The following is a 72,089-nucleotide window of genomic DNA, read 5'->3' on the forward strand; positions in this document are numbered from 1 at the left end:
TTCACAATATTGCAAATTACAATAAATACAAAAAAAAAAAAAAAACAAACAGAAACCATGAATTTACCTTAGAGATATAGATTTGTAAAATACCGAAAATGTTTAATATATTATACAAAAATATTAATAATTATAAAAAATAATAACCCACATTAGGAGCATAATAGTTATGCAAAAATGTTTATTTAAAATTCTCATTCATAATTTCATATCTGTTTATCCCTGTCTATCTTCAGCAGTGGTCACCACTCAGCCATTTTCACACGAGTTTTTCCGCTCCTATAGCTTTGAACATATTGAAGTAGGTACAGAAGGCTGCTATACATAAACTGTGCCTAAGTTCTGCTATAAATACTTTAATACTTATAGATATGAACAACTTTATAAGCATACAACACTGAATATTTACAAAATATATTTTGTGAGCATGCAAAGAAGATTTATTGGTTAGACGTTCATGTGTTAAGCTTCTGTAGAGCAAACAAATACTGGCTGTGTTCCAATGGTCAATGATCGGGATCTGAATAAAAATTGAACTGTTCTGCTGGTTTTGCATTTTACATTTTACATTTCATGCCGAATGCGGTCTTCTGCAAACAATTTTAATGCTAATGATGATGGCCCGGATTGTCGCTCGAGTGGGAATTGAGCGTGTTGGACAGAGTTTTCTTCCATATTCTTCCAAATATTTCCGAAATATGCGCTTTATATGGAAGGAATTTCTCAATCTTCTTCTTAATTGGCGCGATAACCGCTTACGCGATTTTGGCCGAGATTAACAAAGCGCGCCAGTCGTTTCTTTCTCGTGCTAACCGGCGCCAGTTGGACACTCCAAGTGAAGCCAAGTCCTTCTCCACCTGACCTTTCCAACGCAGAGGAGGCCTTCCTCTTCCTCTACTACCACCAGCTGGTACCGCATCGAATACTTTCAAAGCCGGAGCGTTTGTATCCATTCGGACGACATGACCCAGCCAACGAAGCCGCTGGATCTTTATTCGCTGCGCTATGCCTATGTCGTCGTAAAGCTCATACAGCTCATCGTTCCATCGTCTGCGATATTCGCCGTTGCCGACGTGCAAAGGTCCAAAAATCTTACGCAGAATCTTTCTCTCAAACACTCCAAGCGTCGCTTCATCGGATGTTGTCATCGTCCAAGCTTCTGCGCCATACGTTAGGACGGGCATGATGAGAGTCTTGTAGAGTGTTAATTTTGTTCGTCGAGAGAGGACTTTACTGCTCAATTGCCTACTTAGTCCAAAGTAGCACTTGTTGGCAAGAGAGATTCTACGTTGGATTTCAAGGCTGACATTGTTATCGGTGTTAATGCTGGTTCCTAAATAAACGAAGTCTTTTACAACCTCAAAATTATAACTGTCAACAGTGACGTGGGTCCCGATACGCGAGTGCGCCGACTGTTTGTTTGAAAACAGGAGGTACTTCGTTTTGTCCTCGTTCACCACCAAACCCATTCGCTTTGCCTCTTTATCCAGTTTGGAGAAGGCAGAACTAACAGCGCGGTTGTTAAGGCCGATGATGTCAATATCATCGGCATACGCCAGCAATTGTACGCTCTTATAAAAAATTGTGCCTGAGCGATTAAGTTCTGCGGCTCGTACGATGCTCTCCAACATCAGGTTAAAGAAGTCACACGACAGCGAGTCACCCTGTCTGAAACCTCGTTTGGTATCAAACGGCTCGGAGAGGTCCTTCCCAATTCTGACGGCGCTGCTGGTGTTGAGCAACGTCATCTTACATAGCCATATTAGTTTTGCGGGGATACCAAATTCAGACATAGCGGCATACAGGTAACTCCTTTCCGTACTGTCGAATGCAGCTTTGAAGTCGACGAAAAGATGGTGTGTGTCGATTCTCCTTTCATGGGTCTTTTCCAAGATTTGGCGTATTGTGAATAGTTGGTCGATGGTAGACTTTCCAGGTCTGAAGCCACACTGATAAGGTCCAATCAGTTGGTTGACGGTAGGTTTTCAGCCTTTCACACAATACGCTCGCTAGAACCTTTTAGACGATATTTAGAAGACTAATCCCGCGGTAATTGGCACAAATTGCAGGATCGCCTTTCTTATGGATTGGGCAGAGCACACTTAAATTCCAATCGGCAGGCATGCTTTCATCTGACCATATTTTGCATAGAAGCTGATGCATGCACCTTACCAGCTCCTCGCCGCCATGTTTGAATAGCTCACCCGGCAGTCCGTCGGCACCCACGGCTTTGTTGTTCTTTATCCGTGATATTGCTATTCTCACCTCGTCATGGTCGGGTAACGGAACGACAACTCCGTCGTCAACGATTGGGGTATCGGGATCTTCACATTCTCTATGACATGCGCAGCTGTCACCGTTTAACAGGTTCGAGAAGTGTTCCCTCCATAATTTAAGATTGCTCTGTACGTCAGTCACCAGATCGCCGTCTTTGTTCTTACAGGACAACGCCCCGGTCTTAAAACCTTCTGTAAGCCGCCGAATTTTCTGGTAAAATTTTCGGGCGTTGTTCCTATTGGCCAGCATCTCAAGCTCCTCGCACTCACGTATTTCGGCCTCTCGTTTCTTCTGTCGGATAATACGTCTCTCTTCCTTTTTTAGCTCTCTGTAGCGATCCCACATGGCTCGCGTTGCGCCCGATCGCAGCGTGGCTCTATAGGCGGCATCTTTTCTTTCGGCGGCAGCATGACATTCCTCGTCGTACCAATTGTTTTTTCGGGCTCGCCGGAATCCGATTTCTTCTTCGGCGGCGGTACGTAGGGAACGAGAAATGTTGCTCCATTGCTCGCGCATGCCGGTGTGTTGGGCAGTGCTCTCCGAGAGCAGGAGTGAGAGTCGAGTGGCGAATCTTCTGGCTGTCTGTTGTGATTGCAGCTTTTCGATGTCGAACATTCTTTGCGTAGGTAGATGCACGTTTTTTGCTGCACAGAGGCGTGTGCGCAGTTTGGCTGCAACAAGGTAATGATCCGAGTCGATATTGGGTCCTCGGATCGTACGTACATCTAATACACTAGAAGCGTGTCTTCCATCTATCACAACATGATCGATCTGGCTTCGCGTTTTTCGAACTGGAGACAGCCAGGTAGCTTGGTGAATCTTCTTATGCTGGAATCTGGTGCTACAGACTACCATGTTTCGGGCCCCGGCGAAGTCGATCAGCCTCTGTCCGTTACCGGATGTTTCGTTGTGCAGGCTGAATTTTCCGACTGTGGGACCAAAAATTCCCTCCTTGCCCACCCTGGCGTTGAAGTCGCCAAGCACGATTTTTATGTCGTGGCGGGGGCAGCGCTCATAGGAACGTTCCAAGCGTTCATAGAAAGAATCCTTGGTCGCATCGTCCTTCTCTTCCGTCGGGGCGTGGGCGCAAATTAGCGAGATGTTGAAAAATCGCGCTTAAATGCGGATTGTTGCGAGACGCTCGTCCACCGGAGTGAACGACAGTACTTGGCGACGAAGTCTCTCTCCCACAACAAATCCGACACCGAATTTGCGCTCCTTTACATGGCAGCTGTAGTAGACGTCGCAAGGTCCTATGTTTTTCTTACCTTGCCCCGTCCATCGCATCTCTTGGATGGCAGTGATGCCAGCCTTTACTCTCACGAGGACATCAACCAGCCGGGCAGAGGCACCTTCCCCATTAAGGGACCGGACATTCCAGGTGCATGCCCTCAAATCGTATTCCTTATTTCGTTTGCAGGGGTCGTCATCAGTGTTGGAAGTTCTCATCCGAGGCTTTGTTGCTGTTTTCATTGGGGGGGCTTTTTAAGTGGCGGGTCCCAAACCCAGCGCACAACCAGCTATGCTGGGATGCTTCGCCTTCTCACTTTAGCTCACTCCCGAACGGGTGTTCGGAAGCTAACCAGAGGATACGTGGGCTAATCCCGGACGTTGTGAGCTGCTTGAACCATATGTAGAAGAATCGTCCTGGCCACTCCCAAGTGAATGGCGATCAGTAACTTTCCCCACTTGCGTGGACTTCTACACATGGAACCATCCTCCAATTTCTCAATATCGTGTGTAAAAAAAAATGCCAAAAATATTCTTAAAATTTACACATTTACACATTTTCACTAAAACGGTCTATAAAACTGCATATCCGAAAGTTTTCTGAAGGCTCTGGTAAAAAATTCAAATTTCTGTTGATCATTTTTCGAAATTAGCTAATTTTTGTGGATTTTGTAAAAAGTTAGGGACATCGATTTATAAGCATTTTGTAAAACAATAAACTATTCTTTTTTTATTATATAAAAAATTTACAAAAAATTTAATATAAGAAATGTTATGAATATTGTGAAAAGATGAAGTGACTTATTTACGAGAACACAGGTGTAGCTTCTTTTAAAATTTGGGGGCTCGAAATTGACTTTAGAGCTATGCTCTAATGGAATTTCTTTTTATACGAAAAAAATAAAAAAATAAAAGAATACAAAAAATTAAAATATATAATAAAAAATTAAAATAAAAAAATAGTTTCACTTACATTGGCCCGCCCTAATGCACAAGTATATTCGTTTCTCGGTAAATAACGATATTGTTATTTTTTCACAATTTCAGAATAAGGGTTTTATATGAAAATATTTGCATAAGGTTGCCACTTTTTTTAAAATATTTTATAATTAAAAGGTGGCATTTCTAAAAATATTTTGTAAGTGAATAAAATATCAGTGATAGATGTGAATGGTGTCTTTGCCGGCTATAATTATGAAACTAATGTTTGTTCCAAACAGGGTTGCCACTAATTTCAAATACATAGTTTTTTCTATAGTTAATATTTAGAATTAGAATAAGAGTAAAACATGTGAATAGTTGTGTGCGCAGGTAAAAATAGTATGTTAAAAAGCGTAATCTGGATGGATGATATATGTATGTATACGTACATAACTTATATATGTATGGCTGGGTGCTATCCCTGCATACATAAAAATTAAATAAGAATAAGCTATAAATATTTTGGGACATATTTTTTGATAGAATTGTTTTGAAAAAGGGTTTGCTAGAGAAAAAGCAGAAAGCATATGATTTTGAGAAAGATGTTTGTTGTACATTGTTAGTGTGCAATTTAAAAAAAGGAGAAATAAAGGGTGGTTAAGTGAAGGGCCGGTGTTGATTTTGAATAAAGTACAATTTTTTTAGGAAATTATTGTCATTTCTCCTTATTATGATAATATTGGTATGGCTCAATTACGTATGGAAAAAAATATCGGCCAACTGGCCGCCGCGGTCTCGGCGGCACATCTCCATCCGATGGTCCAAATTTTCGATGACGCTGAAGCATAATTGAGGTTCTATGCCGTTAATGTGCCGAATTATCTCATCCTTTAGCTCTTGAATTGTTGCTGGCTTATCGACGTACACCTTTTCTTTCAAATAACCCCAAAGAAAGAAGTCCAACGGTGTCAAATCGCATGATCTTGGCGGTCAATTGACATCGCCGCGACGTGAGATTTTTGTCGCAAAAGAGCCATTGTTTCGTTAGCTGTGTGACAAGTGGTACCGTCCGGTTGAAACCACATATCGTCCACATCCATATCTTCCAATTCGGGCCATAAAAAGTTCGTTATCATCTCACGATAGCGAGCACTATTCACAGTAACTGCCTGGCCGGCCTCATTTTGGAAAAAATACGGCCCAATGATGCCGCCGGCCCATAAAGTGCACCAAACAGTCACTCTTTGTGGGTGCATTGGTTTTTCAGCAATCACTCTTGGATTATCATTCGCCCAAATGCGGCTTATTGACGAATCCACTGAGGTGAAAATGTGCCTCACGAAGTGCGCGATGTGCATTTTGATTTGAACACCCGTTTTCATAATAAGTCTGAATAACTTTAACGCGTTGCTCGATTGTGTATCTTTCCACGATTCAACTTGAATTAGTCTGAAATTGAAAAATGTCAAATGAAATGCAGAAAAAAACTTGACATTTAGGTGTGGTTTACATTCAACATCGGCCCTTGGAAGTTAACCACCCTCTATATAAAAAGTTAAATAAAATATTGCATCTCTTTACCTCGAATGAGTTATTCTTGTAATATTATGTTCGCAACTAAGGTCTCACTGTTTCTTTTGATGAAAATACAATTTTATTCTGAAAAAATGGGTACAAGTGAATCATTGAACTATTACCCATCGCTGGCTACTACTTTTTCCCATCTTTATGGTAGATCTCGTATACCGTCGCGTAAAACTATTCATCTTTTGCGGCTATCCATGGATCAAGCCATTTTTTGATGTCTTCATATGAATGGAACTGCTGGTCAAATAGACCATGTGCCATCGATCGGAATAGGTGATAATCGGACGGCGCAATATCTGGAGAATATGGCGGGTGGGGTAGGATTTCTCATTTCAGTGTTTCCAGGTAGGTTTCAACGGGTTTGGTAACGTCAGGCCGAGCGTTGTCATGCTGTAGAATCACTTTTTCATGCCTCTTCGCGCGTTGCGGCCGCTTCTCGCGCAGTGCTTGGCTCAATCGTATCAATTGAAGTCGATACCGATCTCTAGTGATGGTTTCGCTTGGTTTTAACAGTTCATAATAAACAACACCAACTTGGTTCCACCAAATACCTGGCATAACCTTCGTAGCGTGAATATTCAGCCGAGGCGACAACATAGAAGCATAACTGGGCAGTCACCTTGACTTTCTTTTGTTTGGATTGCTGTAATGCATCCATTTTTCATCACCCGCAATGATGGGATGAAGAAAACCCTTCCTTTTTTTACCGCAGAAGCAGTTGTTCACAGGCGAAAAAACGACGTTCAACATCCCTTGGTTTTAACTCAAAAGCCCCAGTCCCCTGTTTCTGAATCATTCCCAAAGCATGCAATTGCTTGGAAATGGATTGGCGGGTAATACTGAAGCAAGCTGACGCACCTAATACATATACATATGTACATTAGGGTGCATCACTCTCCACACAAAAAAAATTATAACAGGTACAGTAATTCTAAGTATTTTTCCGAAATATTTTGGCTGAAATCTTAGAATGTAACAGCATAAATTTGATAATTTCGGTGGAAGAAACGGAATTTTATTTTGATAAAGCTGCCCAATATACATAGATAAGCAACGAGTTTCTCAAACAAAATTTCTAAAGATGTTGATGAAATTTTTGAATTTATTATGGGAAAATGAATGACGCAAGAAAATATAAGCCACATTTCCCGTGGAGAAATATCACATCCTCTCGGCAAGCTCGAAAAACGTTGAGTAAAACTTGGTTACCCAGATGTTAGTTAAAATCTTTACATGTTAATTTATGCGTTATTTAATTTATTCATTTTGTTCGTTTGCTTTCCCATTTAATGTAAGAGAAAAAAATTATGATAATAGTAATAAAATGTGGCACACCACCTGTTGCACTCCACGCCACAATGCTTGCTTATGCAAATATATGTGCATGTCTGTATCCTCTTCACTTCCCAGTACTTTCACATGCCCACAAATCTACTACGTAGTGTAGTGCATCTTTCAACACTTATACCGTTAATTACATAACTGTCAATACCTCCACCTGTGGAGCTCAGTTATGACATAATTGCTTACCGGCACTAGCTGAAGAGTTTATCAGTTGTTGTTGTCACTATATCTCTGGCATAGTTGGGGGTTTCTTCTTCTTGTGGATCCACATTCCGTATTCAATCACTATAATTGTCATTAAATGCGATTCGTTATCTGATTGTCATTTTTTAATGGCAACATAAAATTATGCAAATTGATATGTAATGCTGTGTGTGTGTCTCTGTTAAATATGTTTTCAATATTTTTTCTGTTACTTTTATTTTTCTTTTGCTGGCAAAGTACAATGCCTCGTTGTTTTTGGCGCTTTAACAGTGTGACAAAAAGTTCATTTCTTATGCATTCGCTTGTTTACTACTGCTTTGACCGATTTTCCTCCACAATAGCCCGAAAATCATCCGAAAATATTCCAAAAAACTGGGTTAATTATGGCCGCAGTTGGCCATTGTTGGCAAGACTTTTGTTATGAGCAGCCGCATTGTTCCCCTTTCTGTCATCGCTGCTTCTGCCGTCTTGCGCACTGCTGAGAGCTTTTTAGATAGCCGCATAAATGTTCGTACATATTTACCACAAGTGTTGTTAGTGTTGCAGTTATACATACATGTACATATAAATATAGATATTTTATTCAAATGATCACCCGTCATATCTGCATGCGTCAGTTTGCCGCGTAAACAAAATAATTTTATAGTGAACTGTCATTGATGCTTATTTTATTTATTGTTTATTTTATTGTTGTTATTGTTGCTGGTGTCACTATTTTGAGTTTTAGTTTGTATGCTACTACCAACGCCCTGCTCTTTTTGGCCCACCTCAGTGCCAAGTCGAGTGAAGCAAATGTACATGCCCACCTGGGCCTCGCAAGCCATGGCTGAAATTGCTTCATGCTTGGCTTAACTGTGCTTTAGGGTTTTCCGCAAGCAAATCTAACTAGTCGCTTAATTAACTGAGTTAAGAGTTTGACAAGTTGATGTGCCGGCGACTTTGACGTGCTAACCGTGGAATCTGTGAAGGTCTCGTCAGCTGTCATTTGTCGCTAGCCGCGAGCAGAACTCTTTTTATTTTACGTTGCAAACTTTGGCAAAGCCTATCCTTAAAACGATTTTTCTTTTATTTTTCACTTTGCTTATGTTCTCGCAATACTCAAAATGTTTCAAAGCAAACAAAAAACAAAAATGTAGCAAACAAGAAAAATCTTGAATATTTTTTCTTGCCAGTCTTGTATTGCTTATGTCATGGCGCATAACGAACTTCGTATTCATAGGTACATATGCACAAATACATATTTATTTCATAGATTTCACTAACTTCTCAGATATTTCACATTCCCACTCCAACTCCCTACTTTAGATTTGTTAATTTACTTACTATATAAAGCGACTCACAGACTGATTTGTTGTACAATTTGAAGTTTGTCACTTATGCTAACATGTCGAAAATGACAGACTAGGGAAACTGGACGGTGTTCACTGAGAAATATAGAAAGTCGCTTGAGCTCCGGAAAAATGAAAGGGAAAAGTTCAACAAATTTTGTAAGCTTTGAGTTCTGTATTTTGTAACTAACACAATTATAAAGTACAACTTGAAAAATCATTTGTATTTTTCAACCTCTTATGACAATTTTTCCTTTTTTTGACACAATTTGGACAAATTGAGTTACAAAACATCGCAACATGTGAGGCTAACCCCCAAGCTTTCGTACGACTAGTCGAGTAACCTGATGACATCGTCTAGGGTTGTTTTAGTGCGTAGTCAGTAGAGCCTCATATGTCAGCTTAAATAAGTTGTTGTCACTTAATGACACTGCCAATTCGCTTGCACTGCTCTTTTTAAGCACCGTAGAAAAAGAGTGCACAGCATAAGAATTAACGGAACTCTTTGAGCCTAAAAACTAGCTTTGAAATGTATATAGGTTTAGTGGTTTGATATCTATGGATACCAGCTACCATTCAAACTGTTTCTACCGTCTACCGAATGGTAGTCACGTACCCACGCATTCGGCTGCGGTGGTCGCCTTGGGCATAAAACCTAATGATAGAAAACGTTTTTCTAATAGCGGTCGCCCCTCGGTAGGCAATAGCAAACCTCCGAGTGTATTTTTGCCATGAAAAAGCTTCTCATAAAAAATCGACTGTTGTTCAGAGACGTCATAAAAGAGTAGGCCCCTCCATTTGTGAAAAAAAAAAAATGTCAAGACGCACACTACAAATTGGAGTAGGAGCTCAGCCAAACACCTAACAAAGGTACCAGCAATATACATACGAGCAAAATGTATCTCTAGCGAGTTTGGTTATGCTCTTAAAACTGGTAAAACTCACTATTTTCAATGCTGCCACATCTCTTTCAAGAGAGTTTCATTAGACCGCGTTCGTACAGGGAGACCTCAACACTGCGAATTCTCTTTAGGTATTGCCAGTCATGTTCATCATCCTGTTCGACTGTTTGGCGGATTTTACCTCTAGATGCTAATTTTCACATACAATTTTTATTGATTTTGTTTAAAAATAGTGAAACCAGAAAGAATCTAAATTTTTACTTGTTTTATTTTAAAATAACATCTTTTGAAAGACCTTTTGCTATTGACCACGAAACACCACCTGAATCTTGAGTATTAAAGGCTATTAAAGACAAAAATAAGAAAAAATTACAAAAAAAAGATTTTTTCTTAAACTCATTTTTCTTACATTTTTTTTTTCAAAATTTCCAAAAGAATAATTCCTAAAATTCGTTTTCATAATATTTTTTTTCCCAAAAAAAATTTTTTTTGATTGTTTTTTTTTTCTATAAAAATGTTTAACTCCAAAAATAAAATAGTAAAAAAAAATATTTTTTAAAACTCTACAAAATTAAAAAAAATAAAGGTGTTAAAACGAACCGAAGATATTTTTCCTTTGCTATTGACCACGAACACCACCTGAATATTGAGTAACTTTCGGAGGAGTACATTTGTCGAAAAGTTATGTGAGATCTTTGTTGTAGAGGGGTCACTTCACTATAGAAATATGTACTAGGGTTTTCTGTACCATTATTTTTTGTAGAGAAAAAAAATTGTAGTCCAAAAATTGCATGTAATACTGTATTATTTTTCGACACGTCATAATTTTTAGAGCAAAACTAAAAATGCAAGTGGTAACAGTAAAAAACAAACCAACCGGCGAAGTAACGGATACTCTAATGTGTGCAGACCCATGTAATTTTTTGTTTACTGAGTGTAAAACTAAAAGTCGTATAGGTACAGGTTCATTTTTAAATAATTTTAATAATAAATCTTTAACAGGTGGCAACTCTATTCAAAATATATTTAGAATAACAGTTCCATCACCTAAAATTTCCTGCATATCAATTCCCGCATTCTCATTTCGCTGCCTTAAACTATTTTCATATGCACTTAAAAACTAATTGAAAAAACAAGACAGCAATTTTACTTGTCTTCACGCCGCGACAATTGCCCATTCATAATCACAGCTTTGCACAACCACCCGTATTTGTATGTAAATCCATTAAAATGAATCCAAGAAACAACCAAGAAGCAGAGTAATCACTATTATATATTTTGCAACACTTGAAATCAATTGTTGCCGACACTCAAAGTGATTGCATCTAGAAAATAATGTTGCACCATGATTCGTACAACAACACTACCACGGTGACTAAAATGAGTGCACTGAATGCGCGGGCTGGTTGGCTGGCAGCGAAGAAACCCAATAGCGAAGCACTGTTGCAACATTATGTGGTACGGCAACTAGTACGCGCACGAGTACTTATGAGTGCGAATGTGTGGTAGTGTGTGAATATGCAAATCACACGAAACCGGTAACAGTGAACGGAAAGCAAAATGATTGTCAAATATGAGTAAGTCCAAAGAAAAAAGCAAGCGTGGAAAGTGATATCGTATGGAGAGAATGCAGAGAATGGAGAATGGAAAAATAGAAATGGAAATGGAAATGGAAATGCAAGATTGTGCGCGAAATGCATTTCATTGATGTCTGTGATGTAAGTTGATTAGAGTGTGGTGTGGAAATGAGGTAAACGTTGATAGAAGAAGAAAAGTCAGGCGGTTGACATTTGAGATCATTCAGCTTAGTTAGCAGTCTCTACCATCACTTATTACATTCACTTGAAATGCAAATTTATAAATAAACAACATTCACTCACCCACTCACTAGGATTGGCATATACCTCTCACACATTGCAGCCACACATTCGATGAAATGAGATGTGCAAGAGACCCAGTGTTGGAACGTAAGAAAATGAGAGTGCGTGAAATAAATGCCTGCATGGGGGAAAGAAGGTAATAAAGTTACAGGTGTATTCAAAATGGAAATGCATGCGAAGGGGAAATTTAATAACTGTCATTGAAAGTAAATTGCGCAAAAAACTGGAGCAAAGGCAACTTTTGTTAATAAACATAATATATATGCTTGCGTGCTACAAATATACATATATTTATATACATATGTGCGAGTATTTGTAAAGCCTCTAATGTTTATACTTGTTGTTGTATTTTCCGTGTGCACCGCTTTGCTTTAATTTTTCAAACTTCAATTTTCTTTGCTTACTTTTTCTTGCTTTTCCTTACAAGCTTGAAATTTTAAGTGGCAATTTCGCCAACATACCTGTCTGTTAGTGGCGCAGTGTGGCACAGGAAATGCAACGGACGTGGTAAGTGGTTTAGTTGATTGTACCATTAGTGGAAGTATAAAGCTATTTGTTTTTACTTTACTTGAGGAAGCAATTCACGTAGTAAAAACACGATCTAACACAAAAGGTCTAGTTCCAGCACCAACTCCATTATGGCTGAAACGAATTGAATTAATTGATGTATTTATTTATTTATTTATTCAATTGGAAATTAATCTGCTTATATTTTTGGCCGCGGGAATTCATAATTAATTTGGCTACTTTATACCGCACGGGTGCTCTTACAGTCATCCTATAAATATTGCTCGTATGCTGAACAAATCGGGTGATTCTACGCGCACAGCGAATAGGTGAAGAAGCAGTGCAAAATACTGATCTAAATACGTATTGCTCTACATACATACCTACAATATTCTTCAATAGTTTGCTATACGTATTTGAATATAATTCGAAAAGTTATGGGAATTACCCTATGAAACATTCAAGCCTGATTGGGCTATTAAAGACAAAAATTAGACAAAATTACAAAAAAAAATATTGTTTCCTAAATCTGTTTTTTTCTACACTTTTTTTCAAATTTTCAAATAAAAATTTTATAAATTTTTTTTCCATAATATTTTTTTTCCTAAACATTTTTTTCCCTAATTTTTTTTTCTAAAAATTTTTAACATTAATAATTAAATAGTTAAAAAAAATTATTTTTTAAAACTCTAAAAAACTAAAAATTTACAAGCATTAAAACGAACCGAAGATATTTTTTCAAAAAACAATTTTTTTAAGTATATTTTGTCGTGAAAAAATTCTAAGAATACAAAAATTTCAAAATGGTAAAAGAATCAAAGATATTTCGCTTCGAAAGGTTATGTGCCAAATTTTTCAACATTGAATAAATTTCAAAATTATTAAATTTTTTCTAAAAGTTATGGAATTCCCCCTATGTAACTTTCAGATAATATTAAGAATAGCCTCGCCTATTAGCGGCTATTACAAACAACATTTTTTTTTGTTAAAAATATTTATTATATTTTAAACAGCTTAAAAAAATATGTTAAAAAATTTTACAAAATTAAAAAGTTAAAAGTGGTAAAATGAAACCAAAATATTAAAAAAGATATATTTAAGTACATTTTGTTGGAAAGAATGTAAGAAAATAAAAGAAGATACGTTAGTAAAAAAGACCAAAGATATTTCACTTTAAAAAACTGTATACCAAAATTTTCAAAATTATTCAATTTTTTCCAAAATTTTTCAGTTTACTTCATATTATAACTACATAAGTTCAAAATAACATAATTTTCGGAAAAATTTCCGATACTGTCTAAACTACTTGGACTATTTGAGATGGAACCGCCTTGACATAATTACCAAAAGAAAAGTCGCAAAAATGATTGAGATAAGCAGAAATAAGAGCAAATTATTTTTCCTCTGCTCTGCCTTTATGAAAAAAATGTATAACAATATCCTTTTTATATTTATGAAGACTTTAATGTCGGGTTTCTCTTGACCTTCGTGCTTTACCATAAGACACTCTTTCAGAAAACGAGCGAATTTACTGTCATATAAACACTAGATGAAATGATAGAGTATTAATGGCAGAGAGCTGCGTGAGGCCGATGATATCACAAACGGCGGCATGAAATCGTCTCAAAACCGGCCCTTAAATTTTGGGCTTCATGTGGGATGAAGGGCTAACGTTTAAGGCACACACTTAGTATCTAGTAGAAAAAGCTGAAAAAGTAGCAGTGGCACTATCTCGGCTCATCCTGAGCTCGGGAGGACCCGACAACAACGTAGGCTGCTGTACGTAAGCGCGGTCTGGTCTGATGCGCTGGATAAGACCTCACGCGCACGTGGAATGAGATCCTTGTATCGCCTTTACTGTGTAAGAGTGCGTAGCGCGTTCTGAACTATAGCAGATTAGGCAGCCCTGGCAATACCTGGGCTTTACTCAATAGACATTTTGGTGAGGAAGATAGCTGAATCCTCAAAAAAAAAAAGGTGAGTCATCACGCATTGTTAGCAGAAGTGCTAGAGTGGGGGGAGCAATTCACCGAATGAACGTTGGACCTTTCGCCTAAATTCATCTGTACGAAGTTGGCTGGACGGACGAAATGGGGAAGTGGATTTTCAACTTGCCCAAATATTGATTGGACACGGTTGATTCAAATTTACATAAATTCGGACATGAAGAGGACTTTTACTGCATCTTCTGTGCAAATGATGATATGGAAGACGTAAAGCATTGCTTGTTTTGTCTGTTCGGAGTTTGTAACCGAATGGATTGGCTAGAAGATTTAAGTTTAACAACCTGGTTGATATTTTACTTGAGCCAAAAGAAAGTTGGTCCGCTGTTTGCAATGTAACAAATAAAGTCATCACAAAGTTATGTGCCGCTCTCCCTCCGCGAAGCAATAGGAGGCTTCGGCTTTCAATGATCTGTGCCACTTCTACAACAAAAAACAAACCCTCTGATGATGTTAGTAGAAGAACTAAAGGCAGTCGATTCCGAGCTGTGCGAAAGAACTTAACCTTTTGCAGTTAACAACTTGGCGTATTTGAGTCGGAACTTGAGTCTACACTCGCACAAGTTTCAAGTGACAATGAGGCCACACGTTGTTGAACTAGACAATGTGGTTCGTTCGCTGACTTTGTTTCGGAGAGTTGGAAGGGGACCACAATTTCGATCCAGAAATAAACTTTAGCAACGAGCGTATTTTTGGGTGAATGATTGTAAAATTACCAATGAAAAGTAAAATTACCGATATGGGACGACTCAAGAGGTTCACCAGCTGGTAATATATCTATAGAAAGGTGCTATTTGAGATGGATTTACCCGAAATGGTCACCTCTCTCGAAAGAAACTTGAATTTACTATTAAGATTATGAAAGTTGAATCTGCTAACCTTTCTCTTGTAAGGCTTTTCCAGTGGAAGACAATACTCGTATATACGTCAGGCATTACAAAATTAGTTTTACAAGTATTTAGAAAAAGAGTATTAAAATGGCTTGAAGGTTTTGAAGCCTCCTTCTCTTTAAGAAAGGAGGGCTGATTAACTATGCCATTTAGTAACTAAATCAAAAATTAAATGCCCTATAGCTCTTTACGATTATGGGTTTCCGTCAAATTGATGAGCCTGAAAAGGAATATTTGTTCATGAATCCCCTGATAACTAAATTTTCTCACGACAATAACAGGCATTGTTTCTGTACGGACCAGTTTAGTTCTTTTAAATGGACGGTATTGTACAGAGTTTGATTGAAAAGTAATGAGCCTTCCCGCGCGGAGCGTCTGCCAAGCGATCAACCGAATCGGCTGGTGGAGGAAAATGATCGTTGGACCTTCCCCTTCCACTAGAGACCGGTCCCAGTTCGCTGGCAACAGCGGTGCAGTCAACATCGCTCCGCGTTTGAAAGCTGTTTTAAAAGTGTGTTAGGATTCGGTGCTTCCCCACCCTCCTTACAGTCCAGACCTGTCCCCTCCGGACTTCATCTTGTTCCCGCGCCTGAAACGAAAGCTGAAGGCGAGGCGTTTCGACTCCATCGAGACAATCCAAAAAACTGTGACAGCCGAATTGAACGCGATTCCGGCGAATGAGTTTAAAAAATGTTTCCTGCAGTGGAAGGAACGCTACCAGCGGCGTATTGACGCTCAAGGGTCCTATTTTGAAGAATATTAGTTGTATAAGCCAACTGCTTAAAAAAAATAAGGCTTATTGCTTTTCAATCAAACCCTGTATCGAACAATGCAATCTCTAAAAGCTGGATCGCTACATAATTTCAACGGAAGTGGCTGTGACATATAAGATATCTCTCTCTAAATAATTTAGAACGGCACATTTGATACCTTGAGCTCAAAACTACACAAATTGCTATAACCAAAGAAGTAGAGAGTAGTTCGCCGACACAAGCATCTTTCAACTTTTCAGATCTACGGTTGATGAATGAAATACCCACTTAGCTCTATTCGCACAATAATTGATATGGAAATTAAAATCTCACTAAGAGTTCATCGTAACACCTTAGCCAGTAAAGTTAGTTAACAGCTCAATGTTACACTTAATTCCGATTGTTATGAGCAAAAGATTGAAAATATCTTTTAGAGAATTATTTGCCTCATGCCATCTAACTGCATTGGTCAAGTTTGCTAAGCTTTCAGCGACATGCCACAGAGATTTAGAGTAGTGGAAGGTCATTTACCTTGCAAAAGTGGACCGAGGTGGCTGCTTTGAGGCACGCCGGAGTTAACATCATTTATGAGCTATTGCGTTTTATGCGGTGCGCGTATTTAATGCTGAATAAAAAAATTAATTAAATGTTGCAAAATCTTAGGAGGCTTTGCAATTACCATTTCAATTAAGAAATGTGAGTTTTAGTAACTCTTTTATTTCTGCTTAATAAAACGAGTTTGTTTTCTAAATAATAGAGGCGCTTTTCTTGCGCCTTTCCTGTTCGACGCTCTAAGCACCATTCGGAAGTGAGTTAAATATTTAGTGGAAAACAAATTTGTGTTTCAGGTTTTAGGTTTGAACAATGTTTTATTTCACATCTCAACATTACATCAACAATTTACACATTTTCATACGTTTTATCAGTTATTTGGTAGTAGTAAAGAGTATGTTTTGTTTTTTATATTTTTTGTGGTTTTTTTTTGTTACATATTTTTAGTAAGTTTTTTGCTTAGCTTTTGTTCTCGCAGCATAATAAGTTCGTATAAAAAATCATAAACTAAAAATTAAAAATTTAATTAAAAAATAATACAATACGGTCACACTAACTCACACAGGAGCATCACTTAAGCTAATTTTTTTATTTTTTATTTTTTGTTTCTTTTTTTGTTTTGATTTATTCTCTGTTTAATACGAATATCGAAGATTATGATATGTATTTATATATTATATATAAGTGGTATGTATGTAAGTTGTATTCAATTTGCGTATAAGAATATTGCATATAAATCTTTGCAGGTATGTGTTGCATATTTTGCTAAGTAATAATGTAATTATAAAATCATTAAAAATATATATTGCAATATTACAGCACGATTAACACTATTACTTCGCTAAGAGAAATGTTTACATATATTTACAAACATATACATATACAGTTATACTCTTATATATATAAGTAGCATTAAAGGGAATCTCATATTGAATCACTTGCAAGTCTTTTACGCATTCGCATTAGCTAAGACTTATAGCTTACATACATACATCGCTACATATACAAATATACATATGCAATATATTCGTATACATATTACCTCCAATGGGAGTAAATTAACTCAAAACAACAACAAGATCATTTATCACTTAACGAACGAACTCGAACGCCACCGGCAACGCTCCATTTGCGACTGCAGCTCCAAAATATTCCACATGCGCCCAGAGTAGAGCAAGTGTTTTTAGGAATGTGTTCACAAACTGTTGAATGTGCTGGTGGTGTGCGGAGGACGCGATTGGCCATGTCACAGGAACCCCACCCTGTTGGACGTGTCTCAACGGCGCCAAATATCACTGATGGTCGGAATATTGTGTCATATATTCCTTTGTACAACTTGAAAACTGCTTAAAAAACACTTAAAACTATTTATATGTATGTAAAAAAGTTTTTTAATGTTGAGTTTGCATAAAAAATTATGGCTTAAACTAAAATCGCAATCATAAATGTACATACGAAAAAAAAAACAGAAAACAAAAACAAAAAAAAACACGAAACAAATAAAAATAATAATAATAATTGGTAAAAGATCAGTTATGTTTATGTGTCTATAGTACGTGTTTCTCAAATTCCAAAACGTTTCGCCTAATTCGAGTTCCAAAACGTTCCATTATCACGATCACGCGGTTACGGTAAATTTTTCTCAATTCATCTCACTTTTCATATTTTTCGTCTTTCGAGTCGCATCATCCATATCCTTTAGCTCGCTTTCTCTCTGGTTCGTCTGAACGTCGAGTGTTCGAAGGTCTTTATTCACAACTTTTTCTCAATGCTGTAACGAAAGAAAGAGGGAGAGAGAGAGGGAAGGAGCAGACGTGTGACGGAGTTTACGTAGACGGAGAGCAAGGCAAAGGCATATGGGCATTATGTGTGAATGAGGTATATGAGTGAGAGAGATGGAGAGAGATAGAATTGCCATATTAGTATTCATGCTCCTCATGTTCGTATTCGCCATATGATTCCACCTCATGACCACCAAAGTCGTGGCTCTCTTCATGATATTCTTCATGGTGATGGACGGGCTCGTGTTCATGGATTTCCTTGTGCACGAAAACGGGTTCCTTATAGGAGATGTGTTTCTCATGGTAGACGGGTACGTGTTTTTCAATGTGAACGGGCACTGGTTTCTCGACTGGTACCTTGACTGGGTAGGGCACATGTTTTTCAACCTTGACTGGGATTTCCTTGATAACTGGGTAAGGTGCTGGCACATGTACTTTCACTTCATATGGTACTGGTTTGTCAACATGCACAGGCACGGGGTTATCGTAGGGTACATGTACTGGAACGGGCACCTTCTTGATAACTGGCACTGGCACTGGTTTCTCCACATGGTATGGTACTGGTTTTTCTACATGATAAGGCACAGGTTTGTCGACATGCACCTTGACTGGATAGTGCACGATCTTCTCAACTGGGTATGGTTTCTCAACCTTAACTTCCACCTTTACTGGCACATGCACCTTCTTCTCAACTGGGTAGGGAGCGGGCACGTGCACTTTCACTGGCACATGCACCTTCTTTTCAACTGGGTAGGGAGCGGGTACGTAAACTTTCACGGGCACTGGACGATCATAGTGTACATGTACTGGATAGGGCACCTTCTTCTCAACCGGATAGGGGGCGGGCACTTCATGTGGCACCTTTACGATTTCCTTCACCTCATAAGGTATATGCTTGACCACGGGATATGGTTTGGGCACTTTGACCTTAATCGGCACTGGTATATGCTTTTCGACGGGTACGTGCACAATCTTTTCAACCGGGTAAGGCTCTGGCACTTTCTTGATAATGGTCAATGTTTTCTCCTCATGAATGGGATGATGGTACGAATGGTGATAATCCTCGAAATGATGTAGACCACGTTTGGTTTTGGTGCTCTCGCTATCGTCGGCGGCAGAGGCTTTCTCGGCACCTTCTTTCGCGGGTTCAGCGGATTTGGTTTCGGCGGCTTTTTCTTCTTCGGCGCGTGCGCTGATGGCCAGCAGCAACACTAGGGCCAGCAATGATGCTGAACGCTGTTTGGGAGAGAAAGAGATAGAGAAGAAGGGAAAGAATAGGCGGAGGAGAAAGATTCACAGTCAACAAAAGTAATGGCAGAATAAGAGGAATAAGTATTTAGGCATAAGGAGAAACAGTGTTAAGAAAGAGTAGGAAGATGAAAATTTGTGGTTAGATGCAATTGAAAAAATTGGAGTTATTCGAGAATTAAAAAAATGCCAGTTGTCGTGTAAGAGAATTGTTTGTGAATTATTTTTTAAAAGAGAGCAAAGCGCAGAAAATTGCGAATAGTTTGAAATAGTTGAAGTGCAGGAGAAGGAAGAAAAGGAATAAAAATTAGTAAATATTTTAATTTCTGTTTTTCTCAAAAGGCAGTTTGTGCCTCCCTAATGTTTTTAAGACTTTGGTGAAACAAGCTATTTTTACTTTAACTAATTAATTTTTAAAAGCTGGTGAGTCTTTTTGGAATTTGTCTAAAACTTTGCAGTATTTAAATGCAGATTCTGTTAAAATATGGTTTATAATAAAAAAATTATTGGATGAAATTTATTGAAAAATTTAAAATCATTTAGAAAACTAAAAGTTTCATAACATATTTTTTGAATTATATTTACAAATGGAACTAAAGTTTTTAGGAAGGATAACGCGAAACATTTTCAATGAAGTAATTTTTAATAAACAGGTGGAAGAAAATTGCTTTAAAAATTAAGATTGTTTTCAAAGATATAATTTTGAGAAGTGAGAAATTTTTTTGCAAATTTATGTAGTTACTAAACCTAATACTGCTGTACAAAAACCAGAAATATTAAAAACGTATTTTAGAATATAAATAAATATTAACACATTTACTGAGCCTTAATGTGATGGAGAGCTTTTAGCCTTTTAGTTAAGCCTGCATATCAAAATACTCAGTTAATTAAAGTTAAAAAAAAATCGCGAAAATATATCCCAAATACACTTTATAAATCTAAATAATTTTTTTTTTTGTGAAATTTTGAGAAGCCTATGGAGAATTCGGTAATTATACGACGGGTAAAATTAATTTCGTAGTCTCTGATAAATATTTAATATATAAATTTTTAAATTCAAATATTTAAATTTGTTTTTGAAATATGAAAAATAAATGATTTTGTGAGTTTACTACAAAGTAGAAAAACATTTTGACATGCAACTTTAAATATAAAATATCAAAAAAAATTGTAAACTTCAAATTTTTACTTTATTATTAAATTTTCATATAAAATTTTTGTTTAGGAAGTTTTAGATTCAATGGACTTTCTATTGCATTTCTTACTCAATAACAAAAGAAACAAAAAAAAAACAGTAAATTGCAAGCATTTTGAAAACTTGCCAAAAAAATGCTTCTTCTTTCATCAAATCAATTTTTATAATTATTTTAGGTAGCTCTTTGAAATTATATAGAAAATAGTTACTCGTCTTTCAGTCGGAATGTTTTGAAAAATTTATTTAATCACAAAATTTCATAGCAAATATTTTTAATTTTAACCGAATTTCAATAGATTTTTGCCACTTTTTTCATCATCAATTAAATTTTTAATTTTTTCCCACTTGCACATTTGTTTTAATAAAGCAGGAAATGTGTAGTCCAAAATGCACTATTGCTCATCCATTTTTCATAACATTCCACCACAGATTTTGACTTCATTGATGTCTTTGTTCAATTATCCCCTTTCACTCAATCCAATGTCATTTTCATGTCATAAATCACTTTTTCTACAGTTTTAGCTTTTTAGCTTTTTATTTTTGTAATTTTTTATTAATTCTTTCGTTCTTTTGAAAATTTTGTCTGCACTTCTTCGCATACATACCAGCAGCTTCATCCTAAATCACAATGACAACGAAAAGTTGAAGCGAACGAAACGCAAAATCCCTTCCTGATATCCTGCGATGCAATGGTATTGATAATCCTCACGCACACAGCAAATTCACAATCCTTTTAACACTTGTGCTTTGATTTTAACGCTTGCGAAAGGAACTACAAACAAATGAAACGGAGAAGAAACAAAAGACTTAAGTAACGAACTTGAGCACTGTACGATTTTAATTCGTTGCTGTTTAACAGAACACTAATATTTTTTCCAATAATCGCTGAATTATATAGAGCAAACCGTCGAAAGAAATATTTTTTTTTTAATTTTTATATATAATAAATTATAATTTTTTGTATGTTGCATTACTTTGTAAACGCCGCACGATCCGTGCACGAGACGCGAGTTTTTGCAGCTACGTGAAGAGAGGGAAGAACGTAAAGCTATATGATGTGTATAGCTGAACAGTAAACGATTCAATGATACCAATTGGGGCCACTGTTTGCACTTTTATAGTTAATTCCATTTCCATTTGGTTAACCAAATCGTGATTGCTGCTGAGCGTTGCCGAAGACGTTGCCGAAAATGCCAAAACACCACGAACCACGTAGTGCATGAAGAAGCAGAAGCATAAGTGAACGAAGACGAAGACGAAGAAGTGGAGCAGCGAGTCATGCAAAAATATGGCAGACAACATTGGTGCAAATCAAGCACAACAACAATGCAGAAAATGAGTGTTGTATGCATGAAAAGCAAGACTGCTGCAATAGCCAACAAAACCAGCAACAACTGGAAGAGCAGCGGTGCTCAAAAACCAAACTTTGAAACCATGGAAGTGTGTATGTGCGCGTCTGTGCCGAAATGAATGTGCGCAGCCAGGCGCAATGCAGGCAGTTTGGTTACCAGAAAAAAACGATTTGCCTGCAAGTTGCAAGCTGAGCTTACGACTAGGCTAACGTAAACACATACGCACATACACACACATATATGCATAACTTGCAGAAATGCAAAACCAAGTAACCGTGCAGTGTGGCGGTTAAAACGAATGCGCTTCTTGGTGTTGTCACAGTTGTTTGTTTGCTTTTGTTTCGCTGTTGTTGCTGCTACTCTATTGCATATTTGCTATTGTTGTTGCTGCTCTTTGTTACTACCTATGTCTGCAAGCACTTTTCAGATTAGTAATTTTATATGTGTGTGTTGTTGTTGTGTTTTTTTGCACATTCGCTAATTTGCTTTATTTTGAGATTTGCTTGTCTTCTTCCATTTTTCTATTTTGTCTGGGTTTCTAGCGTAAACGTAATTGAATTAAAAACGCATTCAAAAGTGTTTTTGCCGCTATTGCACTTATTAGTGTTTCAATAAAACGTTTGCTTAGCACTTTTTGTTCCTACCCCCGTCCCTTCAGCTTCCTCTTTGCTTATGATGCGCTAGCGTAATAGTAATTTTTTTCTGCCGGAACGCTTCAGGAGCTTTGTGCTCGCGTTTTGGTCAGTTACTTTTACTACTTTACTTCTCGTAAAACGTGCACATGTCCAGATTTCTTCATGTCATTACAATATCCATTTTTTGTTGTTGTTTGCTCAAAGTGTGGTAATCACTTAAAGATAATTTAATTTGATAAGCCATCACTTTAATTGTTGCATGTCAATTGCCTTACAAGCTCAGTCGGAGGCTTTCAATGCGTATTTTGTTAGAGTGACATGTGAAACTTTTAATGGAGGGTCTTTGAAATACGGTTGGAAATACTTTTCTTATATTTGGTAAACCTCTTTAGGTAGGCAATATTGTATTACTGCAGAAAATCTAACAAATATTGGTAATTAGATATTCGTGCATTCGCAAGTTATGTAAAGCACCTCCAATGAAGGATAATTCCTGGTATTGTTGAAGTAGCAAATAACTAAAACTATTTCCTGGCCATTTGGGCTTTGTTTTTTTATGTAGTTCACTTAGAGGAATTTAAATGGACTTATTACAGAGTTACAATAAACAAAAGTATGACTGCATCAGCCAACATATTTATGATATAATCACCAGAAAATTAGGAAATTAACCCCGTAACAGCCAGGCTACTATGGCCGCCTGGACAAAGGAATTGCTTAGCCTCTCAAGAGAAGATATTTCGAAGGTCGTGGCTTGTGTCACCGGCCACTGGCTATTTGGAAGGCATTCCTTGAGACTAGGAGCATGCCCCCCATGAATATTGTAGAAGCTGTAGAGGTAGAGATGAGGAGGAGGAAGAAACAGTAGAGCACTTCCTTTGCATTTGTCCAGCCTTAGCTAAAATCAGAGCAGGTTGTCTAGGTAAACACTTTTTCAATTCTCTTACAGAACTATCTGGCGCGGGGAGTAGACCAATCCTGCGCTTCATAAGAGCCTCAAAATGGTTTCATGAAAGTAAATAAACAAGGTTCCTGTGTCGCACAGTGGTATCACAACGGACATGTGAGGTCTAAGTGAGTTGGTCATACGGACCGACTACCACCATAACCTAACCTAACCTAACCTAACCAGTACCAATACACTTGTTCAGCGGGAGTTTTCGCCTCCTTCGCAGTCAGGTCATAGAGGCTAGATGCAGAATCACTAAATTTACATGGCCCGAAGAAAATCCTTATAGAGTTCCTCAGCAAAGCATAGACCTGAAATCGCGCGATTCATACTTTTATTTCCTCCTTTGGGAATATATGTTTCTTCTTCTTCTTAATTAGCGTGATGACCGCTTACGTGACTTTGGCCGAGTTTAACAATGCGCGCCAGTCGTTTTTTTCTCGTGCTAATCGGGCCAGTTGAAAACACCAAGTAAAGCCAAGTCCTTCGCCACCTGATCTTTCCAACGCAGAGGAGGCCCTCCTCTTCCTCTGCTACCAACAGTTGGTACCACTGGCACCCAGGTGCTTTTTACCGCTTATGCATCAGTGCTGGATACCAGTTTGGCGGTGTTTTCTTTTACTCCCAGATTAGTAAGATGATGACTTAATGCGCTGCTAGAATTCCTGTGATGATACTAAAATTATTTTTATTTCTATTTTGACTGCAACAAGACCGGTGGATTGTCCTAGTATGGCCTTCTATATCTTTCTTCTATTTCTAATTCCTAATTCAATTCAAATGAAATACACTTATGCCAACGATTTTTCCAATCCCCGAAACATGCCAAATAGTCCATTTCCGGTATAGCCATCAGCACCTCCTTCGATTCAGCTTTTATCTCCTCAATCGACTCGAAACGCGTTCCCCGGAGTGGTCTCTTGAGTTTTGGGAATAGCCAGAAGTCACATGGAGCCAAATCAGGCGAATACGGTGGTTGCGGAACGATATGCGTGGAATTTTTGGCGAAATGGTCACGAAGAACGAGTGCAGTGTGAGACGGTGCATTATCGTGATGCAAAAACCAGGAGTCGTTTCCCATAATTCTGGTCTTTTTAGACGAATTGCTTCACGTAAACGACGCATAACACTCAAATAATATTCCTTATTAACAGTTTGGCCAGGTGGAAGGAATTCATAGTGCACCACACCACGAAAATCGAAAAAAACTGTCATCATGCCCTTTATTTTTGAACGACTTTGACGTGCTCTTTTCGGTCTGGCCTCGCCTTTAGCACGATATTCGCTTGATTGGTCGGTTGTTTCAGGGTCGTAAGCATAAATCCAAGTCTCCCGTAATGATGCATTTGAGCTGGTGCTGATAGTCTGAAAGCATTGCTTCACACACATCAACGCGACGACTTTTTTCCAAGAAATCGAGAGTTTTCGGTACCAAACGAGATTTGACTTTTCGTAGGCCCAAATGGTCTTTCAAAATGGTTTTCACAGATCCTTCTGATATTCCGATCATATCAGTAAGGTCTTTAACAGTCAACCGACGATTTTTGAGCACTAACTCCTTCACTTTATTGACGTGTTGGTCATCTGTTGACGTCCATGGTCGTCCGGAGCGCTCCAAGTCATCAACACGTTCTCGACCCTCTTTCAAGTCTTTGTACCACTTATAAACATTTTTCTGGGACATGGTTGAATCACCAAGTGCCTTCTGCAACATGCTAAATGTTTCCGCAGCCGAAATTTCATTCCGCAAACAAAATTTGATGGCACTTCTCTGTTCAATCAAATCAGACATTGTAAAAATCGAAAAATGCACTCTTGGTCGTTTGGTAAACACAAGCGTAAATATATTACTGATAATGACATTCACATGAAAGTTGGCCCAGATGTTGTTAACAGTGCTGCCAACTCATGAAAAAAATAACTAGAGCGAAATTTTAATCCCGCGAAGTTTGACAAATAAATATACCTTACACAGTAGTACGCTATATCAGAACGAGATTATTACGAGATATTAGCAGTTATGGTAAGTTGAGTAGCTTATAAATGAAACTGAAGTCTTTCTGTAATATTGGCTTTCCACGCTTTATTACTGGGGTGGAAAATATATTCATATCTGTAGGGGACTTAACTCAACGACCTGTGTTCGCTGTCATTGGTTTCTTAATTAGACTGGAAGGAATATTCAGTGCAAGGCCTATAAAAAAACCAATTCAAAATGCTTCCTTGGACTTATTTAAAACCATCTCTTGCCCAGATGTTTTAATATTAACTACAACAGGCACTGGCAAGACACAACTTACGAAGTAAGTTGGAAGTAAAATATTGAAGTTTTCAATAAATTAAAAACCAAAAAATTATCATGAGTATATTCCAGTTATTTAGCTCATTCAATTTTTTAATCAAAATTTACTAAAATCCACATTCATAGGTGGCTCTATAAAAATTTCTGATTGACTATTACATAAATTTTCTTACATAAAACATGGAATGTGAAGTAATTGCTGGACCATAAATATTCAAGAAAATACAATTATAATTAACAAAAAAATTTGGGGCAACTATTATTCAATGTGCAATAAACTGTGGCATAATTAATCATATTGTGCTGTCTTTTATAGCCAAAGAACGGACAACTTTTATACAGACTTTAAAAACAAACTTTGCCATCGAGAAAAAGAATTTCGCTCTGTTGAATGACAAAAACAACAAATAAATGAGCAACAGAAATGACAATTAGTTGATTAGATGCGCTCTGCTATACATTCACACACACATATATATAATGATATTATATCTCCGACAGAATTAAGAAGAAACCATCCGAGTTGTATTGGAATATGTGAAAAATGGAATTTCAGACAAAACTTGTATTTTTGTGCCATTTATGATTGCTGCTTTTGGCAAAACTTAAGCAAATCAAATATTAAATTGAAGTTTTATAATTTTATAGCATGCAAAATATTTTGCCACTCGCACTGCTTCTCTAAGGGATGATGGGTCGCTCATTGTAAAAAAGAAAAGTGCGCAGAGTTAATACGAGGAGGTGTAGTGAGTTAATCCCTCTTAATGATGGTGTTTATTTCTTGAGCGATGAGGCTCCAAAGTATTATTATATTTATCTGAACTTTGCCGCTCAAGAGGCTTGCACTGCCGGGGAGCGACAATTCTACTACGTAACTGCAAGGCTGTCTAATGACAGGGTTGTTCACAGTGAGGAACACACTTAGTCTTACATAAATATATATATATAAATATATATACATATACACCTATACCTCGCTTTACACGGTATTCGCTTAACACGGATTCATTCTTACACGGTTTTCAAAATCAAAATAAATTTTTGTTATTTATTTTTATGTTATTTATTTTAGCATTGTTTGAAATGTAGATTCTGAAATCTGTACTTTAATCAAAACAAAAACGAAGAGGGAATTAAATGCAAAAGCAAAAAAAGTTTTACCAAGGGAAAAGCAAGAATTAACAAAACCGGCATGAAGAGAAAAATTATTTCTTTAGAAACTAAAATTGAAATTTTGGACCGCTTAAGAAATAAAGAAATAATAGTGAATATTACTAAATTTTATTCAATGAACGATGCAACAATAAGATCAATAAAGAAAAACGAAGATTCAATTAGAAAAAGTGTAGCAGCTGTAATACATACGAGTAGCGCAGCTAGCGGTCATAAGACTGCAAAAGATCGTTTACCGATTCTGCTTTGTAGGAATGCTTCTGGAGATCATATTATGAAGCCGTTGATAATTGGTAAAGCTAACCGACCACGAGGTTAAAGGTTTGAATATTAACAATCTTCCCGTTTATTGGAAAGCCAGTAAAAAAGCTTGGGTTACCGCAACGTTATTCAATGATTGGTTCCATAACATTTCTGTGCCAGATGTGTAAAAGTATTTAATCAAAAAAGGGTTCCTTTTAAAGTCCTTCTAATTCTTGATAATGCTCCAGGACACCCTCAAGACTTGTAACTTGAAAATGTTGAAGTTGCTTTTTTACCTCAAAGTACGACTTCTTTGCCGCAACCCCTAAACCAAGGGATAATTTCGACTTTCAAGGCCCTGTATTTAAAAAAGTCTTTCAGATATATTTTAGATCATGTGGAAAATAAAGGAACCCTTTCAATTATTGATGCCTGCATAAAATTTACAATGTTGGATTGTATCAAACACATAAGCATGTCGTATAACGAGATTGAAAAATCAACGCTGCATACCTGTTGGAAATCTTTATGGCCTAATATATTTAATGGTGAGACTAGTAGCGTAGCTTTTGAGGAAGAGTATTCTCGGATAATTGAGTTGGGTCAAGAATTAGGTGGAGAAGGCTTTGACGATATAACTCAAGCAGATATTAAAGAATTAATGCAAGATCAGGAACTAAATGCAGACGACTTAATTGAAATGGTTAAAATTGTGAGGAAAATAGTGTTGAATGTGACTTTGAATCTGACATCGAAAACAATGAATCCAATACCTTCACAGCTATATTTGTTTACAAGGGACTTGTGCTAGGAAGAAAACAAGGAAACCATTTTCAAGGACGAGATGTTATTTTAGATCGAGGTCTTAAATTTCAACGAGCTGTTAATGACCTATTAAAACAATATGAAGAGGTCCACAAAGATATGACAAATAAAAATAAGCAACAAAAGCTTATTTCAAAATTTTTTCCAAAAAAAATTCTAATCAAACTATGACTACAAGCAATTCAGAAAATGCAGAAGAAAAATCCAATGAGATTATTTTATCCAGTGATGAGTCAGATATTACAAGTTCGTAAGAGAAAACTAATGACCGAAAGTGATAGTAATTAAGCTTAAAAATAAGGATGAGCCGTACATATTTATATAGCTATATTAGTATCCAAATTTTTTGATATTTATAATGAAGTACATATGTATATTTTTTTTTTAATGGAATGCATTTTTTGTTTTACCCATTCCTATGTTTTTATGACTTAAATTATTCTTTTATGTCTTATTAACTGTATAAAGCTAAACATAATAGGACTATGAATAAGTTCGTGCGGTTTTACAACAAATGGCGTAACTTGATTATTATTCCATTGATCCACATTTCCAAACATTCATTGGAGAGCTACTGTCGTAAGGCACAAACGTCAGTATAAGTTTTTTATTTGAAGCGTAAACAACAATATTTTTACCACACTTGAAAATGTCGAATTTCGTGCCAAATAATGTGTTTTTGCGGGGAATTCTTCTTCATTATTTTAATATGAAGAAAAAAGCAGCCGAAAGTCATCGTATCTTGGTGGAAGTTTATGGTGAGCATGCTCTAGCTGAGCGAACTTGCCAGAAGTGGTTTGCACGCTTTAAAAGTGGTGATTTTGGCTTGGAAGACGAAGAACGCGAGGGTGCGCCGCCAAAGTTCATATATACCGAATTGGAGGAATTGCTCGATCAAGATCCGGCTCAAACGCAAGAAGAGGTTGCAAAAACTTTGGGAGTTGATCAATCAACCATTTCCAAACGTTTAAAAGCCATGGGAATGATCCGAAAGGTAGGCCATTGGGTGCCGTATGAATTGAAGCCAAGAGACGTTGAACGCCGTTTTATGGCATGCGAACAACTGCTTCAACGGCACAAAAGAAAGGGTTTTTTGCATCGAATTGTGACTGGCGATGAAAAGTGGGTCCATTACGACAATCCAAAACGTCGGGCAACGTATGGATACCCTGGGCATGCTTCAACATCGACGTCGGCGCAGAATATTCATGGCCTGAAGGTTATGCTGTGTATCTGGTGGGACCAGCTGGGTGTTGTGTATTATGAGCTACTGAAACCGAATGAAACGATTACGGGGGATGTCTACCGACGACAATTGATGCGTTTGAGCCGAGCACTGCGAGAAAAACGGCCGCAATACGCCGATAGACACGACAAAGTTATTTTCCAACATGACAATTCTCGGCCACATGTTGCACAAGTGGTCAAAACATACTTAGAAACGCTCAAATGGGATGTCCTACCCCACCCGCCGTATAGTCCAGACCTTGCGCCATCCGATTACTATCTCTTCCGATCGATGCAACATGGCCTGGCTGACCAGCACTTCCGTAATTACGATGAAGTCAAAAAATGGATCGATTCGTGGATTGCGGCAAAACCGACCGAATTTTTCACAAAGGGAATCCGTGAATTGCCAGAAAGATGGGAAAAAGTAGTAGTAAGCGATGGACAATACTTTGAATATTAAATTTGTAACCATTTTACGTCAATAAAGTTTCAAATTTCGAAAAAACCCGCACGAACTTATTCATAGTCCATTACATACAAATATGAATATATTTGTGATGAGCTGTTTTTTTTAGCTTATTTTTCAAGCTGCTGCTCGCAAAGGCAAATAAATTCTTTCGTCGTTAACCACGAGTTTCTGCATATCTGACATTTGTAAGAATCAGCGTGACTTAAGCACATTGCTTCGATATGATGAAGGCCGCTGTTTTATAAGCCGCACTATTTCATGCACTGCAATATAACAGATGGGCTAAAAAGTCCCGTGCCTATCAAAGACAACACCTCTTTTTTTCTACGTTCAAAATTAGCTTTATTCATCAACGTAGGTTCCATGAAGAACAACGCCACCATTCCACCGCTGCTCTAACATTTTAATACCATTTTTGTAGAACGACTTATCTGATGCCTCAAAATATGCCTCAGTTTCAGCGATAACTTCTTCATTCGAGCAAAACTTCTTACCGGCGAGCATTTTTTTGAGGTCTGCCAGTGGTCACTGAGAGCCAATTTTGGCAAATACGGTAGATGTTGGAGCTATTTGAAGCTCAATTCATGCAGTTTGGCCATTGTTTTCATTGCTCGCATTTGGACGTCCACTGCGTTGTGCATCATCGGTGTCTGAACGGCCACGTTCGAGGTCAGCAAATCAACATTTTATTGTTGTTTCTTATGGATTGAAGTCCCCATAACACTTTTAAAGCCATTTCTTCGCTTGAACGGTATTTTTTCCCATCAAGAAGTAGTGGTAAATTAAAACACGAAATTATTTTTGATCCTTTGTTTTGAAAATAACAGAAGTAGCGTCGCTCTTAGCACAATAACTCACGAACTTATGAATAGAATATCAAGAAATTTTAACAGCTGCCAGTTTAAGTTCATTACTAACTGAAAAAGAGGTGAATGCAGTAAAACTAGTGCCATCTATTTGTTAGGCCCGGGTCTTTCCAGCCCATGTGTTAAATTAAAATTGCATAACTTTAAGTAGTATTTTTAACGCGAGCTCAATACTTGTTTATGACAGTTGGTTAAAGTAGAGTATCTACGAATTCTGATTGATAAATGCTATTTTCTAAGTAACACTCGTGTGCACGCTTACAGATATTTGATATTTCTTGTCACCAGCTTCAGTAATAAGACAATCGGGTGATGCATAGTTGACTTGACTGCACAGCTTTGGAGTGGATGAAGTAACTGATGGATTTTTCTGATAACCAGATATTCTCTAAGATGTATCGCACGTTTTGTTTGGCAAATATTCTGCACTCAGCGTCGTAATTACTTTTCCAACGACTTGCAACAATGGTCGGGTACTTAAATAATTGGTTCTCTGGTCATTACCTACTTGTGAAGCCGCTGCGTACTTTAATCGTGGTTACGGCTTTCTCCGAAGTGTGGTCTCTACAATCCTTCTACCAAAGTCCTACCAGGTCTAATAGTATTCTGTATCAAACATCCCTGCCATCGCACAAAAATATTTTAACACTGTATTTGTTAGACCGTATATGGTTTGGGGAATATAAAGGTATTCAGAAAATGAAAGAAAGAGGCAAGATATCGAACAACGAAGGTGTCAATCCCAATTTACAATTTGATTAATTGTGAGTTGTCTTACCATTTTGTTATTGAAGTAATAAATTAGCTGGCATCGCCGTCAATTAGCATTACAGTAAAATCACTTCCTGCAAGAAACTGCAAACATTGGTTTTGGTGCAAATAAACTAAATACCGCAAAATTTAGTTTTTATTGGTCACAAAAATGTTGCATACGCGCACGTGAAACAAATAACAAAATTTTAGTGGTAATTTTTGTTCACAGTGTTTCGGGATATTTTCTGTGTAAACCTCAGCTTCCGGGACTCATCTCGGTAAATTTCTTGACAGCGAGGAAAACGAAAAAAAAATTATTATATTTTATTGCCTATATTTTTAAATTTTTACTTGACAAAAATACTAGCGCGAGAGTAAGAGATTGAAATTTTTTTATTTTGTTTAAAATGAATTTGCAAGACTATAAATATAAAATTTAGAGAGTAGCATTCACTCTGATGATTAACATATCAAAAATTGAAAATTTCGCAATTTGTTTCAATAAGATTTTTTCAAATTATTTCGGGACTCATATCAACCAATCCCGTAATTTCGGTGCGCACCCAAAGTTAATGGTTGTAATACGTTGATCGGTGCTGAAAAAATCCGAAATCCTGAACCAGAGTTTACGGGATCCTGGGATGGACATTCTTAACCCCTTGGGCACATTTGACGCCTGAGACACGTCATGAATTTCTTTGCTCTAGGAGTGGATGACTTGTTTTGTTTTTATTAATTTATTTCGTCTATTAAAAAAATACCGAAAATTACCGAAATAGACGGATGCCTTAATACATAAATTGGTACTTAAAAATATTGAGTCCCGATCCCGAAATTGGAAAGCGCCGGACTGGTCATTCCTAATGCACACTTACATCGATTTGTAAAACTACCAAAATCTCGATCCCGAAATGAAAGTGTCGCGGGATCAGCATCCCTACTACATATGTACATATGCATGCAAAGTATATGAGCACCTCTATGTGCATCCAGCAATGCCCAATCATTGTAATACATTTCATGCCTGGGTATGTTCATTGTGTTTGAAATGTAATTCATTAGGTTACTTGGTTAGGAGGCAGTCATCAGACACCAAAAACACCAAGTAAACATCCAGCCATTCAGCGAGTTAAGCAGCTATCGGCTGGTGACCAACATTTTCCATAATTGTAAAAAAATGTTTCATTGCTTTTATATCTCTGCAAATTACACATACAACTACAGACGTACGAATATAAATGTAGTTTTTTTTCCCAACTGGATTTGCTGTTATTATTGCATTTCTACAATAATGACTGCAGACGATTACTTGGTTACGGCTGTTGCATGCAACGCACATTAGTAAGAGGCAGCAGACAACAGCAAGCAATTAGTGTGTGTGCAAGCAGGTATGAATATCGCATGTGTTGTATGCGTGGTTATCAGTCGTCTGTAAAGCAGCCACTATTTCTGCTGCGGCTGCTGCTGCTGCTATCAGTGCTTACTGCCACTTCATTTGCTACTTGAAGCTGGCCGATGTTGCTGCCATAGGCGCTCGCAAAACACGTTTCGCTCGCTTGCATTAATTTGACGTCTCTGATTACCTTCCTTGTTATTATGTCAATGGGTCTTTGGCATCATTTCCATATTTGCCACTTCTACCGCTAGTGGCCAGCAGCTGGCGTCTGGCTGGTGGCAGCTCAATTGCTTTGATACATCGACTTTGTTTAGTGCAATTTTTGTTAGCTTTTCACTTTTGCTTTCTTCTCAATAGATGACCGCATAGCTGGTGCTCTTAACGCTCGCTTTAACATTCCGTTATTCATATAAATGCACGTATGTATGCACATATATAAATTGCTGGCATCATCATACAACAACAACTTCATCAGCTTCGTGGCCAATACTGCTTTCGCTCCACACAAATTTTGCATCGTCGAATAACTTGTCAGTTCCCGCATAAAAGTTTGCTGTTTGCTTTTGACCATCGCATCCGCTATGCAACAATTGTTGCTACCACTTAAATCACTTTGATTGTGTTTGTTACTTTTGTTGGTTTTGTGGCCATTACTGGTGTGTTGCAATCTGCTTGTTTGTTTGCATTTTTTCACATCTACCTACGCAAGCTGTGCTCTCTGCGGAGGCCATTATTGCCATTTTCAGTGTGTAGCGCCGTACAGTGGGCGCATATGGTGAAGTTGCAAATTATGCCCCATTACATTTATTTATTTTATCTTATTTTATTTAAGTCCAACATACAACCAGAGGTTATTTTTACAATAATTGACATATTTAGCAGATATATTTAAATCTTAAATAAAAGAGTAAGAAAATAGTTTAAAGGAACATTATTTATAATAAAATTAAAATTAGAAATAAATATTGAATGCACTATTATGAAGCTACATCAACCCACAGTGTACACAGTGAGCCAGCCGTTGACGATATGCTTATTTGACAATTTGCATGTGAAGTGATTTATATGTGTTAACAGTTTGCCTCCATTAACCCAGAGAAAGCAAAAGAGTACCTAAGAATTTCCTATGACATTTCAATTAAAATTTTGTATTGCGTTTGCTTCAAAACTTTATTCAAACACTTGATTCGAAGAAGAATCCTTTGCTCACTGCATACACGGTGCCTCAGCCTTCAATATTTCATTATAAAAATTCGTTAAATTTCTTCTCTCCGGTATTTGTTTGAATTTCTCACCTTTTTCAAAACAAATTCTGCTTCGCTTCATCTCTTACCATTTTTCTCTACAACTCGGCGCTTGAGTGCCCACTGTGCACGTGTTAGTTTTGGCAAGTTGGCTTATTTTGCTTTTTTCCCTTCATGTTGTACATCTGGTTCCAATACATTTCTCGCTTTGACATCTTGCCAAACATAATTTGAAAATTTTCTTTTTACTCGCTATTTTTCTGCTTTCAGCGCAACTGGCGCAACAGCTAGCCAGCCAGTTAGTCTGCCACAGAGTTGGGATAATTTACTTTACGGCGGGAGTTTGCTTGTTTTAAGACCAATATCAGCTATAAGCTGTTATTCCAAAATGCAACTGTACACGAATCGCAAGCTACAGCTACAAATAAAATAAATTGTTTTGCCGCTATTGTAAACAGCTGATTATGTCATTCAACGCTGACTGTACGTACGAGTAAACATAGTCAGTTATGCATATACTTACGTACATACGTACATATGTATATAGACAATCAGCTTCCAATATCAGCGTGCGTCACTTCTTTTCTCCGCTTTCCCTTCGCCTCACTGTCCATAAGATACGCTTTACCTTATTATAGCATCTCATAATTTCCTCTTTTGGTTTGCATTGCATTGCTCGACATTACAAAGCAATTGTATTTGTGCGAGTATTTGCACTGAATTGCTCGTGCGCGTCTGATACATTTATTACGATTTTATGCTATCGCACATTCGAGCGGCTCAAACTTATAAACTATTGTTTTAGTTAAGCAATATACGAGCATCGCCTGGCTTCCCGGCTGTTGTCAGTGAATGTGAGATAACTCAGAGTGGTTTTTTTCGACTTTGGCTTGCCTCCACTGCGACTCACTACTCCACTTTCCTACTGCTCCACTTACCATGTGTTTACTTCCTTGATTTAATTATGAAATCACAGGATAAATCTCGTTGAATAATAGTGGTATAAAATAAGTGAGTGTTGTTGTTGTATTGGTGTCAACTAATTGACTGGCGATTAAATTTTCATTACATGGTTTTATGATGCTTATGTAAACAGTAACTGATTAATAATATGCAGTTAAATAATTATAGAGCCAAACATAAAATATTTATTATTTTCTTATGTGCCAGTGAGGTTATTTTTTACTTTACCAACACACCTACGCAGCCGTAGGAAACTAAAGGCTTTCAAATATTTTTTCAATTAACTAGTTTTATTATTTGTGAATGCGATCTGTTAAAAATGAGAGTAGCTGGAGGAGATATTAAATTTGGGCGAGGAGTGCCACTTTGCTGCTAAACTTAAAGGCATTTTCTACAGGCGATGCTGCGATTAGATGCAATGTGAGCTGTGTTCGGTCGCTAATAGGAGAATACAATTCTATCAAAAAGTTTTAAGGCCACCTCGTGCCGAAATTAAGCGACTGATATGACGAGCTTGCTTAAAGTAAGGACAGATCGACTTCTCAGCCTGATAAATAAAAACTGCGATGTAAATATTTAATAGAACAGCCACCGATGCTCCAATCGTTCAATACGGAATTGACATGCCTTGCTGGACCATCACGGAATATGTGTAGCAATGGTGTACCTAAAAAGCAATAACGCTGCAGAAGATGACGTACAGAGTGATCCAATAAGACCGCATGTTTTATTTTACAAATAAAATAAAATGTATCGAAATAATTTTCTTTATCTTTTTATTTTTTCGCGGCTATGGCAATTAGGTATGAGACACAATATCCATTAAATATCCACCACGGCTCCTCTGCTCATTTTATGACACACGTTGGGCCTGTATAGCATCTATAATTGGTTTCGTTTTTCAGCCGTGGAATCATTTGAGGCATATTGGCGTAACGATAATTTTCACTTATCTCCAGAAGAAGTAGTTCAGTAATGCCAAATCGCAAGATTCCGGCGAACATTTCGTCGTTTTGTGAGACAATACATCCAGGGAACTTTGTTGTTCATTGTGTGGGCATAATTTTTTTTTGAGTGACATTAGATTTTCGGCACTTAGATGAAAGTGCGCCTCGTCTCTCTTCTTGATTGAAGTACGACCAGTTTCAAAAATGTTTGGATCACTTTTACGCGTTGCTCAATTGATTATCGCTCCATGACTATAGACACATATATATGTATAATTGGCGCGTACACCCTTTTTGGGGGTTTGGTCGAGCTCTTCCTTCTATTTGTGGTGTGCGTCTTGATGTTGTTCCACAAATGGAGGGACCTACAGTTTCAAGCCGACTCCAAACGGCAGATATTTTTATGAGGAGCTTTTTCATGGCAGACATACAATCGGAGGTTTGCCATTGCCTACCGAGGGGCGATCGCTATTAGAAAAATGTTTTTCTTAATTTTGGTGTTTCACCGAGAATCGAACCTACGTTCTCTCTGTGAATTCAGAATGTTAGTCACGCACCAACCCATTCGGCTGCGGCGGTCGCTCTATGACTAAGTCTGGCAAGTAATAGCTGTCAGAGCCTTTAGCCCCTTTGAAATAATAAAAATAAAATTAACATTTCAAAGATCTGGGATTTCAGAGCGATGAATCACCTGATACCATCAACTCTACCAAAGCCATCAAATATGGCGGCGAAACTTTAATGAGAACTGAGAGTCTTAAACTTACACTCTCCAAAGGAAATCAAATTAACTTGAATCGTAATCTTTTAAATCTGACTCCTTTTGCTCCATCCAATAATACCACCGAAAACAGGTTTTCCAATCCTCGTAAGCGCCTATTTTGCTTGCTATATGTGAGCCATAAAAAAAAAGTACTTTGAGCTTATTTTCTTGACCGAAAATCTACTTTAGCACTCGTGTTTTATGAGAAATTTGGAAAATCTGTTTTTATTCCCTATTTTTGCCATCGCCGATGGCGTTTGGCACATTCTTTCTAAAATAAGGAAAAATGCCAATGAGGCAGCCTCATATCGTCCAATCTCACTACTCGTGCTGACGATACAACTTTTTGGGAAATTATATGCTCCACGCCCAAAAGGAATGATATCGCTCAAACAATTAATACCAACACATCAATTTGGGTTCAGAGAAAAATATTCTATGATGTACCTGTTCATAGAAGAAGCTCTAGAGCAAACATCTGCTGCGCGATTTTTCTATATGTAGCATAGACGTTCGATAAAGTCTGGCATGAGGGACTAATCTACAGCCTCAAAATACTACTTGCAATGGCGCTTACTGAATTACAGGCCTTTTACCGTAGATACCTGTGAAATGAGACTCTCTGTTTTCAATTTCAAATATTTCATGTTATTAATAAAAAATGGTTACAAATTTAATCTGCAAAATAATAACCATCGCTAGCGACACATTTTTCCCATCCCTCAGGCAATTTGTGGATGCCGCGCCAAAAAAATTGCCCGTCTTTGGCCGCAAAGCAATCATCGAGCCATTTTTTGGCTTCTTCGTGAGAATTGGAGCGCTCCTCGGAAAGTGCGTGGCCAATCGATGCAAACAAATGATAATCGGAAGGCGCCAAGTCCGATGAGTAAGCCGCATGCAGCAGCGGTTCCCAATCGTACGTCTCCACCAATTCCCGGGCCGCTCTTGTTCGATGTGGTGGTGCATTGCCATCAAGAAAAATTACTTTGTGACGCCGATCGGCATATTCTGGGCGTTTTCGGTGTATAGCGCTGTTCAAATCGGCCAATTGCCGTTGGTAGCGTCCACCGTCAACTGTTTCACCTGGTTCTAATAGCTTCTACCAAATCATACCACGCTGATCCCAGAAAACACACAGCATTGCCTTGCGGCCGAAGCGATTTGGTTTGGTCGTTGTTTTTGGCTTGTGGCCGGGCGGACCATACGATCGTTTACGCTTGGAATTGGAGAAATACACCCATTAACAATTCGATGCAAAGAATACTTCCTTTTGAACCGGGAAAGCAGCATTTCACAAGTGGTCTTGCTGCCTTTCAGTCAGTTCATGCGGCAACCATCTTCCGACCTTTAAAATCATGCCCATGCTTTTCAAACGTTTGGAAATGGTTTTTTGGGTCACTCCCAACTGCTCTGCCATCATTTCGTGCGTTTGACCATCTTCGTCCTATCTTCGACTATCTTCGTCCAACAATGCTTGCAATTCGGCGTCCTCAAACTTTTTCGGTGGCCGGCCACGTTCCTCGTTCTCCACGCTAAAATCACCACTTCGGAATTTTTCAAACCACCTGAAGCACTGTGCTCTACTTAGAGCAAGTTTCTATAAGCATTTCGAGAAGGGTTTTTCTTTAATTGATAACAGAAAATCAACGATGTCCGCAAATCGTAGTTTGAAGGCACGAAATTCGACATTTTTAGGAGCGACAAAAATGCATTGTTGTATGAAGCGTAACAAACAATGAACTGAATATTGTTGACAGATGACAGAAGAAAAAAACAAGTCACTTGGGACGGTTTAAAAGTACTTCTAACGACATATATGGACTAATAGCTAAAAACCTCATTTCATGGTATCTACCTATATTGACGATCGGTAATTTCGTTTAAAACATGGACAGCCACATACCAGCATTAGGAAATTAAGGTAGCATACTTGGGCCTATTTTGTACTTGTTGTATACTTCTGAATTACCAGTTCCAGAATCCTGCATATATTTTGTGTAAACATTCTTGTAAACATGCTTGCAATGCAAAGTAGTTGGGCATGACGTTAGATGCTAAGCTTAAAGGTGGGCTAGGGTTAATTCCACTAAAAATATGCACTTATTTATGAATTTTTTTTGGAAAGATAATTCTTGTAAATTTATTTATCCATTTTTCACAAGAAAATATACAAAATTGAGCCGTTGACAGCAGTTCTACGCAGACGTCTCGAAAAAAAGGCAATTTGCTGTGGACAGTTTTTCTCAGCATTGGATAGCCGAGTCGGAGCGGCCAACGGTTATAATGCTCTAACTTTGTGAGTTTTGCACCGATTGACTTAAAATTTGGGCACAACATTCTTGAGATTAGATACATTCATTTTCTCAAATAAACCAAAATCGATTTTTTTTACCCTAAAAACCCTACCCCCCCCCTTAAGTGGAAGCAGCATGCCAAGACTTAATTTAAAATACAAAAAATGTACCGGATTACGAACTAAAAGAAAAGGAAAATGGGTTTTGCTTCATTTGTTCCACAATTAGCTCCGCAAATATTTTTAATTTTTTTTCATATTTTTCGTAATGCTAGCTCTCTGCATATTAACAAATTTAAAAGATTTGCTAATAAAAATTCTGAATTAATTCGGTGCAAATTTAAGAGTTAAAGGAATTCCGTGCACTCTTTGACATCAACCGAGATATTTGTTCCTGTGTAGGTAATCAAATATAACAAACCTAGATATTTAATTGAATTAGTTGACAAAAAGGTCATAAATCATAGTTTTATTAAATTTTATGTTTCGCTCGTGTCCACCGCTGCATTCCGCTATTTTTAATCATCAAAAAGACTTCAGTACATGAAGTAATATTTTTATAGCATTCATTTCATTTTTGTTTATTTACATGCATATAATTATTTTGTTACCAAATTTAACGCCACGATTAACGATTACAAAATTGCATAAATGAAAATGACTTCAAATGTCGAACTAAAAAAAAAAACAACAAAAATAAAAAACGATTGGGCATGAAGTAGCAGCAGCAGCAGCAGCTAAAGTGGCAGTAGTGGCAACATATGTACATTCACTTTCAAACTGGGCAGCAGTAACAGTAATAATAGCAGCAAAAATTACAGTAAAATAAAATAATTGTTTGTCTGTGAAGAATTGAAATCATAAAGTCATAACAACAACGACCTTGACCGAAAACAATGAACCATAAAAGGTGTTGCTGCTGGCACACATACACATACCTATCTTTATCTAATTATATATGTATGGAGGTATAAGAAAGCATGTGTGTTATTTGTTGCAATTACTGCAACTTAATTGTTGTTTGCCACAGCTGAGGATGCGTCGATGCCATTTCGTACGTTGTTGCTTAAATAGAGCAAATGGTTGTTGGAGCTTAGCGGCTAAAAAACTTAGTAATCTTCGTACACGCACATATGCATGCCCACTAAGAGTTTATAGGAAGAGTTTACGTTTGAAAAGTGGAAGAAATATGGTATTTTTAGTATGTAATTAGTAATGGTTTTAAAATTTCTCGTAATAAGAGAAGTGAGTTTAAAATAGTAAATTGTGTATATTCCACTCTGAGCTTTCCTTATTACCCAATGCCATTACAAAGACAAAATTAAAATATGATTAACATACATCAGTTTCTCGTCCACCTTTTCATTGAGTTAAGACAAGTTCGTGCCTTAAGTCTTTAGTTTGCAGTCACATGGTATAGCTGCATTTTGAGGCTCACTTAATGGTGAATATAGAATGAGAATTCATTGTACATTACTTGACATTTTAAAAATTTTGGATAAGCATTTTTTTTTAAACAACCTAGTAGTAAATAACCTAATAAAATATGGTTCATCCAAACAACAGTAAACAGGATTGGTAGGGCCTAGACCGAGTGTTATGGCCAAGTGTCTAATACCTAAATGAACCAGTGTTACCTGCATTTTGTTTACGGACACAATCTAGAGGAAGTAGGATGAAAGGAGTATTCCGAACAGTAGTGGGTGTGGTTCTATGAGTGCCGCTGATACATATAAGTGCCATACATTGGACTTTCTGAAGCCTGTTTCTAATCGTAGTCTTGTCGCGAGTCGTCCACCAGACTATAATTCCGTAAACGAGGATAGTTCTTATAACTGTCCTAAATAGCCCTTGAGTGTTCTCGGAGAAAGACATTACCTGCATCTTATGGCCTTTTTGCATGAAAATAGGCTACACATAAATATTTGGCCCTATCTCCTATCTCCTCGAGAATCCTGTTTTCTGAGGGTTCACAGCCAAACCGTATATGCATGGAGCCCATCTATACGAGTACAGCTTATTAAAGGGTTAGGGGTAGTCAACATTTTCAAAAAATTAAAGTATAATATCTTAATATATCTCTACATAAATCGATAGCATAACTTTAAATGCGTTTTTCTCAAAACTATGTTTTTTGAACTTGTGATCACTGCAACTTAAGTGGGAACGCCACAGTGGGGGTAAAAAAATAGTCGATTTTTGGGAATTTCTTTTGTGAGTAATAATAATTATTGGAGGATCGGACGAAAGGCAATTTATTAAATATATATTAGACTATGTTGATGTAAATTTTTATTAAAAAATATTGAAAATTGACAAATTTCTGTAAATAAACGTAACGAGTTAAAAAAAAAATAATGACGTCATCTGGTGGCAGCGATACAGTAATGAATAATCATCTGAAATGTTGTTTTTTTTTTTTGTCAAATGGTGGTGATTTGAATTTCGATGTGTGTTTTTCACCATTTTTTTGATTTTCAACAGGCCCAAAAAAATAGTTATTTTCAAAATTTTGAAAATCGGCTACGTACAACGATAGCCAATGCGATAACAAAAAATTTGAAAAAAAAGAAAATTTAAATCGGTTCATTGGTCTTCGAGAAATCGTTGCCACCATATCAAAAAAAAGTCGTTTCGAGGGCGCTCACTTAAGTGCACATAGAATCGGGAATAAAGCGAATTTCGCTTTAAATTTTTTATCACATTTTCTTGAGTAGTTATACTAACAATTCATGAAAAAAAAATCTCTTTTTTTGAATTTTCACAGTGGCGTTCCCCTCTTAAAAACCGCTTGGTAGATCGCAATAAAATGTATACTGCTTTTGAAAAACATAAAAAACTCTTGCCTGATCGAAAGATTTTTTTTTAATTTCGATTTTTTTAAACAAATTAGTTGTCGGGTTTTTTCTCGAAAATTTGAAAAATATTTCCTGAGGCTGCCATATTGTTAATTTTGAAAAAACAACGCTTTGTTCAGGCACAAGATTATCTATTAATAAAACTAATTTCTCTTATCGGACTGATTTTAGATTAATCTCCAAGGACTTGTGATGATCATCGCGAGGGACTTCTGGAGAAATGGGGCTCGACACAAACAGCGATAGCTTTTACAATTATTGATTTATTTTTTTGAAATTTTGCTTAAGTCAAGTCGAAACATGATGTTTCTAATGCCAAGTTTTTATTTTTCTAAAATAAAGCAATTGACTAGCCACAAAAAAAATGATAGAAAATCATAATTTTTTCGGGCCTCTGACTACCCGTAGAGTTGAAAGATATTTGCCACATGTGGCAACAGCTATGTCATCTGCGTAAGCAATTACTTTACAGCCCCGACCTTCGAGCATCATAAGCAGATCGTTGACAATCAGATTCCATGGAGGAGGAGAATGAACACCTACTTGAGAAGTTTATCTGGAAACTGTGCGAGCGGTGCAAGTATCACAAAATTTGGAAATTATTTTCCGACTAACTAGTCGGCTGCGTACTAGTAGTCTAATTTGCACATCAATTCCAACCTTATAAAGGGCCGGGAGTAAACGCACCTTCAATGTCTAGGGTGACTGCTAGAGTATGTGTTTTAATTGAGAAAGATTTCTTAATAGTATCCACAAGTGGGAGCATGGTAATGTCGGTTGATCTACCTTTAGTGTAAACATGCTGAGTTGCCGAGAAGTTACCACCGTTCAAGCAAACTTTTATGTGAAGGTCGATCAAACATTCCAGAGGTTTTATGATTTCATGGGTTTTCATGGTTAACATGAATGACAAACAAAGTTCTTGTTGAATTCTGCTCTAAAGGTCTCAGGGCGGAAATTATATTTGAAAACATTTTATAAATATATTTTCAATAAATATTCGTACATTCGTATAAAATTTTAAAATGATAATATTAAAAAAAAAAAAATTGGATCCCCCTTGTCTTTGGCAAAGTTGATTCTGGAGACATCCTCTTGGAGTAACCAACATTTGGCAGTGAGTTTAGTCTCCTGACAAGTTATTGATGTGTAAATATATTATATATATTTCGAGCAGAATAAAAAGTAACGTTTTGTTTGAACAAAATCTCGTATATGAGACGGCCTAGAGATGAATGCCAAAGCCTGCACACAATGAGTTTACTTCTTTACACAAACAAGCCCACAAACAGTCTTTTCAACCTTCGAATGCATTGAAATGTAAATGCCCGCGAATGTCTGGTAAAAAAATAAATGGTTATCTCTTTTATCCAAAGTGTACTTAAATTAAGATTTGCATACAATTTTCATATCAATAAACTGAGTGGTAGCACAGTAACTTCTAACTGGCCACCTGTGAAAAATCAAAACATAGCTTGTTTATAGGAGTTGATGAAAAATATTTTTAGAAAAGAGATATTGTTAGAAATTGCAAAATATGTTTTTTACGGTGAACGTGTATTTTGTTTTTCTTTTTTTTTAATTTTGTTTGCATACCTTGTGAATTACGAAAATTCAAACTTCTGTGACACACTTTCAGAATAACATTTTTATTGTTCATAAAAATAGTTGCTGATATTTATACGGATTTGCAATCGCGGTATTTATGCTGTGACATTTTTGCCAGTTTTAAAATTGTTTAGCATTAGAAAATATTGATTATAAAATTAACAAGTAACTAAATATTGAAAGATATTGAAGAAACATGTGAAAAAGTAATTTGCTTTGGCATTAGTGCATAAACTTAAAATTATCGAGAGGCAGATTTTTTTGTCTATTTTGAACAAAGAAAACTCGTCTCTGCATCTATTATGTGTTTTGGCATTTAAATTACAAAAATTTATGTTTTCAACATTTAAAAAGCACTAAAATGAGTTCTCCATAAAAGCTGTTGACATCGGGGAGAATAATAGCAATATGGTAATTAGTACCAATTTTGGTAGTGATCGCATGGTAGCTTTTCCGAAAACTTCTTAAGGCTATAAAATTTACATACGTAAATAATTTTGAAAGGTATTGTGCCAAACGGTGCCAGATCTATTACTATTGTTCCATATTGTTATACTTGATTCAAAGATTACGACTATTGTCGTTATAAGTGTTAGATAAATTGGTCAAGGTATGAATGGACATTTTATGTGTACTCGTGTGTATGTTATGTATAAAGCATTTGAAAGTAAACGAATAAATAAATTTATAAATAATAAATGTTTATCAAAATTTGAAGATTGCATAACAAAAGTGGTATTAAATTCCCAGAACAGGCATATAAAAATATATTAAAATGTATTCATTGTCACCAAAATCCAAAACTGCTCTGTTTTCAAAGTTTGTGGGCGAATGGTTATACTCTTATCCTTGAATATATTGTCCGGCCATTTTTTCCAAATTTCTGGTCGGTTACGCATTCTGCTCAAATACGGCGATTATCAATGCGGCTTCAGAGCAGAGCGATCAACAATTGACCAGTTGGCAAACGCAAGTTGCAGATGGCAGTGACATTGGCAGCACTTTTCTCGATTCATTATTTTGTTGAATACATTGTTTTATATAATTGAAAGAATTCTATATAAATATATGAACAGTGGAATGTGTGTATTAGCATCAAAGACATTTTATGATTTAAAAAACTAAAAGTACACATAAATATCAATATTTGCTTACTACTAAATAAACTTTGAAATTATTAACTTAAAAATAGAAATAAGTAAGCATTTGCTTAAAGTAAAACCGCTGCAGCAAAACAGACCAAGAATTTAAGCTTTAATTGCATACTTAAAAAAAAAAAAAAATTACAAACAAATTTAAATAAAAATTCACACACTATTAATCTTTACTTTAGTTAAGTACGCCGAAAATGGCAAAAAACAAAAACAAATAAATTCAATACTCCTAATTTTGGTTCGGTGTGAAAAGTTAAACCCCTAATGAGTATTATTGAAAAATTATTGCCACAAAACGCATTATTAGTTCACACCAGCTATTAAGTTATTGTTTTTTTTTCAGTTGAGTTTTCATTTCGCTTTCAAATAAACCTTAATCGCTTAATTAAATCATTAACTTTTTCGGAATTTGCATTTGCCACCGTAGCCGTCGTTTCCCAATTCATTTTTCCTTTTTCCTCAATGTCTGCCTTCATATTCGCAGTTTACACATTTGGACCGTCAATTAGTAATCTATGTAGTGTATGCAAGTGTGTTGGCTTCAACATTCATTTAAACATCGTTAAGGCTGTTAGTAGGGCAGTGCTTAAAAATGCAAATTTAAATTTTTAAAGGACGTTTCAATTTATTTTGTTCCGTGCATGAAATAAGGATCATCACACAAATTTCAAAATTTTAAAACATATTTTAAGAGTCGCTATCAGAGTTTAAAAAAATTTAAAATTTTCAAATTTCAATATATAATATTAAATTTATTTATAAACCTTGAATCTCAACAACTAATGCTACCAGAATTCAGAATCTATGCTTCGTTTTAAAATATTTTTTATTAAAAGGTCAATATCAGGCAATATCGGTGAATAAACTGATTTAAGATAAAATAAAATTAACAAATAATTATTTCATAAAAATAATTTAACAAAAACTAAATATAATACATAATACCTATTTAATAAGTCAGCTATCTCACGGGACTCTATTTAAACAGTGTAAAGGAGCTAAACAGTATTTTTTTATGCTTTTTCGCAGCAACTGTCGATTTATTCGAACGCAAGTTTAGTTGGATTTTATTAAAATTCAATAAAATTTACTTACCCAAAATGAATTTATTTTGTCATCAGTATGTTCCTCTAAGAAGACAGAATCTGAAGTTCATCAAGTTACCTTTTGCTGATGAAAATCTACATTCATAGCTGTGTGCTTATTGTGTGTCTATAAATGATTTATTGCTCTTAAAGAACTTCAAAGAGTACGCGAATGTTGACAAGATGTACTATGAAGAAATTTCTAGACTAATAGTGGCATTTGGCTGAAGAAATAGTTAGTTGAAATTGAATTTTTTTATAACAATGTCCCTTTTGGAAAAAAAAAAAAATAGCACAAGCCTTGAAAAATTAAGACAATTTTGAACACTTGAATGATGTCATCCACCATAAAAGACTTTCCTGTAAGGAGCAATATGTAGTTATTGAGTTTTACGGATTTACCGTTTGATTGTAGTATCAGATAAAAAAATAGTAATTGCTGTGGTTGACCTACAACTACGAAACAAACATTAAAACTCTGAATTGAATGATCTCAGAAAATCCAACAAAACAGTCGACAAGCAAAAATATTTGCAGGCAAAGCAATTGGTTAGGAACACATGCCAGAAAGCCAAGAAGGATTGTTATGAAGAACTGGAAGAGAGAATCAATAAAACCGCAAATTCAAAAGAATGGTGGAGCTTTGCCAAAGAAATAAGGGGAGAATCATTTAAAGTTGGTGTAGATATTACGACATCGGAGTTTAACAAAAGATATTCATTATGCAGTTGCTTTGCATACAGATATGGTCCTTGATAAAGATGTAACAATAATCGAAGTCCAACAAATAATTAAACATGCTAAAACAAACAAACCACCTGGAGAAGACAGAATAGCTTATGAGTTACTAAAGGCTGCCTCAACATAATTTATCATGGACCTAACGAAAGTATACAACATAATCGAGACTGGAAAAATCGAATCTTTAAAAAAGGAAATGCAAATATAGCACGAAACTATCAGGGAATATCCTTTGTGAACTGCATCGCAAAAGTTTTAATGGTGTTGATTAATGAAAGACTTACAAACTGGATGCAAAACATTAACATGCTCACTGAATTTCAAGCCGGCTTCAGAAAAAACTATTCAACGGTGGATAATATATACAATCTTGCATCTATAATACATTTAAAGTTTAACGAAAACGAAAGAGTTTATGCATACTTTGTGGATTTCAAAGCGGCTTTCGACAGGGTACCCAGGAGGCCATTAACGTACAAACTTCGACAGATGGGATTATCCAACAAAATAACAAATCTGATTGAAAATATATATTCGTATACGAGAACAGCAGTTTGGACAGGAAGGGAAGTATCAGATTACTTTGAAACCGGTACAGCGGTGAAACAAGGTTGTCCGTTATCACCGTTACTCTCCACATTATACCTGAATGATCTACATGACTGTTTGAAAGGTGGTCTACTGATTGATGGAATAAATCTACGGCTTCTTCTATATACTGATGATATTGTTCTCTTAGCTGATAATCCTAATGTCATGCAATCTATGATTAAAAAACTAGAAATATATTGTGCTGAGTGGAACATGGAAGTAAATTTAATGAAATCTGAGATGATGGTCTTTAGAAAAGGTGGTCAACTAGGCAAGGCAGAAAAATGGTGGTAAAAAGGTGAGGAAATAAAAGTGGTAGCAGAATATAAATATCTTGGTGTCATTCTCACATCCAAAACTGCGTTTGCTAAACATGTGCAAGCCAGAAATAATTCAGCAAAAGCTAGCATTAATAGTACATGGACCAATTTCATAGCTAAGCCATACATATGAAATACATTTGGAAAACTATCTATTTACAAATACAACAGCAGTAGACAAACTTACGCAGTGCATATTACGAAAAAAGGTGTTTTGGATCAAACAACTCAATGACTTAGGTATGGAGTTTGGCCTAAAGCTTGAAGAAAACATAATTGCCATGGACTGGCAAGATCGCTGTATCCAGCTTTTATCAAACATTAAACTACAAAATTTAAACATGGCCAAACAAAAAGCACTATCAAGCACCACACGAATATATAAAGACTTAGATCACTCAAAAGGAGAATCATACTTTAGAGAAGATATGCGGATAGCCGACATAACAACAATATTTGAAGCAAGATGTGGTTTGTTATAACTGAATGCAATAGCTTATGGAAACGCGATAAAAATTTGTACAGTATGCAACTCAAACGAAGAAGAAGACATGTATCACTTCTTAGGAAGGTGCCCTGTACTGAAGGAAATCAGTCAAAGATACTTAAATGCAGAGAAGCTAAACGACGCTGAAGTAATATATATACTAAATGGCCAAAATTGGAGAACACTAACTGGCTTCATATACTCAGCCTGGCACTCTAGAGATTTTCTTATATCAGAGTTCAATTATTAATTAATTTAAGAGCGGTGACAGACAACATCGTTATCGTCAAACAAATTTTTATTTATTTCTTTGTTTACTTTAATATATTAAATGAATTAATATATGAATCAAATCAATTGTTAACCATATTTTTTTATAAATTAAATTAAAGAATTCCCTACTTCTACTTTGAATTGATATTTTAAAATATAGCCAAACCCAGGACGATGAATTTAAATCACCGATAGATTTTTCTTTTTAAGTGTAATTAGAACGTAGTTGATGTTGTTACACAAAGGGACCTACAGTTTTAGGCCGACTCTGAATAGCAGATATTTTTATATGGATTTTTTTCATGGCAGAATTACTCTCGGAGGTTTGCCATTGCGTGTCGAGGTGTGATCATTTTGGTGTTTCATTCTCGGAGATTCGAACCTATGCACTTCCGAATCGTATTCACGAACCGAACCATTCAGCTAAAGCGGCTGTCATAATAGTGACTAATAATACAGAAATCAACGTAAAACGGACAGAAGTCGACTTTAAATCTAAGAATAGACATTTTGGTGCTTTTCGATGCTTAACCCTTAAAGGGTAGAATCAGTCCTTAAAACCATGCTATAACTTTTTAATAAAATTTCTATAATTTCTTTTTAATAACTATAAAAAACGAGATGGCTGTCCAGGCATCGGTTAGGCAGATTTTTTTACTACAATAGTATTTAAGAACCACCCTACTAAGTAGATACATAGTAAATTATGCACACATAGTAAAGCACATAATCGTTTACAAAAATCATCGCTTCAAGGCAGCAGCTCAGTACGTTTAGTGAGCTAATCAGCTGGCCATTTAGTTATAATCACTTACTAACAATCACCTAAAGGCAGCGGCGTTTAGTCGTAGTGGTCAAAGCCATAGGCTTGCAACAGATATGTGCTTCGACCGCGCCGTCATGCTAGGTATTGCAACATTTTATATTTTTCAATTTAAAGAGCAACTGCAATGGTCATGCTTACCTACCTATACTTATAACATTGACCTTGAAAGCCGATAATTATACGTAATATTGGCAGTAAAATGAAAAAGGTATTTTTCATGGCATTCGATATTTTTCTCTAATTATTTTTTGTAAGGTTTTTCATAATTTTTTTCCAGTATATTAACATAAACGATAGTAGGTTTTAAAGTAGTTTAAGACAATATGAGAAGCAGTCTAACAATTCTAGTTTGTTCAAGCGAAGGGTTACCTATTTATTTAAGGAGTTAAGTTTAATTATTTCATTATAGAAACAAGCGGGGTTCAAAAGTAATTCCATTATAAATTACCAGAATGTTAGATTAGTCTGTGCTAAGTGGCCCAGTTGCTTTTAAAAATCACTTGATTTTTGTCCTGGAGAAATTTTCTTAGTCCTTTAATAAACCAGCACACACTTTTGGACGAGTCCAATTAAGGCCTCTAGCGGTGCTGAGCAAATCCTCGAATAAATAATTTCTAAATAATCTGAAGCATCTTTTTGAAGTATGTGTATTTCGTGGATGAAATGCTGAATGGACTCTTCTCCGTATAAAAATCCTTACTTGGCGGACGGCCATGTAGCCAATAGTCTAGTGGTTTTCGTCATTTCTTCTCTAATAACAGAGTTGTGTTTGACGTTTGTGTTTTTGCGAGATCCGTTAGGTTACTTTTTTTGCACTTTACCAAGGTGATTGTTTCAATATATGCAACAGCCAAATCTCTTGAAATACCACCGAAATATCACTCAATGTTACATTAAAACTATTTTTTTTGTTCAAAGGGGTTGGACAGTTAAAGCAGAAAACCGAATCAGTTACGTTTGAAACTTTGTAGTTAGAATGATTTCCTATATAAATTTGATATCAAAAGAAGGACTTTTTTGCCTCTAGTTCAGGTTCAATGAGAAGCTAGAATTTAAAAAGTCAGTGGCAATCATAATTAATTGTAAAACTCGTGTCATAATTTCCTGCATTATTTGTAAATTTAATAACACATAAGGTTAGTTCTGCTTACAAAGTTAAAACTAACATACAACTATTTAGTATAGCACTGGCTACTGAGAACTTTTGCTCTTTTTATAAACTTATTTTGCGCGAAAGAGAGAACAACTGTTCCGAGTAACAAGAAAAATGTTCAAAAATTAAAGGCATTTTTGAACCACTTTAGACTTGCAATTTAAAATTCAATAGGCGGTAACTCTGTATATTCGAAGCTTTTCTAGAGAATTCTGTGTGTACAATTCTGACGAAAATTTGTTGATTTTCTTAAGATTTTGTATAAAGGTTGAAACTACGATTTATACTGTTTTTGTAGGGATATTAATTTTATTTTTGATAAAAAAATTACTAAACTCGAATAAGAAACATGAAATGAACTGTCAAAATTGCCAAAAAGTTTTTCTCGTATAGCCCTGATTAGAAATATAAAAGCTTATCTTAAAGCTTATGAGGATTTTGACTGCATTTTTAAGTATATTTTTAAAATTTAATGCCATATTTTAAGTACCTAAAATAAGTTTTTAAGAGCATATTTGGGACTGCATACATTTGTAAAAAAAGTAGTACGAGCTGCCAGATAAAACGACTCTATATTAAAATTTATGAAGATCTCTGCCTGAGGAGTAAACAATTTAAAACTCAGAAACTACTTACATTTTTTATTATTTGCTTAGTCGCAATTTTTTAGAAACAAAATTAAAGTGCTGATGTTGCTGCAGACATCAAGGATTAGGAATTCAGATGAAGTCTTTAGTCCAAAATTAATTTCCCTTCATTAGTGCACTGGAAGGTGCACATAGAAAATCGAGTTAAGAAGGCCAATATAGTCTCCTACGTCTTTAAATCTATGTTCGGCAAAAATTGGGTCTCAAGCCACGTATAGTACTTTGGATGTAAAACTTAGTGGTTCTGCCAATTTTGACATACGGTTGCCTAGTTTGGTGGGTAGCTCTTCAGAAGGGCTCCAACACCACTAAACTAGAGAGAGTGCAGAGAACTGCATGTGTGGGTATCACTGGTGCTTATAGAGCATGTCCCACTGCTGCGCTCAACGTTATTCTGCACTTACTTCCAGTGGATCTGCAGGTTAACTCCATTGCTGCTCAGAGTGCTATTACGTTGAAGGAGATTGGCCTTTGGAGACAACTTCCTGTAGAACATAGTAGCACCTTAAAGAGGATCTCCCCTTCCTTCTCTGTTCTTCGCACTGAACTCTTCACCCGCAAATTGTGCTTTGAGGGTTGTGCTAGGGCTATCTTTCCGAGCAGGCAAGATTCTCCCGGCACGGATATAGATACCTCTGTTTTCACTGACGGATCCAAGATGGAGTCTAGAGTGGGAGCGGGGGTTTACTCTAAATCAGCCAGCATTTCGATCTCCGATCCGAAAAGCCGCTGAGGTAAAGGGAACCCGTTTTACGTTTTCAATCGTTACAATAGGGAAAATAAAAGCATTCCATCACTTCAGGATTCGAATCGGGTAAAAAGGGGGGGTGGGAGGGGCTGGGACATATATGTCCCGTCAGTGTTTTTGAATGGGGACACATAGGTCCCGTTCGGATCAAAAGGGTTAAACTGTCGGAAACAAGCAGCGTTTTTCAAGCAGAGGTCTTCGCGGTCTTCCTGCAGGCATGCAAAATGCTTCGGGATCGCCGTTGGGAGGGAGACATTAATATTTTTTCCGATAGTCAAGCTGCGATCAAGGCTCTGTCGTCGCCGTATTGCAGCTCTCTTCTGGTGAACTTCTGTAAGGAGGAACTCAAACGTCCCGAACGTGCAGGAAACACATCCCTTATCTGGGTTCCGGGGGCAGGAATATAGAGGGAAATGAAATTGCCGATGAGCTTGCCAGGAAGGGGTCGACAGAACCGGTTTCAGTGGTCTCCTTCTCAGACATCGGTGTCTCCTTGACCGTTGTTAAAGGGAAACTACACAATTTCTTTCTAAAAAAAAGCGCAAGACAGATGGAGGTCTGTCTCATCGTGAGCTATTTCGAAAACACTATGACCCCAATACGACAGAAACAGAACACTTAAGGTGATGGGAATCCCCCGCCATTCAATTTCCAAACTCATTGCGGTGTTCACTGGTCACTGGCTGATCGGTACTCATGCGGAGAAGCTTGAAATTCCGTACAACCCCTATTGCATAATCTGTGGGGTTCCTGCAGAGAAAGATACTGTGGAACACTTTATCTGCAAATGTCCGGCTCTGGCGGCTAGGCGCTTGAGATTCCTTGGCGTGCACTTTGGGCATGACTTGAAGAAATTCTCCAGCCTAAAACTCTTTTTTCTCCTCCACTACATCAACAGCAATGGATGGCTGTAGACGGTTTTCCTCTTCCTTAAATCTTTTCACAGATAGTGGCCCACATTATGGTATCAAAACGGCACGTCAGTGCTACTTGAGGTGTACCTGGGGTACTCTTGCCATCTTACCTACCTACCTACCTACCTCATTTGTCTATGTTACAGCACTTGTGAAAAAATATTTAACAAAAGGTTCTTCGGGATATATTGGGCTTTGTTCATGTGGATTACCTATGGGAAGATATTCCTGTCTAAGTTTCAGTATGGTATGACCAATTCAGAGCCACACGAATACGATAGTTGGGAAAAAACACATGTAAACATTTTTGTACAATTTTTGTTGAGTATAAACCAAGAAATATTTTATTCTAACTCTTAAAAAAATATTATATCAATAGAAATCAACATATCGTGAAGAGAAGCTGTACGTTTGTGAAATTTTTTCTTTCCTTATTTTAAAGTTCTAAGAATTCAGCTGTTGGCATCTTATTTTTTGGGAAGATGACCTAATAACGTGCGATAGATTCATCTGAAGTTAAAAAAAGGAACATATTTTTGTTCATATTTAGTACGTATTTAATATTTACATATGTACATATTTACATAACATTTATATACAATATATAGTCCGCATAGAATTGTTGAAAAGAAAGCAGCTGTTTTGGTATAATTTGCATCGGGTATGATTTTGTAAATTTATTTGTTAAAAAATCTTTTCTAATCCGATCATTGCATAATCTATATAAAATAGAGTAGAAAGTATGATACTACCACTTTTATTAAACTTACACTCAAATGTTAGGTTCGGTTCTTACAACTATTTGTGTTTAACAAAAGATTTAAGCCACGAACTTGTTTTAGCAGTCAAAGCCAAAGAGCTCAAATAAAATAAAAATATTTTAGATAAAATTGTGGAATAACAAATAATTGCTTAACAGCGTTGGCAAAAAGGAGGGGTGATTTTTTTATGTTTGGTTGCAATATAAAAATATTTGATCCGCATTAGTGCAAATTTGAATCACCACTTCAATGCTAGTACAATTCATATTTCTGTTGATAAAAATGGCTGGGAGTAGTTTAAAATTGAATTATTTTTTTAGTTATTATATTTACTGAATACATTTTTTATGTATAATTACATACACCAGAATATGTCTTTAGTAAAATTAACAAATTGCGTGCAATTCGTTTATGGATTGCATAATTTTTATGATTAATGTAATAAAAATTGTTTCAACCTATACGAAATAATAGTAGAAAATTAATATTGGAAATGTTACTTGTAATATTAACAAATAAGTCTGTAAAAATAAATAAAAAACAACCTTAGGCATACATATGTAACTGTACATGTTTCTGCGCATAAATGCGCAATGTAACTTTGCTTGCATTTCATACAAAAATCTGTTGTTACTCGGGCTTAACTTACTCAAATCTTTATACTGAAAATGTACATACATGTATGCTTACATATTCGCATATACTTGTGTGTGCACATTCGATTAAGCTTTGACTGGTGTTGTCCATTCGGCTGCACTGAGGCATGGGCCAATTAAATTGTATTTTTTTCTCTCAACTCAGCTGCATCGTAATTCTTTGGCCAATATATATTTTATTTAATTATTTTTGCTTTATTATTTGATAGCTTTATGTTCATACTTTACACACCAGCGAGTGCCATTTTATGTGAGCAACGCTTGTTCAGTTAACGCCCCGCCATACGCGCTCATATAGGCACTAACTAATTTCAGAAACGAGTGTGTAATTAGTTGACTACAATGAAAACAAGCCTAAAATGGAACGAAATTCAGCGCCGAACATTAAAATCTCTCATAAAAAGTAATTAAAACAACCGTAACAAGTATAACTATAACAATATTAGGCATACATGCCCTCACATTAGGACGGGTTGTGTTATACCAATTATGTGAAACGATATCTCAAGCTGAGTGAGCTTTTCTAGAGCAAAGAATGCGCCACTTTACACGGACTTCTTTTATTTTTAACTTAGTCACTCCTGTAAGAGGTTTCCGATAAAAATTATGCAAACTTAGAAATTGCTTTATACACTCGCAGCAGTGCACCAATGGACAGCGCAAGCAGGCCTAGGGATAAATGACAAGATCCCCTATTGGCAATCCTCGAAGCTAAAAGACGTGGAACTAATTCTTAAAAAGCACACAAAGTAGCTTGGAGTAATTTTGGATGGTAAACTATCATAGAAGTACAATATATTACAGAGGAAGAAAAAGGCCAGTAATGCACTATACACATGTAAAAAGATGCTGGGAGTTACATGGGGTGTATCTCCTGCTATAATGTATTGGTGCTACTCAGCTATAGTAAAGCCAATATTACTAAACGGTGCTGTGGTGTGGTGAACTACGCTAAGAAACCGACACATAAAAAGCCTATGGAAAGTAGGTAACGTCTTGGAGCACTCTGCACAACAACAGGTGCATTGAGAACTCCAACGGCAGCGCTTGAAAGAATACTCAACTTGTCACCGATTGATATTGCGGCGGAATACCTAGCAGGTAAATCCGTCGTAAGACTCAGCGCGACAGGCGAATTTACCTGTACAACATTCGGACATAGCGCAATAGACATTAGTTACAGGGTCCAAACGGACTATATGACTCCAAAATGCAATTGGGTGAAGAAATTCCGAACAACAATAGAAGAAGAGGGGTGAAAAAAAGGAATGAAACCTAACCCAAATACTCTTCATATATTTACCGAAGGCTCGAAAATGTTAGACGGAGTAGGGGCAGGGATCTACTGTGCAGAGCCTGGCATCAGGCAGCCATTTAAGCTTCCTGACCTCTGCAGTATCTTTCTAGCAGAAGTCTTTGCTGTAGGTGAGGCTGCGGAAATAGCATTCGCAAAGACATCAAGCAACTCTAACATAAATATATACGTTGACAGCCAAGCTGCGATAAAAGCAATAAACTAATATGAAGTTTCATCTAAAAATGTTCTAAAAAGCAGGGAAGCCATAGAGATTAGAGATAGACTAGCCGCAGACAGACGATTGCATATCTATTGGGTACCCGGACATAAGGGCATTGCAGGAAGCGAAATTGTAGATGAGATTGCCAAAAGCGCTGTTTACAGACAATTCGAACAAGAAAACGACATACTGAAACCTTTAAATACGGTATACAAAGACATCGCTGCGGACATGAAAATACGAATAGATAGGAGGTGGAGTAATCAAGACACTTGCCAAACCGCGAAAATCATGTGTACACAGAGTGCAGCTCTGTCTAGAAAAGAATGCAGAACTATCGTAGGTATGCTGACAGGTCACAATTTGCTAGCGGCGCACGCATAGAAGAATTAAAAATAATGATAGCTGCAGATTTTGCAATGAACTGGAAGAGAGGGAAACGCTAGAACACCTTCTATGTTCTTGCTGTGCATTAGCTAGAGTCAGATTAAAATGCTTTACAATATGAGGAGTTAGAATGCCTCTCGGGGATAGAGCTCCATAGTTTACTTAGATTCGCAAAAGACGCAGACGTATTACAAGATGTCTACTACAAAGAAACGTAAAGGTCTAGCTCCATCTGGTAACACCAAGGATCATCTATATGATGGCTTTAAGCCAGTCAGGTCAACCTAGTCTAACCTACAAAAGGGGTCCTTTAGACAAAATGTGTTAAAAAATCATAAAAATTTTCGTCAGACTGCAGCAATGCAAAGGAATCGATTGGAATACTGTTTTTCCACTATGAAACTTTGAAAAGTTTACCATGATTTTGGTAACATATAAAGAAACAAAAAAAAAAATGTAAATGTTAAAGTTAGTTCATAAGTTTGAAATTGAATCTCTAACAGTCTGTGAGTCTTAAAGCGAAATGTCATTTCCAGTCTAAAGTCGGCAGAATAATTTTAGACTCTACCATCTTTGTCCACTCACGGACTGATCTGCCCTAATAAACTTAAAATTTATTAGTTTCATATGTAAGGTTGCAGCAGCAGCGTTGGAGGTATAGAAAATTGCGTTTTTTGTTGTTGGTGAAAAATGTTAAAATTTAGTGAATCGCAAACCATTGCCTCATGGCGCGCTTAATGAGTTTTGAAAATTGTGCAATTGAATAATTATGGGGTAACTAAATCACTAAATATGTGCAGAAAAAATGCAACTAGTAGACGTAGTTTGATTTTGCAAATAGCTTGGAAAATTTGGAATTTCAGCTAGAGGGTAGGTGAGAAGTGAAACAAAAAAAAAATAATTTACTTAAAAGGGGACAATTGCATTTTTATGTTGATTAACAATACATATTAAAAAATTCTGAAAACGAATTGATCATCACAATATTACCTTTTTGGCGTTCACTCTTACAATGTGACTAATTTTAGTTAAAAAGCCAAAAATTGTGATTACTTTTCAAAAGACTATTTTTTTCCTGGCTTCTCTAAACGCTAGCCGCGTTTCGAGTTTCTTTTTAATTCATTGAGATACAGTATAGAAAAATAAATAACATTATATTAAGAAAGTTTATAAAAATTGAGTTAGATAAAATTAATTTAAGTCAAATGAGACAATTGTGCCTGCTATTGGATACAGGCTTGAAAAGACTTAAGTAACAAACTCGCTTATGTTATATGAATAAAAATTTCTGGCCATTTTCTGCTTGATGTTATTAATGGCATATATTTCACGATCTGTATTGGGTTATATTACATGCAGATTTAAAGGTAGAATGATGCTACAAAGCAAGCTATTTCACAATTTTTTGTTTGGTGTAGTCAGTCTCGTGTTGCAGCGTTCAAAAAGGAAAGCAAAAAATAAGGAAAAAATTCATACCTTCTTCAGTAACACTATGGCCAATTTGTAAATGTAAAAGCAGGCAGCCAAAAAATATGTGCTTTACATCGATCCAATACAGTTTCGAATGATACAGTAAAGCGGCTATTCTAATGATACAGGTGGTTTTATGGATGTGCAGACGAGGCATATCCTGGTAGGCAAAACTCGCATTAAAGCCAATAAGGATTTGCTGAGTATTTGGTGAAATTGGAAGGGAATAATTTACTACAAGAAGCTCTTGTCGGGTGTAGCCCTGAAATCAGAGCATAACTATCAAGAAGTGACTAGATTGAAGCAGGCGATTTACCAAAAGGGCCAAGATTTGGCGAATAGGATGAGAATTGAGTTCCATCGAGAAACCACCAGGCCGTACACATCTTTGGTGTAAAGTTAGAAACTCCAAGAGCTTGAGTGTAAGGGTCTATTGCATTTGCCGATAAAGTGTAGAGCTTGTGCGAAGTGCTTGATATCTTAAAATTTTGTTCGTATTATCAAACTTAGTCATACTAAAAAACTTTCCTCAATAGAGGCTTGTGAAAATGAGCTGGTCAAGTATGCTAGTAACAGATGTATGGACTTATTCAACCACGAAATTATAAAATTGCATTCAAAAAGGATAAATGCAATCTACTGAAATGGCTCATATTGCTTGGAATTCGGATAATCCTAGCTAAGCTAATTTCATCTTCGAAACAAAGTGGGTGGTCTTCAATTCTGCTGTCTTACATTCTTTTGGGTAAAAACACTGGAGATGAGAAAAAATTCTAGGCAGCAAAAATTCCTTTGTTTAGTAATTTTATATTTTCAAAATTCTATGAAGACGAAATAATGTGAAATCAATATCTGGGTATCAAAACTCTGCATACGAATTTACTCTGGGCTATAGATCTGAACTTTTTTAATGCACTAAAGGATGATTTTTTAAGAGCTATAGGAAAATTTTCAAAAAAACACACGTAAAATTAAAAAAAAAATACAATTTTTATTTAAATCGATAGTACAGTCCATATAATTTAATGTTTGAAGATTATTTCATGCAAATGTTGACCGTGACTGCGCTTCAAAAGGTCCATCCGCTTAGTCCTATTTTGGCATACTCTTTCCAATGTTTCGGCCGGTATCTCACATATAAATGCGAAATGTCTTCCAATGCGTTAATTGAAGCAGGCTTGTCTGAATAGAAATGAGCTTTAACATAGCCCCACAAAAAATTATCTAAAGGCGTTATATTGCACGATCTAGGTGGCCAATTGACAGGTTCCGAACGTGAAATAAAATGTTCACCGAACTCGCCTCTCAACAAGTCCATTGTTACGCGTGCTGTGAGGCATGTGGCACCGTTTTGCTGAAACCACATGTCATGCAAGTCAAGCTCTTGCATTATGGGCAAAAAAAAGTTGGACATCATATCACGGTAGCGCTCACCATTCACAGTTACGTTACGATTCTCAGCATTTTTGAAGAAGTATGGTCCAATGATGCCTCCAGCCCATAAACCGCACCAAACTGTGACCTTTTCTGGATACATTGGTAGCTCTTGCAATTCTTCTGGCTGATCTTCACTCCAAAATCGACAATTCTGCTTATTTAGGTACCCATTGATCCAAAAATGAGCTTCGTCGCTGAACAAGATTTTTCGATAAAAAAGTGGATCTTTGACCAACTTTCCAAGAGCCCATTCACCAAAATTTCTGCGTTGCCGTAGGTCGTTCGGCTTCAATTCTTGCACCAGCTGTATTTTGAAAGGCTTCACACCTAAATCCTTTCGTAAAATTTTCCACGTTGTTGAGTAACAGAGGCCCAATTGCTGCGAACGGCGACTAATCCACAATTGATGGTCATCATTAACACTGGCCGATACAGCTGCGATATTTTCTTCAGTTTGCACTCTACGTAAGCGTGTTGGTGGTTTGATGATAGCTCGAATATCCGCTTCAGTGGGTCGATTAAACAGACCATAAAATGGAAGAAGTGCGCGATAAACTTTCTTAACAGAACACGCATTTTTATAATAAAATTCAATGATTTGCAAGCGTTGTTCGTTTGTGAGCCGATTCATGGTTAAATTATAGACCAAACTGAAGATGTTTGACAGTGAAACAAAACACGAAACGTGCGTTAGCTGTTTAAACCAACTATTTAAAAAGATAATAGCTAAAAAATCAGCCGTTACAAAGAAAAAAATGTATGTTTTGTTTTCTATAAACAAAATTATTATTTATTGAAAACTGAAAATAAAAGTTTCAGACTTTGTACAAGACTTATATAAATTTTAGCAACAGTTGTTTTATTAATATTGCCTTAATATAAGCCTGTGCATTAACAATTTTGAGAAGCGCACGGACAATGGGATGAACTGCGCACTTCTTTAAATTATCGGTAGGTTCTCACAATTTTTAATACAGAGTTGTGCAATGCCGAATTTTCACAACACAGAATTTTGAAGAATAGATTTTTAAATACTTCATTCCCCAATAAAGAATTTTATCAAGTTGAATTCGACGATACTGAATTTTGAATGTAGAATATTGCACCGTGCACATTTTTTGACCCGATCGAAGAAAATGCAAAACAAATTTCGCGTTGTAATATGCCATCAGCTCATCAATTATCAAAAGAATTCAGAAAAACCAACTTTCCTTCCCAGTAAATATAAATTATTTTCCAAAATATACTTTAGAGGCTCGGCTTGTGGGCCATTTATTTTTATAACGCAAATTCCGTTACTGAAAAAAATAGCTAATCAAGCAGTAGCTTGCTTTTCGACATTTTTATAAGTAATACAGGACAAATTTTAATTGAAAGTAAAGTATTCAACAAGCCGTCATATAATTTTAATTGCCTTCGGTTTAGGAAATTAAATGCCATTTTTAACGCGAATCCAATTTATGTAACAATTGCTTGAAAAAATGTCAATAGTATTAATTTGACGCCATAAAATGTTTTCATTTATCAAACGTCTAACGCGACTTGTGGCTTGAGAGCTTCCTATGTCGTCAAACCCGGCTCGCGTTGGTATTTGAAATTAAAAAGTAAACAAAAAACGAAAAACGAAAAACAAAAAACGACAGCAATGGTAAACAAACTCAAGTCATGGCTTGTTAAAGCCTGCCGCAAATTAGCTACCATCAGTTAGCAATGAGGCGGAAAGGCCAGCAACAAAATAAACGACAAACTATTTGCTGCTCTTTAATCCTCAATCAAATGCTGCGGTTAATCACAATCGCTTTGCTTTAAGCCCGCCTTGCGCGCCTCAAAAATCAGATGAGAAAAAAATCAGCTAACATTCAAATGTTAATTTTAATCTTTCTCCAACTGACACAAAAAATGAAAATGTTTAAGGAAATGCGCACCACTCAGCACTCAACACTCAAAATTGTAATAACAATACTGAAATAGTAAAATATTGAGGAAAAAATTATGTATCCCGCCAAAAACCAGCCGCCGCCAGGCCTGCTTAACCAGCTGTCCGCTGACCACGCAAATGTGTGGTTGTGTGCCGCCGCAGCTGTGACGCGCTTACTTTTATAGACAATTCCACTTGCGGCGTTAAAAGCATGAAATAATAGTGCAATTGATGCTGGTGGCGTGGTGTTTCCCGGCTTTTTGCCTTTGTTGTTTTTGTATTTCTCATTTGGCCGACTGACTGCTAGCAAAAGCTGGTTGCAATAAGGAGGTTTGTGTGTTTTCGGTGTTGACCAACTGGTTGGGTCATTGGGGCTTGGTGCTGGTGCAACCGGTTTGTTTAGTAAGTTTTCAATTTTATTTTTGGATTTTTAAGGAAATTGGATACTTCGAGTTTCCCAAATTTATTGGTCCGCTTAATGGAAAGCTTTTGATATTCGTAGCTGGTGGTAGTACCTTTAACATCAAAGTGAAGTAAAATAAGGCAAGTAGAAATACAAATTGATAATAAGGAATTAGAGTAAAAGCGAGTAAATATGGCCAAGTTTATGTAGGCCAATCCTTTTATGCCCGAAAGATATGTTAATAGGTTAATAAGCATCTCAATTAAGGTGCTGGGTGCACCATCTTAATCTTAGGGGTGGTTAAATATGATAAGTTAGCCAATTCTCAACCGATCGGCGTCATCAATTACGGGTTTAAATGTGAATTTAGTACAACTTGCATGGAGATATGCACTTGCATTGTATTTATTATAAGTGCATTACATGTGTCAGTAATCAGCAAAATCTTACCTAATCATATAATCTTAATATTAATCTAAATCTAATCTAATCTTCGCAATATAAGGCATTGGACGGGCATATGCAATGTCGCAGAATTATAGGATGCAGCTAAAATAGAGAGTTTTATAATATTATACGTTCGCTATATATTCGTAAACGAATAAGCAATACAAAAGAAGAAGAATCTAATCCTATCATCTGATTATTGAAAAAAATCAGTAAACGGAAAATTTATGCTGCTATGTTTTTGGCAAAAAAAAAATGTTGAGGCTGATGTTCTAAATTCTCTGCTAAACGCTAAATCCACTGCTAAGTATGGAGTTTATTATAGGATCATTAATGCATATAATGAAACACTGTTTTTCAGGAATGTGGAAAAAAGCTATTATGCTGCAAGTGGCAAAAAAGGAGAACGCTATGTATGCAAGTGACTTCGGCCTTTAAGTATATTGCCAAGCTTTTCAAAAGATTGTGAAATGGCGGGATACATTTCTGTATTAATACAGAATAACATACTATTCTCTCCATTACAATCTGGCTTCAGACCAAAACATAGCTGCTCGACAGCAGTGGTAAAAATATTGGTCGATATTCGAGTTGACTTTTACAGTGGCGACTTAAAACTTTTTGCTTAACTTAATTCTCTTAAGGGTTTGAGTATTTTTGAATGAAATTAATTTAACAACGCTACACGCTACATACATACATACATAAGATCGGTAGATATGATCATATTTCTATGTGGTTGAGAATACTTGGTTGTTGCCTTGGAAACTTTTTATTTGCCAGAAATTGTGTTTTGATGCATAAACTCCTAATGTGGAAGACACCCACATAATAAATTACTTAAGAAGCTTGTATCAGCGACATGACGGAGACTGCGTCGTCTAGTTGTGCTAAAACTTAACTTAACTTCTACTAGGCTATTTTTCATTAACACCGTCAAAGTCTGGCTTTAAATTCCTCCTCCTCAGTCAATAAAGGCTGGGTTAGCAGATTCAACTACAAGCCACAAATAAAGAAATGTTTTAAAACAATGCGATTATAGGCTATCAAGGCATTATACTTTGCTCTTTCTTCCTTCCTCATTCTCATTTTATCTTTCACTATCTTTTCTACTATTACTATAACAATTTTAATTTATCTCAGATTTAAGTCAACCATTTTTTAAATTTTGTCATATGCAAATTTATGTGTGTGAAAGTACTTCTGAAACATTATATTATAGTATTACTTTGTACTGCATGAATAAGTAAATAAATAAATGATAATTAATTGCTATCGCGCCGGTCACTAGACGCGCAGTGCCAGGTTGATTAGCCTAGAATCCCTATCCTCGTGATGGAGCTGCCACCTTAGGTATAGCTCGCGAGGAATATCATTTTCAAGAGACAACTATTCCCCACGAGACAAAGGCCCTTATTATGATCAACATTCGATCTTCGACTGTAGTCGAAAGTGCTGATCGAACGAATTTTCATTTGGTATTATGGTGCTCATTCGCTGACGAATAGGACTATTGTGAATTTCGATCGCTCAACGCATTTACAATAGATCATTTTTTCTTAGCTGATACAGCAAATCAAAATAAAAGAAAAAGCGGTTGTGTTGAAATTCTTTGTTACCAACATTTTTAAAAGTTAAAAAAAGTATATTTTGTGAAAATGAGTACAATGGAGTTGTGGTTCGACGATTCATCTGAATACGAATAATGGAAATTTTAGGTTTGTGAACATACAATGAAAATAACTTATATAAATGGGCAAAATCCAGGAGCTACTCATGATTCTATGGCTTTCAACATGTCGCCATTGAAAGCGCATTTAGAGGAGCAAAATCTTAATGGCCGTCGCAATACTTGGCTCGGTATGTAATAAACACCAACCATCGAATATCGAAGATCGAATCCAACTCATAATAGGGGCCATACATTGTTTGAGTCGCTCCTCACTCGCACACAAATACTGAAATGTGGAATCAGCGCAGAATGCTTATTCTAAGGCTTATCTTTTCGCCTTGTCGCTAGGAATTAGGCGACGTTGTGGATTTTTTGAAGGACTTGCCATACACCAAGAAAACACCATTCACTCCTATTATTCCTACCCGCTGCTTGTTTGTTAGGTTAGGGTGCAGCGATTGTCCTATGGGACGTATGCAGGCTCATAGCCCAGTGTGATACCGCATGGGGAGCTTATCCCTATCTCTCTTTAAACCAGTGTGTGCATTTCAAAAAGTTTACAATATCTCTGATTTCTGTAGAACTAAGACCTTCCAACTCATTAAAAAACTGTTTACCTAGAATAGTAAATCTACGTCTGGATAGAGCAGGACAGTAGGGACTACTTATTTGTAATAAAATACTTATTCATAGTTACGCCTTAGATGTATAAGTGTCATGTTTAAAAGAAAAGGCGAAAATTCACGATTTCAAACAATGTCTTATATATATATATAATTGGCGCGTACACCCTTTTTGGTGTTTGGCCGAGCTCCTCCTCGTATTTGTGGTGTGCGCCTTGATATTGTTCCACAAATGGAGGGACCTACAGTTTCAAGTCGACTTCGAACAGCAGATATTTTTATGAAGAGCTTTTTCATAGCAGAAATACACACGGAGGCTTGCCATTGCCTGCCGAGGGGCGACCGCTATTAGAAAAATCTTTTTCTTAATTTTGGTGTTTTCACCGAGATTTGAACCGACGTTCTCTCTGTGAATTCCGAATGGTAGTCGCGCATCACCCCATTCGGCTACAGCGGCCGCAAACAATGCCTTACCTACACTAAAATAAAGACACATTTTCTTCTAATAAGCTGTGACTTCAAATAAAAAAAATTAAGTTTGCTTTTAATATGGAAATTTTTCCAGCATTCGCGCGATATGTTGCTTAACGTCAGCGTTGGACATTTTGGACTACCACTAAATTCCACTACGATATGTATTTGACAAAAGTTTTAAGTATTATCTGTTAAAATCAAACCGCGATTTTATTTGACTCAAAAATTCTGTACAAATGAAATTCTACTTTGTTAATTTTTAGTATTTCACACCCCTCTTTTTTGTGCGTCCACCTTACTTCCAATATATACATCTTCAACATATAAATAGTCTGCTATACCTTTTTTTAATAAGCTGGTATTCTCCAGCTAATTTTCTTTCTTTTCAATGACTATGAAATTATTTTCAGATTGCGAGAAACAAAAAGGTGTTTTGGTCATACGTCAGTGAGAAAATTACCAAATTAGAGAGAGAAAAAAAATACCACTAATTTTGGTTAGAAATAACCGAAACGGGAAGATTGCATACGATGCCCTAAAAAAGTGTAATAAATATTTATTAAACTATACATATTTATGTACTACCAGGGCTGCATCGCGGGAAGCAGTTTTAAATCCACTGCATACGCCTAATGCGCACAGCTGGTAGGTTGAGAACAGATGTTGCGGATACCAGTTCAGAGTCTAAAATATCAGTCAGACTGCCCTAAAGTCAGTAGAAGGTACTCGATTTTTTCTCACAATACCATCTGGCAATTAAAGCTGAGGCAAATGCCGAGGCGTTCAGACGAGCAAACTGAGTAATAAATAGGCGGTCTGTTGATCTGCGGCTCACCCAATAGCGCCACGTCTACTTTCAGGTGCACCTGCTTGTAGGAGTTTAAGAGCACAGGATACAAGATATCATCGATGCAGCCTCAACAGCTGCAAAACAAACAAGTGACACTTAAGCGAACCAATAGGATTGAGAGTAGAAGCTTAGAAGGAATAAGCTACGAAGTTCATTGCATTGATCATAAGACACAATTCTTGAGGCTCACATATAGCTGCAATTAGTATCATAGACAATCCATCAAGTGTCCTCTGCTGGGAGGAGGATGGCAATTCAGAGCACTTTCTCTGCTTGTGTCCGGTGCCGAATGAACTAGGAGGGAGAATTTGGAATTTTTTGTTTAAATGAATTATGAATTCTCCATCCTTCGATAAAATACTCAGATTTTTAAAATATCCAAGGAAGTTTGAAGAGGAATCAACCGTGTGAAACGCGTCCTTTCCTTTCATTTGCCCTACACGTACTTCCTGTTTGTCTTTTTAGGTCTTAAGTTTTAAAGTGTATGACGTAAAGTATGATTTACCGACCCACTCAATTTCAGTTCAGTTCCATCCCGTATTCCCATGTCTATTCTGCAGAAATTGAAATGAGTATCATATCGCATGGATCGCATAATCGCAGTTTTCGTAATCGAATTTAACTTTTGGGTTTCGCGAGATTGTAACTCTGCTGTCATAAAAATGAAAAAAGTGGAGACAATAGTTATTAAAATAATAATAACATCTATTTATTTTTAATACATACAAGCTCCTCGACCGTAACTCGGTAACGGGTTGTTATGGCCACCTAAGTAAGTAAGTAAGCTCCTCGGTACTCATGAAATCTTTCAAATTGGAAAATACAGTTATTTTGGCTTCAATTTGAATTTCAAATGAACGCATATTTTTCCCCAAAACCAGTTTCCTCATGACGTGTGAAACAAATACGCACATCAAAGCACTTAAAGGAGCAGATAGACTCACACTTTGCTATAATTACTCACACAAATGCACAAATGCATGTGAATTGCAAATGACAACTGCAACATTGATCTTGCCCTAAACCTCGAAACATTGACAAAAACAAAACTTTGCAAAACATCAGCCTGCATGCAGCCCAAATATTTGTGTACGTACATATTTACAACAACATCCAGTAACTTAAATAGTGCATTTGTGTGAGTAAATAATTGTAAAAAAAAAACTCGAAAGAAATTGGCAAACAAGAAAAGCGCCACGCACAATGCCACGCACCAACCACAACAGCTTCGTAATTATCAACAAATGGATGTCAGTAGGAGAGTTCCATAGTAAGCATGTAACAAAAAACGAAACAGAAACAAAAACAAACAAAAAATACAAATGCTGAAGTAAATTGCCGCTGACGCTGAAAAACTGAAACGAGAAGTTGATTGCGAACAAAAAAAAGAAAAATATTATTACTGTTGAAAAAAAACGATAATAAAAACAAAAAGTGACTGTTGAACTTTGGCAGTAAAAAACGCGGAAAACGGGCAGCGTATAAATGTTGTGAACGCTCCCAGCTGGCCGTAGTTGGCACACAAAGCGACTCCGGCTCAAAAAGTCAATAGCAGTGAGTGAAAAATGGTGAACGTACGAGATTATGTATATGAATGCATGTATGTTAGCAGGATAAAAGTTATGGGGGAAAAATGTGTACAAAAAAGTGCGTTAATAAAAATTTTTGAAACCAAATTGAAATTTTAGGAAATTTAGTTGGCTAAATTGGTAGGATCAGGTTTTATATGGATAGTTTTATGAAAATCGTAGACCCACGAGCGACTACGTAGTTATTTGTTTTTGTTTTTTGTGTATTGTTGCGTTAATAAAGACATACATCTTTAAACATTTAACAAAAAAACATTTCACAATAAAAATAAAAATATATCTTTAACAGCTATTTATAATTAAACAAACACTAGTCACCATATCCTGCGGTTTAGTCTCCTCACATCATTCAGGTGATATGTTGCTGCAGCTTTCAGGCGCAGCGAGAGCCGAAATTATGTAAATGAAATTATGTATGAAATTATGTGGTACAAAAAATTCCACTTTGGTTTATGTTATAGCAACTGTAATACAGGGTGGCTCATCCAGTGTTTGGAATTTATTTTGATTATAAAAAAAGACGTAGTAATATTTTCAATAATTTGTTTATTATTTTTATTTTTTTATTGAAGAGAGTAGATCATCAAGAAAATAGAATTTCATTCAAGTGCCTGCCGCGGTTAGAATTACAGTAGCCCTTATTGTATTATTATATTTTAGTTAATTTTTGCAAGTTCCGCCAGCTATACTTCGACGCCATGTTTCAACTTTTGTTATGTCTTTAGAGTGTCGGTGTGACATTTATCTTTAATGGTGCTCCACAAAGTAGCCTAATGAAGTCAAATCACTGCTTCTAGGTGACCAATTGACATCACCAGAATAAAAGCAACTAAAACACAATTGTATATGATTCGTAAGTTCGAAGAAAATCGGTTTTAAATAGTACCTCTACCACCCATAGATCTTTTCTGCTCGTCTTCGATTTTTACCTATTCAAAAAGATGGACCAAAGAACCTGTATCAAATTTTTGTGGGGAAAACCCAATTTAGTGCGCAGATGCATTCCGAATGTTGACTGTGTCATACGGAGACGCTACTTGGGGCCAAAGCAACGTTTATGGGTGGTACAAAATGTTCTCAGAAGGCTGAAAAGATGTGAACGACGAAAAGCGTGCCGGACGCCCGAGTACTTCAACAACAGACGAAAAAATTTATGAAATGAAGAAAATGGTATTGGTCAATCGTCGAATCACCATTAGAGAAGTTGCTGAGGACATAGGCATATCGATTGGTTCGTAACATTTGATTTGGGCTCAATTTCGACCAAAAGCAGCATCGCATGAACATTCCTAATGAGATGTTGGACTCTGTCCGCGACGACCCAAATTTGTTCCAGAGAATCATAACTGTTGACGAATCGTAGGTTTATGGTTATGACGTAGAAACCCAAGCTCAATCATCTCAATGGAAGCTGCCGCACGAACCAATACCGAAAAAAGCGCGCCAAGTTCGGTCGAATGTAAAAGTTTTGCCTAACGTTTTCTTCGATTGCAGGGGCGTTGTGCATCATGAGTTCTTGCCACAGGGTAAAACGGTCAATAAGGAATATTACCTGCAAGTTATGCGCAATTTGCGCTAAGCAATCCGCCAGAAACGCCCGGATTTGTAGCAGAACAAAATTGGCTCTTGCATCACGATAACGCCCCAACACACCAATGATGCCACAGCCACCGTATTTCCCAGATCTGGCCCCCTGTGACTTTTTCTTGTTTCCAAAACTGAAGAGGCCCATGACGCGATAAAGATGGCATCGAAGGATGTGCTGAACAAATTAAAAAAAGTGATTTTTTTAAGTGCTTCGAAAATTGGAAAAAATGTTGACACAAGTGCATAAAATCTCATGGGGATTGTTTTGAAGGGGACAAAATAGATATTAATGAATAAATAAATAATTTTTGAAAAAAACACAAAATTCGCGATACTTTTTGAACACAACTCGTATGTACTTTATTCAGTTAATTGTTAAAATCCAGAAAACTGTATTTCAAAAAACACCCTTTACTAGCATCCAGCCTTGTCCAGTTTATTACATGTACATATGTGTTTTCGCCTTCGCCAGCAGTGGACGGCTTCAAGTTTTAACTTCAATCATCTGTAGCCAATACCAGGCGCGCTGCTTTGTATTTGTTATTGGTTTTCTCTCACCGTTATTACGGCATCGATACGCAGCTAAGTGTCAGTGCTGTTAATGGCATGACAGCTTTTCACAACAACAAGAAGTTCACTTTCACGTACGTGCAGGCTGCTGTGGACATTTCGCATATGCACACACACATACATATACACATACACGATTATGTAGTATCTTCACTTCACCACTTTCGCATGGCAAATTTTTCAAGCCAAGAAAGACGAGAAAAATTTCGCTTTCAATAAATACAGGCGCCCGTGTGGCGAAAACATGCGCAGTCTGCTGTTAGCCGGCGCCTGTGGCACATAGGTGTGCATGTTGCGACCGAAATATTGTTGCAACCCTAGCAGGCGATTAGCCAGCCACAATAAAATTTAAAGAAGGTAAAATCAAAAGTAAGCTACAAGATTTGTATATTAAATAAAAGAAAAGTAAGTGCAAAATTAAGTAAACTATCGCAAATCCCCTTTACAACCGACACAATTGCAAATTTTTGCTGCCTCGTTGTTAACACTTCAATGTTGCACTGACAAGCCGTTGAAAAATTTACAGCTAAGCAAAGTTTTGCTTATATTGGAGCACTTTTTTTTAATTTTTTTTTTTGATATTTCTTCACGAGACTGACTGGCTGCACTGATTTATTGCGCCTGGTGATTAAATATATTGCCGTAAACGGCAGCAGCAGCAGCAGCAATTTGCAGAGAACAAGCACTTTTCTCGAATGCTTTATTGGCTGTAAATTTAGGAACACACTTTTTGATTGCTTTGGGGTATTATTAGACATATACCATACAACGTAGACTATGCACCTAATTGCTCTTTTGGGTATTGAGCTACAAGGAAGACTGAAGAAATGACCTTGGATGCCATGCAATGCATTTGACCTGTTATTTTACTGACTTCCACAGACAGTCGAATTTTTTACTTCAATTTATTTGGTTGCTTGTTATTGGGTAGTGCGTAGTCCTAAAGGTGTAAAGAACTAAGTCGCTAGCTTAGAGTGAACAGTGGCTAAGGTTGCTTTTTCTAAAACCATCTCTTCTAATACAAGAAGCAATAACAATAAAAACTGCATCGTTTCCTAAAATATCAAAATACCTGTTTTATTGCTAATCGTTTCTATTCAGTGATGAGCAACTTTGCTAAGTCCAAAATGCTTCCGGAAAATGAGTTAAATTTCAAAGAATATACTTTTCATCAACGTTGTGGGCGTAGATTCTTTTGGAGTTGTTATAGCTTGGTATATGCGACATTTTCTATTAAAAACATTTTAAAATGTGTGCTCTAAGAAAATTACTATGAAAGACTTTTTCTTTACTGTAAATTTTGAAAATCTGGACTGAGCTATTTTTCACTCTAATCAAGGGATATGTAAAACAAAAGTTGCAAGGAAGTAAGCTCTGCGAGTAAACTGTAAATTTTAGATTGCATTAAAGGATTGAGCCATCAGTACCATATCACGTAAGGCATGGACATTGTCTCTCCGTTCTTCTGTCAATAAAAGTAATCTAAAATTTATGCCTGCAGTCTCAAAAGTTCTGAATATCTGCTCGAGTGTGGATTTTCCAGATCTAAAGATCTAAAGCCCCACGTAGGAGATATTCACTATGCGTCAAGTCTTGCAAAATACCCATGAAAGGAGAGTCGACAAACAAAATCTTCTTATCGATTTCAAAGCTGAATTCGACAGCACGAAAAGAAGTTGCTTAGTATATGCCGCGATGTCTGAATTTGATATCACCGCAAAACTCATGTGGCTCAGCAAATACGCCCCAGCAACGCCGCCAGAAATGGGAAGGATCTCTCCGAGATGAAAAAGAAGTCTCAAAAGTTATTTTTAATTTCTCTCTCACGCCATGTACATCGGCGTGCGTCTGTTTTTAAATAAGGGAGTACTTTTTTTTGGAAATTTCTTATTTATATCAGAATAACTGTTTGAATTTGTGTAACTTTAATTTAACTAAAATAATTGTAACACATCCATTTAAAAATAGACGCAGATAGCAATTTCCCCGCACTTTTACGCTCTTTGGGAATCTAAATATGGAGATTAGCTTATGGAGGAAGCTCTCGCAAGGACTGTGTTTACTTTTTTCGGCTTTAGTTCTTATGAATTTAACCTTTAGGTTTAACTTTAGGTTGTCGATTTAGATGAAAAATTGGCATCGCCTAGACATTAATGAAATACATTCGAGCTTAAGATTTTAAAATGGAAAATACAAAAACAAAGTCTTAGAAATATATACCATATACCAAAACAGCAGCATCTGGGGATCAAAAATGGCGCACGCGGTTATCGAGAAGCTATTGCATCCTCAGAGATCAACGCCAAGGCCTTGGAGAACTGGGTTAATGGTGTGCGCTATTGCGAATCTAGCCGAGGCAGCCAGATGAATGAAATCGCGTTCCATAAATAATATACATGTTTTTTTTTGTGAATAAACCAAAAAAAACTGGAAAAATTTGAAATTTGTGTTTGATTTGTTAAAAAGGAACCACTCTAGGTACCACTCTGTATAACCTCAAAAACTGTAATATTATTTTCGTAATTTTTTTATCAACTTAAAACTTTAGTACGTCGATAGTCACTAACATCTTTGCATACTCAAAACAAAGAAAAAGAAAAAATAATTTTTATCTTTCAAATAATTTGGTCGATTTATATGAAATTTTGATATAGTTTACATTTTATGACTAAAATATAAATAATTCGATATCAAAAATATTGTTTTGTGTTTTATAAATTTTTTATGAACTTTTATTCGCACTCCAAGTTAGGTCACATATATTTATTCAACAAAACCAAAAACAAACAAAAAAAAAAAAATTAAGCCAATACTTACAATGAAGACGTAGAATCTTTCACATCTTTGTAGTAAAGAAATTGACTAAAATTAAATACTATTATAAGTTTTACCCTATAAGCTGTCCACCTGGTAACAAAAAATTTTTATAAGTATTTTTATTTTCAACTGCATATAATTTCTATAAGCCTTATTATTCGAAAAATATCCTAAGCTTTATATGTTTAGCCTTTGCGTTGGAAATTCATGTCCGACCTCCCTATTGCATTCATGGCGTTGCTTCGAGCCACCCTAGTCTGCTAACGTGCAATAAAAATTGAATTCATTTAAATGTTAATTGACCACATTGAGTGTGGCAAATGGATCAATGCGGTGCGAGTATGTAATGCAACTGCCGCCATATAAGCCAAGCCACTTTCGTACCGGCGAAACCCGCGCACACCTCACGTAATAATGAGGAAGTTTTACAAGGTGTTCCAGATATGTGAACATACACACAATATGTAGACGAGTGTATTCAATATGAACCGGCAAAATGTGG

General features: G+C 36.5%; 1 protein-coding gene across 2 annotated transcripts; it reads right to left on the minus strand.

Moving 5' to 3' along the window:
• Nucleotides 1–17,969: 17,969 nt before the first annotated feature.
• LOC129249238 (mantle protein) lies at nucleotides 17,970–21,665 on the minus strand. 2 transcript variants are annotated; one of them, XM_054888930.1, is made up of 4 exons: nucleotides 21,576–21,665; nucleotides 21,207–21,373; nucleotides 18,342–19,394; nucleotides 17,970–18,148 (listed from the first exon to the last, which is right to left on the minus strand). In XM_054888930.1, the coding sequence occupies exons 2-4, from the start codon at nucleotides 21,216–21,218 to the stop codon at nucleotides 18,143–18,145; spliced, it is 1,071 nt and encodes a 356-aa protein (XP_054744905.1). In that variant the 5' UTR covers nucleotides 21,219–21,373; nucleotides 21,576–21,665; the 3' UTR covers nucleotides 17,970–18,142. The 2 variants fall into 2 exon arrangements, with proteins under 2 accessions (XP_054744905.1, XP_054744904.1); XM_054888929.1 differs by having other exon boundaries at nucleotides 17,970–19,394.
• Between the last annotated feature and the right edge of the window lie 50,424 nt (nucleotides 21,666–72,089).

This window comes from Anastrepha obliqua, chromosome 5 (assembly GCF_027943255.1).
Source record: "Anastrepha obliqua isolate idAnaObli1 chromosome 5, idAnaObli1_1.0, whole genome shotgun sequence".
Taxonomy (NCBI): Eukaryota; Metazoa; Arthropoda; class Insecta; order Diptera; family Tephritidae; genus Anastrepha; species Anastrepha obliqua.